General features: G+C 51.2%; 2 long non-coding RNA genes across 7 annotated transcripts; one reads left to right on the top strand and one right to left on the bottom strand.

Annotated features, from left to right (window-relative positions):
* Window positions 1-6,796: 6,796 nt before the first annotated feature.
* On the bottom strand, window positions 6,797-10,036 carry LOC120976388 (uncharacterized). 4 transcript variants are annotated; one of them, XR_006671656.2, is made up of 6 exons: window positions 8,692-10,036; window positions 7,934-8,311; window positions 7,720-7,789; window positions 7,601-7,617; window positions 7,306-7,422; window positions 6,797-7,113 (listed from the first exon to the last, which is right to left on the bottom strand). It is a non-coding gene; the product is annotated as an uncharacterized lncRNA (long non-coding RNA). The 4 variants fall into 4 exon arrangements; XR_005771772.3 differs by having other exon boundaries at window positions 7,943-8,311; XR_005771769.3 differs by lacking the exon at window positions 7,601-7,617 and having other exon boundaries at window positions 8,692-10,035.
* Window positions 10,037-10,904: 868 nt separating this feature from the next.
* Window positions 10,905-15,668, top strand: LOC120976387 (uncharacterized). Of its 3 annotated transcripts, none has more exons than XR_006671655.1 (4): window positions 10,905-11,452; window positions 11,891-11,976; window positions 12,195-12,327; window positions 12,436-15,668. It is a non-coding gene; the product is annotated as an uncharacterized lncRNA (long non-coding RNA). The 3 variants fall into 3 exon arrangements; XR_005771768.2 differs by having other exon boundaries at window positions 12,195-13,004; window positions 14,023-15,668; XR_005771767.3 differs by having other exon boundaries at window positions 12,195-15,668.
* The last annotated feature ends 45,280 nt before the right edge of the window (window positions 15,669-60,948 follow it).

Genomic DNA, 60,948 nt, shown 5'->3' with positions numbered 1-60,948 from the left:
CGATTCAAGTTACTAATCTTAGAAACTGAACTAGTATCAAATACTGAGGGGTTGCTATAAACACTAGTAAAGTACACATCAATAACATGTATATCAAATATACCTTTGTTTACTTTGCCATCCTTCTTATCCGCCAAATATTTGGGGTAGTTCCGCTTCCAGCGACCAGTCCCTTTGCAGTAGAAGCACTTAGTCTCAGGCTTAGGTCTAGATTTGGGCTTCTTCACTTGAGCAGCACCTTGCTTGCCGTTCTTCTTGAAGTTCCCCTTCTTCCCTTTGCCCTTTTCTTGAAACTAGTGGTCTTGTCAACCTTCAACACTTGATGCTTTTCTTGATTTCTACCTTCATCGATTTCAGCATCACGAAGAGCTTGGGAATCGTTTCCGTTATCCCTTGCATATTATAGTTCATCACGAAGTTCTACTAACTTGGTGATGGTGACTTAGAGAATTCTGTCAATCACTATTTTATCTGGAAGATTAACTCCCACTTGATTCAAGCGATTGTAGTACTCAGATAATCTGAGCACATGCTCACTTCTTGAGCTATTCTCCTCCATATTTTAGCTATAGAACTTGTTGGAGACTTCATATCTCTCAACTCGGGTATTTGCTTGAAATATTAACTTCAACTCCTGGAACATCTCATATGGTCCATGACGTTCAAAATGTCTTTGAAGTCCCGATTCTAAGCCGTTAAGCATGGTGCACTAAACTATCAAGTAGTCATCATATTGAGCTAGCCAAACGTTCATAACGTATGCATCTGCTCCTGCAATAGGTCTGTCACCTAGCGATGCATCAAGGACATAATTCTTCTGTGCAGCAATGAGGTTAATCCTCAGATCACGGACCAAGTCCGCATCATTGCTACTAACATTTTTCAACTTAGTTTTCTCTAGGAACATATCAAAATAAAACAGGGGAGCTAAACGCGAGCTATTGATCTACAACATAGATATGCAAATACTATCAAGACTAAGTTCATGATAAATTAAAGTTCAATTAATCATATTACTTAAGAACTCCCACTTAGATAGACATCCCTCTAATCATATAAGTGATCATGTGATCGAAATTAACTAAACCATGTCCGATCATCACGTGAGATGGAGTAGTTTCAATGGTGAACATCACTATGTTAATCATATCTACTATATGATTCACGCTCGACCTTTCGGTCTCAGTGTTCCGAGGCCATATCTGTTATATGCTAGGCTCGTCAAGTTTAACCTGAGTATTCCGCGTGTGCAACTGTTTTGCACCCGTTGTATTTGAACGTAGAGCCTATCACACCCGATCATCACGTGGTGTCTCAGCACGAAGAACTTTCGCAACGGTGCATACTCAGGGAGAACACTTATACCTTGATAATTTAGTGAGAGATCATCTTATAATGCTACCGTCAATCAAAGCAAGATAAGATGCATAAAAGATAAACATCACATGCAATAAAAAAATATGTGACATGATATGGCCATCATCATCTTGTGCCTTTGATCTCCATCTCCAAAGCATCGTCATGATTTCCATCGTCACCGGCATGACACTATGATCTCCATCATCTTGATCTATATCAATGTGTCGTCACATGGTCGTCTTGCCAACTATTGCTCTTGCAACTATTGCTATCGCATAGCGATAAAGTAAAGCAATTATTTAGCGCTTGCATCTTATGCAATAAAGAGACAACCATAAGGCTTCTGCCAGTTGCCGATAACTTCAACAAAACATGATCATCTCATACAACAACTTATATCTCATCACATCTTGACCATATCACATCACAACATGCCCTGCAAAAACAAGTTAGACGTCCTCTACTTTGTTGTTGCAAGTTTTACGTGGCTGCTACGGGCTTAGCAAGAACCGTTCTTACCTACGCATCAAAACCACAATGATATTTCGTCAAGTTAGTGTTGTTTTAACCTTCGCAAGGACCGGGCGTAGCCACACTCGATTCAACTAAAGTTGGAGAAACTGACACCCGCCAGCCACCTGTGTGCAAAGCACGTCGGTAGAACCAGTCTCGCGTAAGCGTACGCGTAATGTCGGTCCGGGCCGCTTCATCCAACAATACCGCCAAACCAAAGTATGACATGCTGGTAAGAAGTATGACTTGTATCGCCCACAACTCACTTGTGTTCTACTCGTGCATATAACATCTACGCATAAAACCAGGCTCGGATGCTACTGTTGGGGAACGTAGTAATTTCAAAAAAATTCCTACGCACACGCAAGATCATGGTGATGCATAGCAACGAGAGGGGAGAGTGTGTCCACGTACCCTCGTAGACCGAAAGCGGAAGCGTTAGCACAACGCGGTTGATGTAGTCGTACGTCTTCACGATCCGACCGATCCAAGTACCGAACGTACGGCACCTCCGAGTTCAGCACACGTTTAGCTCGATGATGTCCCTCGAACTCCGATCCAGCCGAGCTTTGAGGGAGAGTTCCGTCAGCACGACGGCGTGGTGACGATGATGATGTTCTACCGACGCAGGGCTTCGCCTAAGCACCGCTACGATATTATCGAGGTGGCTTATGGTGGAGGGGGGCACCGCACACGGCTAAGAGATCCAAGGGATCAGTTGTTGTGTCTAGAGGTGCCCCCCTGCCCCCGTATATAAAGGAGCAAGGGGGAGGCGGCCGGCCTAGGAGGAGGGCGCGCCAAGGGGGGAGTCCTGCTCCCACCGGGAGTAGGACTCCTCCTTTCCTTGTCGGAGTAGGAGAAGGGAAGGGAGAAGGAGAAGGAAGGAAGGGGGCACCCCCCCCCCTCCCTAGTCCAATTCGGACTAGTCCATGGGGAGGGGTGCGGCCACCCTTTGGGGCCTTTCTCTCCTTTCCCGTATGGCCCATTAAGGCCCAATACGAATTCCCGTAACTCTCCGGTACTCCGAAAAATACCCGAATCACTCGGAACCTTTCCGATGTCCGAATATAGTCGTCCAATATATCGATCTTTGCATCTCGACCATTTCGAGACTCCTCGTCATGTCCCTAATCTCATCCGGGACTCCAAACTCCTTCGGTACATCAAAACACATAAACTCATAATATAACCGTCATCTAACTTTAAGCGTGCGGACCCTACGGGTTCGAGAACTATGTAGACATGACCGAGACACTTCTCCGGTCAATAACCAATAGCGGAACCTGGATGCTCATATTGGCTCCCACATATTCAACGAAGATCTTTATCGGTCAAACCGCATAACAACATACGTTGTTCCCTTTGTCATCGGTATGTTACTTGCCCGAGATTCGATCGTCGATATCTCAATACCTAGTTCAATCTCGTTACCGGCAAGTCTCTTTACTCGTTCTGTAATACATCATCCCGCAACTAACTCATTAGTTACAATGATTGCAAGGCTTATAGTGATGTGCATTACCGAGTGGGCCCAGAGATACCTCTCCGACAATCGGAGTGACAAATCCTAATCTCGAAATACGCCAACCCAACAAGTACCTTCGGAGACACCTGTAGAGCACCTTTATAATCACCCTGTTACGTTGTGACGTTTGGTAGCACACAAAGTGTTCCTCCGGTAAACGGGAGTTGCATAATCTCATAGTCATAGGAACATGTATAAGTCATGAAGAAAGCAATAGCAACATACTAAACGATCAAGTGCTAAGCTAACGGAATGGGTCAAGTCAATCACATCATTCTCCTAATGATGTGATCCCGTTAATCAAATGACAACTCATGTCCATGGCTAGGAAACTCAACCATCTTCGATTAACGAGCTAGTCAAGTAGAGGCATACTAGTGACACTATGTTTGTCTATGTATTCACACATGTATTATGTTTCCGGTTAATACAAGTCTAGCATGAATAATAAACATTTATCATGAAATAAGGAAATAAATAATAACTTTATTATTGCCTCTAGGGCATATTTCCTTCACCTAAAACTATCATTTAGTCTTTAGGGTGGCTCGAGCTCGACAAAACCACCCAAGCCACAATTTAGGCTTTAGGGTGGCTTGGGCTCGACAAAGCCACCTAAAACTATCATTTAGGATTTAGGATGGCTTGGGCTCGACAAAACCACCAGTCCAAACTTAGCATCAAAAGCCAAAATCTTGTAGAATAGAAAAATTGTTGATGACACAAACATGTTCTTAACCATAAAAGTTCTCATCCGTAATAGTTCTCAAACTTAGCGTGCTAACACAAACAAGTTCTCAAGCTAAATACTGATTACACATACCAGTTCACAAATAGCAGTTCTTAAGGCAGGCAGTTCAAAAGACAACAGCCAAATTGTGCACTGACTAGTTGCCACTGGCATAAAAGTAACCCCTCATCCTGGTGCTCTGGAACCTCTTCCTTTTGGACCCTACTGTTGCTCCCTCTGTTGTAGTTGCAGCCCTAGGTGCCATGTAGGGCCTTCCACCTCTCCTGCTGGCTGCATTGCTTGAACCTGAAGCTCTTGTGGCAGCCTGGGAAGGAGTAGTAGAAGCATCACTGTTGATGCTTGCCCTTCTAGATCCAGCAGTTGTTCTTCTTGGCCTTGTAGAAGCAGCAGGCTGGGCAGGACCAGTAGAAGCAGCAGTTGTTTTTCTTCCCCTGGTAGATGTAGCAGGCTGGGCAGGACCAGTAGCAGTTGTTCTTATTCTCCTAGAACTTCCCCCAGCTTCATGGCAGTGAGTTCTAGTTGTCTAAGAGAGCACACACCATAGCCCAACAATGAAAACAATTAAAACAATGACAACAATGAATCAAATTGTTTGTGCCAACAATGAAAACAATTAAAACAATGACAACAATGTGCATATTCCATACCTTGTGCTTGTCCTTTCTTGCCTGAAGATGAGGCTTCAGGGGCTGAGGGCAGTAGGTGTACCTATGTTTCTGCATCTTGTAGTTGCTGCAGGTGATAGTTGCCATCCTTGATGTATCCTTCTTTGTTGGGACCTCAAATTGCCCCTTCCTCCTAGCTGTTTGCTTCCTGCCCTTCTTCTCTTTGAACACTGGTGGATCTATGTCAGCAGTTGGTGTCCTAGGCCAACAGTCAGGCCCTGGTACAGGGTAGATGATGTGCTTGTATGTTTCCTTATACAATGGTTTTTTGAAGAACTCATGCACATAGTCTTCTGGTTGTCCCTTCACTCTTGTAATGGCAGAAACTGCATGGTTACATGGCCAACCACATAGGTCCCATTTCTTGCAGTCACAGGTCCACTTATCAAGGTTCACACAGTAGGTGGACTCCCCACTAGTGACTTGTCAAATACCAGGACCTGCCATGTATGCAGTGCATTGCCTTGAGTACTTCTTTGACTCCTCCAACTTCTCCATATAAGTGGGTGTTATCTCCCACTTACTCTTCTCTGTCTTCTCTCTAACTGCTTGGTACTTAACCATCAACTTAGTTCCGAATCCATCTACACAGCTCCTTATTGACTTGTTCCTCACATCTAGTATCATCTTGTTAAATACTTCACTAAGATTGTTGACTACTAGGTCTGTCTTGCATGTGTGATCCATAGCATGCCTTGCCCAAGTCTCTTTAGGGATTTCACAAAGCCACTTCCAAGCATCTTCATCCTCCTTTTTCAGTTCATTCATTGCAACCTCAAAACCATTCTTGGTGTATGAATATGCAGCATTGTCCATATGCTTCTTCAACTCCTCACTCCTGAAGCCAGCTGACTGGAAATTTGCATAGATATGTCTAAGACAATATCTTTGAGGTGAGTGTGGGAACACAGCTTGAATTGCATTCAACAGCCCCTGCTTAAGTCATTATATAGATTATTAATCATATAACTTCATAATTGTAGGAAGTATTACAAATTATTAATTCGTTAAAAGTAAGACAAGGCCATATTTGTTGATTGGCCTCCGTTAAAAGTCTCCTGGGCGCTGGGCATTATTCCCTATGATTAGCGATGCGCTGTTGCCGTCCTGCGCCCTCGCTGCCGCCCGCCTCTGCTCTCCATTCTCATGATCTAATTCGTAAACGCAAGCTGATTCACTCGCCAATTATTCGTCCTGCAGCCAATGATCGAGCCAAGGTTAATCCAGCACACTGTCTACTAATCTATCTCAATTCCCATCTTCTATCATTAATTCGTTATACATCAGATTTCAACTTTTGGTTGTGTAATTTGTGATGCGTCGCGCTCGGGCACAGGCAATCGTTTGAAATCACGCACCTTCCAACCACGGCCAAGCAGTCTACCTCGACCTAGCGGTAGAGGGGACGAGTAGGGGCTGGGTTTGATTCTCTATGTATGTATTCTGACAGCATTGATCTTCTTTTTAGTACAACAACAAAGTTACATAATAAGGTAGTTTGTGAGGCAAAAAAAACAGACTTTAGCACCGGTCTGGCCCCCCCTATGTCTAAATCCTGGCTCCGCCCCTGCTGCCACCATCTGTGCATCGGAAGCGCCCTGCAAGAAGAAGAAGAATCACATTGTGCTGATGATATAATACATATATCATATATAGTCCAGACCAAAGAATGATCAGAAAATCAACATGGTAGTTGGATGTGTCAAACATCTGCGACAAAAGTGATTAAGAAATGTACTGTGTGAACTAAGGAAGCAGCATCGAGGACGACACACAAGGAAATATGCTTGTCACTTGTCAGTACATTCCCCTAATCTCACCAAATGCGCATACACTTTTATTGCTTTGAAGAATATAAAGATAGCAAATGAAGAAATCAGTTGCTGCCTGCCCGACTCAGGTTTGCAACATACAAATGATATACACAGACCATGAATGTATTATAACTTTAGAAGAATATACATTAATCTTTCACAAGTATAGCGAAACTTATCATGAGACGGAGAGAGTACTATAGTTTAGCACATTTTTCTATCACAAGTATAGTTGTTGAATAATGACGAGCAATCTGAAATCATCCACTTACAAAGAAAGAGGGAAGACATAACACGGGCTCGTTAGCTCACCCATACAAAGTTGAGTCAGTGATTAAGTGGATTGCCAAAAAGAATATAGGGGAGACCATCATATCCATGTGTGGTGTACTCAGCTCCACCCTTTCTCGTCACTATATTTGTTCATGTTCTCTGCTGGTTGGTTTTCTCAGAATCTGCCGGGGCAGAGGAAGCTCTGGTCAACTCCTGCTCAACAAAGAACCTTTGTGAGGCCAAACAACCAAAAATCCTTGTTCATACAAACATAAAAATGATGAACTATCCAATAATTTCTTCGTGATCATGCAATAAGCTGTGCCTTCCAAAACTTTCATATGGCTGCGGTAGATTCGGCTCACATGAAACATAAATAAAATAATATGTATATAATGATTTTACCTTATAATAGATGTTTTAGAAACTCATAATATATATTTGATAGCTCCACTCCAAAAGTATAAAATTCCTCACGTTGAATACCTATAAACAAAGGTGAAATAAGGATCTCTTTTGGACCTATCAATGAAAAGAGGAAAGGTTATGTCAGCGACCAATCGGAACCGTCGAAAGTTCAGCACATCCATCTTTTAGCAAATGTACATGCAAAGCAATTCTTTCTCCGAGTGAACTCTGAACTATTCTATGCCACATGTAAATAAATCATCAAATTACAGTAGGGAGACATGGTTTTTACATGTGTGGTTGGTGACCCTATAAGAATCAGCAGAAAGAAATCGAGTCAACAGAGATACTTTTGTAAGGGCCTGAGAGGTTATATAATGAATAGAAGATTCATGGAAAGACGTTACTTACATGATACATGTAGCTAGAGAATCACAGTGCCCTCAATTGAAGTTTTATGTTCTCCCCATTAGTGATCACACTGAATCAAAAAGCAAAATGTCAGACAAACAGATTACCTGGAGTGAAGGCATCAGGTAAACAAATTATCCGAATCAAGCTCACTAAAAACAGAATCAAAAAGCTAAATGCCAAACAGATTGAGTACTTTGCCTGGTATACATACTTGTCCCACCTTGCATCAACCCCATGCATGGCGGTGGCATCAACAGTGTCATGAGCTCCTGCTGCCCTTGCGTCGATAGAAAGGTTGTCATCGTCGGCGCCGCGCGCCTCCGAATCAAGGATCCGTTTGGCATGGAGGAGAGCGCCATCAGATTGATGCGTCCATCCCCAAACAACGAGCCAAGATAAAGAATATTATGACTGGGAGTTGTGTGTCCCCACTTTGTGTCTGCAACCACTTCCTTTCTACAGCTCCAAATCAGGGGAGCATCTCTTCGTTCCCAGCGATACGGTCTATGCAGGTGCCGCCGGCGGCGGCGACGCCCCACCACAAAAGATTGTCTTCGAGCCGCGAGTTGCCGCATCCAACCCCAAGGACCTGCAGTTGGTAGATATTTATTGGGGAAAAACGACCAATAAAGCATGACTGAAGTTTAAACTTTGCATAAATAAAAAGTAATCAATGTATCAAAGGATTTGATCTGTGGGCATTTTCCTTTTTCCCAAGTAACAACGTCAAACTTTTCAGGGGAAGGGTATATACAATAACTGAATGCTTTCCACGTGTTTTTAAATCAATGGGTCCTCCTACAAATTCTTTAAAGAGTATAACTGGAAAACCATTGCGTGGGCAGCTGCTTTTCCCTCTCCTAAAGCATCGACTCTACAAATATAACACATTTGGTCACCGGAAACTCATGAATCATAAGGTACAGGGGTGGAGCACGCGACGCAACAGAGCAGAAGAGAATGTTGTACCTGAAACTTAAAGGCCACATTAAGGTTCGTGGGATTCTTGTCTGAGTGAAACAAATTGGTCTGTACAAACTGAAATATAGCCAGCGCAGCTATATCAGAACCCATGAGGCCATGAGCACACATATAGTCAGAAGCACAGCTAAATCACGTACCTTGTGAGCATACACCATTCCCTCCAGCCACTTGGTCGGGTACCACGGGGTTCACCTTGAGACACCTCGTGGATGATCTTCATCCCTTCTACACAATTAAGCACAAAAAAAAACAAATTGAGTTCACCTTGCAAGACTATTGAGAGGGATTTAGGTCCTTATGAAGTACAGAGTATAGTACAGAAAAGGGGTTCTCCCTAAAGAAAATAATGTAGCCTCCATCCAGAAACAAATGGCGAATTAAGCACCCTCCAGTTCAGTTTCACTCTCATCTAAATTCTATTTTCATGAGAAATTAATCAATTAACTAGGGTTAGTCCAGTTCATCCAAAACAGTGGAGCTCCAAGGAAGAAAGAAGAACGGTTGATCTAAAACAGGGAAGAAACAGGGCTATCATCTTCAAGATTAGTTCTGTATCAAAGCAAGAGCTCACGATTAGTTCTGGGAATTTTGAGTGATGAAGATAAGAAATGCAGTACCGGTACTCTTGCTCCCCTTGCTCTGAGAAGGTTTGCATACCTCAAAGTGCCCAACACCTGCCGCTGGCTAAAATAGTGTGCATAAAAAGATTAAGAATATAAGCTACATTCAGATTAGGCTAGATAAGGAGCTATGCGCTTGTACACATCAAGCCTATATCGTTATTTTCATACACCAAGGCAATTCGAATGCATTAGATTAGTCCAATGTGGCTGACGAACTACTGTTAGGAAGAGAATGAACGGAGTTACAACCAGTTAGGATCTGCACAAGTAGGAAATATAGTGACCACACCTACGAAGGAGACTCAGGGAAGTAGTTACCTGCAGCTGCATGCGATGGTGAACGCTTTGTTGTGTCTCCACCATGTAGTTTCTCCGGTCCACATCCCTGTCCCCTCCGCTGCCGCCTCCACTCCTATCCCCTTCTGGAAGCCTGGATCTAAGCGCCTGGAGAGGCGGTGGCGCACGGCCGGATCACAGGATACATGGAGGGGGAGGTCACTGCTGGCAAGGCGCCGACCGATGGGAATCGTGGGGCGGAGTCATCACCGGGGTGCAGCGTCGTTGGTTGAGGCCGCATTGGGAAAGAAGAGGCACTCGAGGCCACCGCCCAGCCGAGGTAGGAGGCGCCAGACGGGAAGAGGTGCGAGGCTAGGGATTGGGGAGGGGGTAGGTCAGCGTGCGGCGTCTCCCGTCATCGGCGGCGGCTCCTCAACGGGATCGGCGGCGTCTCCCGTCATCGGCGGCGGCTCCCGTAGTAGCGCAGGGATCGACGGCGGCTTGATGTGCGAGGGCGGCGGCGAAGGATGCGAGTGCGACGGCGGCGACCAAGGGATCTCGTGCGAGTCGTTCTCGCTCGAGGGCATGTGACGTCGCTCGTACGTGCGGGTTTTTTTTTCGCGGGTTAATTTTCGTAGGTTTTTTTATCGCTGGTTAATCGTCGTAGATTTTTTCTTCGACGCTTGTCTCGGGCGCGATCGGCTGTTACGACCTGAAGAGCGCAGTGGCTAGTGGAGGACTCGTTACGTGGTTTTTTCGTCGTGGCGGGTCAGCCTGAGGTGGGAGGAGGTACCAAAATAGGTAAAAAAAACCGGGTGAGGTGGAACAAAAATAAACCTGGAACGGAACTACCAACTGAGACATTAGGAGTAGAGATTACTACTAATAATGTACGTGCAATGCACGTTTATATTAGATAGGATATTAGTTGCACGTTATATTAGGTAAGATATATCCGTTGCACGTTGGTATTTGAGAAGATATCAATTACTTTTTCGCGGGAATGGTAGGATATTAATTACATGGCAGATTTCAAGGGATAGCGTTGAGTCAAAACATGTTTATAACCAATGGAAGTGGTGAGTAATTATAGCGTTAAACGTGTTTGGTGCTCAATATTGGAGCGATTTAAATCACTAGATAGCATGATTTGACGATCGAGATGGTTTGGATCTGCTCATTTGGGTATTTTTATATTGGTATTTATATTGGTATGTAGACGTAGATGTCGAAAACGTTTTGTTTTTGCAAAAGAGACCTTGTTTTTTGATATATTCAACCCGTGGTCCTTTTTCATTGAGAAAACGTCCGGGCTCCTTCGAGCAGAGGCTGGGCGAGGCGGAGGGCAGCCAGGCGCGGGGGAGAGTGGAGAGGCCGGCGGCGGCTGTGGGGAGGCTCGCCGGGACGGCAGAAAAGTGGCGGCGCCAGTGTGTGAAGAGGCGGCCAGCCCGCACGCGAGGTCGGTCAGGAGGAGGCCTTCTGGAGAGAGCTGGGAGGAGAGCGAGCGGCGCCGTGGTGATCTCGCCGGCGAGCGACGGGAGGAGGACGGCGAGCTGAGCCGAAGGAGGGCGAGGCTTCCACGTGCAGGAGGCTCCCCAGCGGATCCGGGAGACGGCGCGAGGCATCTCCGACAGCGTGGGCCGGGCGGCCGGGGCGCCGTGCTTCGTCAGATCCGTGTTTCAGTCGTGCATTCAGTTTGTCCCTCGACGTCGACGGCTCTATGATCAGCCGTGCTCTCTTCCACGGTTGTACATGGCCCAGCTGAACTCAACCAGATTCTTCTTGTCCTGGACGCTCGCCACCTCGTGGTCATGACCAGCTTCAGCTAGCAGCAGCACGCCTTAGCTGTAAGTGTCATCCTCTTCTCTGTCAGCTCCCGAGTCGCCGAATATTCAGGATCCATTTACCCTGCAGTTGATTCATGAAGGGAGAGATAAGCAAGAATGGTCTAGGATCCCTTTACTGAATACTCCATTAGCTGATTCATGTTGCAAAAATTCACCAGCTGGAGAGTTGTGCGTGTATCTGTGTTCACAGTTTCAGTACAAGATTAATATGCTAACATATTGCACATCTTTTTAGATCCTACATGTCCAGTTTAATTAGCATGTAGTTTTCAAAAAGATCACTTTAGTGTACTGTTGATCATCATGTAGTCCTATTACTATGAAATATAGGACGATATACATGTCCCTGTTGGTTGAGAGAAAATTTGATTGTTAGGGTAGTACGATCATGTTGTAACGACTGAGAAACATTATGCAATTTTGTTCTCTTCTTTTCAGCATTTCTATCACACCTGTACCGCTGACCAGCTGTCTGACAATTGCCGCCTAACCTACACCAGCACCAAAGACGCACCCCCGCATAGGTAAGCTTCTCGCCCTCTTCATCTCTTGTATGATCTTGTCTGTTTAATCTTTGGAAAATATTTATGTCATTGATGATGCAGTTTGCTAGACAAAGTCTAAGTTTGACATTTTTATGGTCTGCTTATGCTTGTTAGACGTATCTTATCTTGATCAGTAACTGGAAAATTGGATTAAGTAGGATTCAATCTTGCAATGACAACTGGACTCTTTATTGCAGAGTGGGCATGGATGTACAAATCAGCAAGGTACTTTTGCGTTATTCTAGACAAAGTAGCCAATACTTATCTGGTGTATATGGATTTTTGGAATTTGATAAGCCAGAAGATACCACGATCCTTTGTCCATGTAAAGTATGTGTGCACACTTCTGTACTGTCAAAGGATGATGTCCATGATCATTTGATCTGTAATGGAATTTTTCAGAGTTATGACAAAAATATTTTCATGGCGAATCTTCAGATGAGCACAATAATGATCAGCAACCACAGCTTCACAATGAATAAATGCTTGCTGGCATGCGTGGATGGATTAAGGATGCCTTGAGGATATGTATGATGATGTGTCAACGAGTGAGAGTACAGATCCACCAATTCAACATGGACCAAAATTAGAAGTCAAACAATCTTATAGATTGATCAATGATTCGAAGAAGCCTTTATGGCCGGGATCTGGATTATCACAACTATCATTACTTGTGATTTTGTTTAATACAAAATCCATGAACAAATGGTCTGATAAGTCATTTGGAGATCTAATTGACACTCTACACATGGCCATTCCAAACGGAAATGAGCTGCTCCAGAATTTCTACGAGGCTAAGAAGACTTTTCAAAATTCGGCCTAGATTACTGCATATCAGTGCTGCCTTCCACATGTTTGACGGAATGCACAACCACATTGCTCACACAAAATTCGGCCATTAGGCAAACTGAGAGTTGCTTACAAGTCTCTTGCATATATGATGCTAAAGGAATTTCTTCCCACTTTGAACATTCAGCATTGCAGTCTATGCTCTCATGAAACTATTAGTGAGTTTTCTCAGAATCTATGCTTCCTCAATTTTTTTACTTCTGTAGTGTCTTCTAATTTTTGTACTGGTCAATTTTAATAGCTCTCATACTTTCATTGTAAATTATAATAAGAGGTTGTATAGAAATGAATGAACAGTACAATTAACAGCTCTCATATTTTTGTACTGGTCAATTTAATAGCTCTCATATTTTTGTACTGGTCAATTTTAATAGCTCTCATATAGATAATTTTTGTATACTTATACAATGAATGAACAATACAATTACTTTCACAGTGATGTTCATTGCATAGAAATTCTAGCTTTTCTGTGTTATTTCTTAAGCTGAATTGTTTATTTATGCAAAGTTGTGCTCATTCATTGCTATAATTGTGTGTGATTTCCTAGGGTGGTGAGGCGAACCTAAAATGTGCAACATCTGATCTTGCTTGCCGAGCTGCTATTCCTGATATACAGCCCTTAAACACAAGCATGTCTTTATTTATTTGTTTATCTTGCTTTGCTTCAATGGAAGAAATAAAAATAAGAAACAGTTTTTGTGGTGGATCTCTAGGAAAATTTGGAATGGTATTTGATCCGAGTACAGCAACTATGAAAACAATTGATCTTAGATTTGAGTTTCTTTTAATCTTTAAATGATGTACGGGGCCAACAAATTCAGCTATTTGGTTTTGTAGGTTTGATATTTCTGAAACTTGTTAGGATTTAGGGTGCATATCAGAAGTAGATGTACATCACGCTTAATGGTGAGACGAGAACCTGATCCGGTCACATATTTCTTTTGTTTCTCTGCCATGTTCAAATATAGCAAACATGTTTGGTGTTTGTTTAAATGTGAGCTTCAGAGGTAGCTTAATCGATACTAAATGTTTGGTACCAGAGTTTTTTCGCAGTAATCAGATGTTTATTTAACTGAAGGCCTTCCTATCTTAATACATGTATCACTTAATGTTAACGCTTCGGCACTACTCGCGACTTGTGACGACACAGTGTGTTCATTGTCTGATGTGCTGCAGGACCATTGAACAGTATTCAGAGCATACACCTATTCGTGCCTCAGTATGGTGGACTTAAATGATGTTTCCCAGAATAGTTGGCAGTTTACATCGACATGGCAGGCAGGGATGTGGAGTGACAAAATATGATATTTGGAAGAGCTGGTTCGGGAGCTGATGTACAGCTACTTTTAGTACTTCCAATATTGCTATCTACTTGCAAAGTTGTTTGGGTGGTAAATTATTAATTTTATACCCCTTGCACCGCACAGGCCTTTTGGCTTGGCCTTCTCCCTCCATGCACGCCAGCTGCGGTGGAAGCCTAGCTCCCACAGCTCTACGGTGAGGCAACACAGAGAGTGACGACAACTTCTGAAGCCATGGCTTGCCTGTGATTACCAGAGTGGCGATTAGTGCGATTTGGATACCTGTTTTGTTTGCTCCTTCTGTTTTGATTTGAGCTGATGGGGATGAGATGTGACCCCGCTGCTGGGCATCGCAAATGCCACGGCTCCAATGTATGCCCCAGCTTCTGTGATGCATGGGCGAGGCTACTCGATCTGGTGCAGTCGCCCTCCTTTCAAGAAATCAAGTTCTTTCGTTCAGATTTTAGATCTCTTGATTTTCAGCTTAGTTCTAGGATAGAAAAGCATGCTCCTTATGGGTTCAACTAGGAAGACCATTAGCCACTTTTTCAGAATTGGATGGTGTGGTGCACCTTCATCTCGCTGTCCAACTTCTTTGCTTATTTGCTTTAACCATACTACAGTTGTATAGCAGGATAAGGATCCAATCTTGTGACGCCACTCCATTTGTACCATCGTCAAAAATTGCACATGAGTTGATTAAGACTTTCAGAGTTCAGAGAACACCTAGCAGAGTTAATCGTCCTGAAGGTATATCAGATCCTAAGGAAAGAGGTCTTAGTTCAGATTTGTCACTACTCTGTGCTGTTGGATAGCCATGGTATGTGTTAGTTTTATTTTACCACAGAAGTTTGATTCTTGGTAGTTAGGATATCAGGCGTATACATTACTTTTCTTATGAATCTGTTCTCTTTTAGTGCACTATCAATGTATCTAATCTACCTATCAAAGTTTTCAAAGAAATTGATGGCGGGGCTCAGCGGCGTCGTGGCGAATGGCGAAGCTTCTAAAATGGACGGGGGAGAGGTGGTAACACGCGGCTGGGAGACGTACATATTTGAGGAAATACAGTTCATAATGTTTCATATTAACAAAAATTGATAGCCTTTGTAAAGTAATACGAACATTTTGGTGATTCCGGGACAACCCCAATATGAATCTGTAAGAAAAGATATGTCATACATTTGTGCAAATTGATAATGTAAGCTCATCTAGAAACTTTATTCTTTTTTCAAGGTTGATTTACTTGGTGGTGCTAACTTCCATTTTCTCAAAACAGGACATGCGTGCTATTTCTGAAAAAAAGAAGCTTCTCTGTTGGCTGGCATCCCTGATGCTACACAGGAGTATGTAGGAAAAGAAATGGCGTCTCATAATTAATTGGATGTAGATCAGTAGGGTCAATTACAAATTGTTGGCTGTAAATGACTTTCAGTTTCTAGCTTTCATAAAATTTAGACATGTAGTACTCTTCAACAGTATGCTGTGGTTGATGGGGGTCCTATGTGTTTGTTCAAATTATCATGCTGGATAATATTGCTTTTACTAGCAGTTGCAGTGTTCTTACTATTTTATTACCAGAAATATCATCATGTTTTGCTATTGATGTAATGCTATATTTCTTGTCTGAAACCAAAACCTTTAGTTGCTGCTGTGGTGCTCTTATTATTGTTATATTCCTTCACAGAAAGCAAACCTTTGTCATGGCTAACTTATAGAATAGCAGATACAGAGTTCAAAAACCATCAGTCTCAGGAATACTCTGACCATGTGTTTGATTCTATTGAAGACCCAATATGTGATGAGGTGCTGCAACTCCTAATGTTGAGCTATATGGACTATATGGCTCGAACAACCATAACAAACATAAGGGTCGATCGAATTCAGAAAGTTGCAGTTTATTTGCTCTGAAACTACTCTGTGGACGATAGTTTATGCTGCCGATCACTGCACGACCCTAATCAAACAGTCTGCTGCAGTTTAATTCTATGCATGGATGGCTTGATCTCACTGTCGTCCAAAAATCTTCTTATTGGAGTCTTGTGCATATATTCAATAATCGCTTCAGTTTGAATGAAAATCGTTAACTGGACTCCCATGATTGCAACGGTGTATTATTCGGCAAAAAGTAGTATTGTCGCCTTTCAATGTTTTCATTCGCATCCGTGGTCATATATGTTGCTTGGACGAAACAATTGGTCCTTATTTTTAATACAAGTTAACGTCAATTGATTTGTTTCGGCCAAGCCCAAATAGTTAAAAAAAGATTAAACTCTTCTCAACCAAACAACCATCTGTAAATCCCTAAAAAAAACCATATGTAAGAATTCCCAGACAAAAATGCTCTAAAAAGTATCTGTAACAAAAAGTTAAAACAGTAAAAATAGCTTTAAAATATTCACAGTAATACATATGTTCACACTATTTTGTTTCAAACAATTATGTTCGCATTTTCTCTAAAAATAAAAAGTTCCCAAAAAATTCCATTTTTACTAAAACAAAATCCATTTAAAAACATACAACAAAAAAGCATTCTTTTCATAAAAAACATCTGTCCAAAAATGTACTTTTCCGTAAAAAAATGTTCTTTTTTAGAGAAACGTTCCAATTTTCATAAAAATGTTAACAATTCTTAAAAAGTGCTCCAACTTTTGTGAAAAGTTAACTTTTATTAAAAATAAGGAATTTCCCATGTTTAATCTGATTATGAATGTTTATTAAAATTAGATATAAAAATGACGCGCAATGGCATATGTGCCTTTTTTTTGGGCCCGGTGCAACGCACGGGCATTTGTACTAGTAATACCTACTACTAAAGGGAGAGATGTGGTATTCTTAATCCGTCAGGTATCTTTAACAAAAAAGCTCCTAACTTTTTTTGAATCAACCCACAATCTTGACCCCGTTAAATCCCGAACACTCGATGTCGGGTGGTAGGTGCGACATATGCCAACGAATGGCTTATCATAGTGGGTGCCAGTAAGACGTCGCCGGTACCTGGAAACGGGATGAGGCGAAGACATGCACGCCGGCGAATCTTACCCAGGTTCGGGGCTCTCCGAGGAGATAACACCCCTAGTCCTGCTCTGCGGGGTCTCCGCATGATCACTAGATCAGAAAGAGTAGCTACAAATGCTCCTAGAGCCGCTCGGTTCAAGGGAGAAGAAGAGCAAGGCTAGCTCTTGCTTCCCTCTCTCTATGGTGTGTGTGCGATGCTCAGAAGCCAACCCTTTGCATGGGTGCCCCGAGGGGTTTATATCGGCCTACCCCCGGGGGTACAATTGTAATCTGGCTGGGCGCTGGTCCCAGCCGTCAGTGTCTACGCTCGCCGGCTTCTTCGCCGGCCGTTGGGGCCCGCCGACTGGTGGGTCCCGCCGGCTGCCGGCCTCTTGGTCGACCGGCCGGCCCCACCGCCTAGGGTCTTGTCGGCGGCTGCTTACTGTAGCCTCGCCCCTAATGACGAGGGCTTCGTTGAGGTAAGCGTGGCTACAGTGTGCCGCCTCGAGGGCTCTCACTGTAGCCTTACCTCGTCTTGTCTCCTTAATGTGGCTCATGCTTCGAGGAAGAGGGTAGCCGGCTTCTGGGGGCTGGCTACGCCCTTGGCCGACTGGGGGAGGCCGGGCCGCCTTCGCGCCTCTCTCTGGCTGAAGGGGCCCGCTGCCCGTGGGTCGTACTGGCGTCTGTCGTGGGTGACGTTGAGGCCTGCATGGCTACAGTGCCGAGCTGGACGGGAGATGGCCATCCCGTACGGCGTCCTGTGGCCACGCTCGCCTCGGGCTTCGGGGGTAGTGGGCCGTACTGTGGCCACACCCCGTCTTGTCACCGTTATGTGGGTGCAGTTTTGGTGGTTGCGGTCTTGGTCGGCTTCTTGGAGTCGGCGCTCTTCGTGGCCGGCTCTGGGAAGTCGGCGTTCTTCATGGCCGGCTCTGGGGAGTCGGCATCCTCTATGGCCGGTTCCCTGGAGTCGGCCATCCCGTGGTTATCTTGGAGGGGAGGTTGCTAAGGCTGGGCCGTCTTCTGAGAGTCGGCTTCAAAGGTAGCCGGCCAGGGAAGGCGGCCCAATGCTTGAAATGCTTGAAGGCCCAAAGGCCTGATAATTTTTTTGGAAGGGCCAGGGGCAGTCGGTTAGGCTACCCGTGGCTATTTACTCCGACAGTAGTCCCCGTAGCTGATTGGGCTTCGAGGTTGGGTAGGAGTCGAGAAGCTCGGTCAGCTTCCTATCTTGACAAGCCGGCAGCTGGGAGCCGGCCTTGGTTAGGCGCGCCGTCTTGGCCACAAATTCTGGAGTCGGAGGGCGGGAGCTCGCCAGCGCGTGCACCGGGCCGCGGGCCGGCCACTTGCCGCCTGCGAACCACGTGGCCTCTCTCGGCCAGAAAGCCTGCCAGCCCACGCGCGCGACGGGACGTCGCCGCAGGGCAGGGGCCCGCCACGTCCATGCCCGGGCCCAGGCGTGGATTCTCTGCAGCCCGAAACCGCCCGCACGTCTCCCCGCGGCAGTTTCGGCACACCTTTAGGGCGTAATAATCGCGAGTTGTGGGGGGAGTGGGTGCAGTTAATCCCACGTCTCGCCCCACGTCCGGCCTCCCCGGCTTCACCTCGCGAAGCTATAAGTAGGGGGAGAGGGAGAGCGGCAGGCTCTCACACGCTCCTCCTCCTTCCACCATCTTCTTCCTCCTGCCGTTTCTTGCAACAGCGCCTCGCCGCCGTGCTCTTCCACCACTCGTTCCTCCGCCGTCGCGCTCGTTTTCGCCATGCCCCCGCCACGGAGCAGTATGGCGGGGACTGGGACGGCTCCAACGTCCACGAGGACCACGTCGAATTCCTCCGCAAGACGCGGCGGCTGCCCGGCGCAGACAAGGTGGAGGTCCGTCTCGCGCCGGCGAAGGAGAATACACCGGAGCCGTGGGAGGGCGAGCGGGTGGTCTTCCGCTCGCATTTCTTGCGTGGCATCGGCCTGCCCGTGAGCGCCTTCTTCCGCTCCTGGCTCGAGTTCTACCAGCTCCAGCCGCACCACCTCACCCCGAACGCGGTGGTGCTGCTGTCTGCCTTCGTCACCCTGTGCGAAGGCTACCTCGGCGTCCTCCCTACCCTCGAGCTCTGGGGGGAGTTCTTCCAGTCCAAGCTGGGCACGCGCATGCAGGGCGTGCCGGCTCAGACTGGCGCCTTCATCGCGATGCGGAGGGTGGCTGCCGACAACCCCTTCCCCGTCATCACGCTGATCCAGTCGGTGAAGTTATGGCAAAAGTCGTACTTCTACGTCAGGAACATCGCCCCGCAGGGCGACTACGTCAACCTGCCGGCTTACGTAGCTGGCCCACCGGCGGGCAGGCGGCCCCAGTGGTCCTACCGGGCCGTGACGCTGACGCCGGCTGGATCCGCAGCCGTCGCCCGAGTGCGAGCGATGACCCAGTCAGAGGGCTTGTCAGGGCCCGACCTGCTGGCCGCCTTCGTCACGCGCCGGGTACTCCCGCTCCAGAGCCGCCCTCATCTGATCTGTCAGATGAGCGGCCAGCTCGATCCAAGCCGGATGTGTACCAAGGACATGCCGCACGAGGAGGTGGCCTATATGGTGAACTACCTCGCGAACTGCAAACTCTCCGAAGAGTGGCAGTTCGGCAAGGAGCCATATAGCCGAGCCAATCCGCCGCCCACGGTATGTTCTCCTTGTCTCTTCTTCTTTCTCTCAGCTTCGTCACTGAGTTCCTTTGGCCGACTCTGACTAGTCGGCTTGTCTTTGATAAAGCCCCCTTCTTCGGCCTGCCGGCGGGTCGGACGCGGAGCGCCGATTCGTCCCCGACCGGACGCAGCACGACCTGGAGGACCCCGACTTGGGGGCGGCCGCTATGGACGACAACACCGAGCCGGGTGGTGGCCAAGCCGGCGGCGAAGCAGGCGGCTCCGGGCATGGAGTCACCTTCGACGACTGGCCGGACGACGACGAGGCCGAAGTCGTCCCGCGCCGTCAGTCGGCATCTGGCCGCGGTGCGGGTTCCTCCGCTGCACCGCCTGCTTGGGGCGGCGGGCAGAAGCGTCGCGCCGCACAGGGTTTGTTCGGCAGTCGGACGAAGAAGCCCAGGGGCGGGGCGGCGGCGACCAGGCGGGAGGAGGCGGCCACGAAGGCGGCTCGCTTCCGCAAGACGGTGAAGCAACCGCAGACGGTGTCGGCGTAAGTTCAACCTCCTTCATGTACTCTTTTTTCTTTCTTTTCTCTGGTGGTTCCTGAATCCTTGTCTTTTTCTCCGAACAACCAGAGCTCCACTGTCGCTCGAGCGGGCGGCTGCCGCCTCTGTCGTTGAGTCGCCGAGGGGGTCTGGGAGCACCACTCGTCGCGTGGACCCCCGAGCCGACCTTCAGGCGGCGACGGAACGGAACGCGCGGGAGGCGCGGGAGGAGCGGGAGGCGCGGGAGGCGGAGGCACGGAAGGCGGCGCAGGAGGAGGAGGCGGCAAAGGCACGCGCCGATGCCGCAGCCAAGGCCCAAGCGGAGGCTGCAGCTGCAGCGATGGCGGAGGGGGCCCTGTTGGTCACCCCACTGCGCGTCGCAGCGCCCGGGGCCCCGGAGCCCCCGCCAGAAGAGGCCGGCGGCGACCAGCCGGGGCTGGAGAGGGATGACGGCGTCGTCATCCTGGAGAGGGCGCCGGTGCCGACCCCGCCGACTGGGGCGGCTCAAGGCGGCCGGCCTGATCTGCCGCCTGCGCAGTCGGTGGGGGGCGAGCCAGCCGCGAGGACTGAGCTGGCGGTCCGGATGCCGCCGAGCCGGCGCGCGGGGAAGGCTGCGTCGGAGCCACAGAAGGCTGCGTCGGAGCCGCAGTTGGCCGCGGGCTCCAGCTCGTCGGCCCAGGATGGGGAGGCGGCCAGCGCCACCTCGGGGTGGACGTCGGGCGGAGGGTCGGCCGTGATGAACGTGGCCGCGCAGGACGTCCGGACCCGACTCCAGGCCCAGGCTACGGCGCTGAGGCAGTACACCGACGAGTTCCTTGCAACGCGGGCGGCCATCCGGGTTAGGCTTCTTATCTTGCTTCTTCTTGATCTTGGTTTCTTCTTGATCTTGGTTTCTTCTTGATCTTGGTTTCTTCCGTGGGGGCGCGTCAGCGCACCTACTGGGTGTACTCCCCGAGTTCCGAGTCGGCTGCTGAGCAGGCGGTTTGGAACTTCTTAGTGGATTTGGCTTTGCTATTCTTGTTCTTACTTCGATCTTCTGCCTATCTTGCAGGACTACCACAATCTTCGTGCGGCCGCCTTCAACTCCCAGGCTCGGGAGCTGACCCAGAAGACCGCCGACCTTACTGAGAGCCGGGGTAAGTGCTTTGTTCTTTATCTCACGTGGGGGCGCGTCAGCGCACCCACTGGGTGTAGTCCCCGAGATTCGGGCCGACTGCTGAGCTGTCGGGTCGGATCTTCCTTGAGGACTTCCTCTAATTGTTTCTTCTTTTTCTGCCGTCTCTGCAGCGGCCAACGCCGGTCTGAGGGCATAGCTGGGAGAGTCTCAGACTGCCCTTCGTGTCAAAGAGGCCGAGCTTGCCGCCTTGGTGCAGGAGCGCGACCGCCTGGCCAAGAAGTTGGCCGACCAGGAGGAGGGCCACAAGGCGGCTCTGAAGGCGGTGCAGGACCGCGAGGCCACCCTCCAGGCCGAGTACGAGACGGAAGCGGCTGGCTGGGCTGAAGCGAGGCAGACTCTGATCTCTGGCAATGGTCAGATCGATGATCTGGTCGACGGTAAGCCGCCTGCTTCTTCGTCCTTTCTTGCCGTCTGCCACTTTTGGCTCGTTTTCTGACTTGCTGTTTTCTCTTCTCTCTCTTTCTTTCTTGCGCAGAGTACTTCCCTGGCTACTCTACCGTCGCCAACCAGATCATCGAGGCCCGCCGCCAAGCGCGAAGGCAGGCTGGCTTCGAGATTTCGCCAAGTGCTGGCCGTTCGCTGGAGGAGCAGCTCTTGGCGATCCAGGCCCGTATCCAGCCGGCTCACCGACTGCTCCGCCGGCTTCAGCGTGCCGGGGCGCAAGTATTGGCCGCCCTCTGGCCCGGCGCGGTGGTTCCCCACACCCCCAGTCGGACTGCCGACTGGCTGGAGGTGGCGGTTGGTCGCTTCGAAGCCTGGAAGGCCTCGGCAGCTCGGTCCGGCGCCAGGCGGGCGCTGGAGTTCGTCAAGGCCTGGTACCCGGGCCTGAGCCTGGACCAGCTGGCTACCTGGCGGCAGCAAGCCGACATGGAGCTGGAGCCGGCGCGGCCGGCTATCATCCGGCGGGCTTCGGCGATCGCCGACTACACCGACACCAGTGTCTTCACCCCTGAGGTGGATGACAACGGCATCGCCCAGCCGGAGGAGTGGTTCGGGCTGAACCCGGTAGACGGTGAAGACTCGGCGGAGGAGATCGACTCCAGCGACGAGGGCGAGGAGGAGGAGGAGGAAGATGAAGACGCCGAGCCGGATGGTCGAGCGGCCAACCAGCCTCAGCCTGACCGCGCCTCCAGCACCACGTCACGCACGGGTGCGTCGCCCGTCACTGGTGGTGACCAAGCCGTGACCCGCTAGCCGGCCACTCCTTCAGCCGGCGATGCCATCTCCACCAATCAGCCTGGCTCCCGCACCGCGCCTTAGTCTAGCCTGCTTATCTTTTGTTTTCCTGTCTTGTCACTTTTGGAACAATATTCTGTTGAGTCTGCACAATTCCACCCACTGGGGGTGTATTCAAACTATGTCGATTTCCAGCCTGTTGGGGGCTTTATATGTATATATAACTTATGCATGCATTTGGCTTTTCCTTGTTCTTTGCTTTTCATCCTTCTGCTGTTTCCTTTGCCGCCCTCCCTTGGTTGCCGCCTCCCCAGACAGACAGTTGCTCTGCAATCTGTTGCTGGAGAAGTGCTTGGCCAATTGGGAGGGCAAGTACTCTAGCTTTGTTGGATTAGAGCTAAGTGTTTAGGAAGCCAGCCAGCCGGCTGTTCTGACAGCCGGCAAGCGTGGTTGGAGGCCGTCTTTTTGCTATATAAGTTCGTTAGTCCTTAGCCATTTTTCGTGTGGGCATCCTTTCTGCCTTGGCTCTTGCTAGTCTAGCAGTCGGTTCTTCGAGCTGCGACTTTCAACAAGAGAGGATTCGGGAGCCGGCACACTACTTGTCTGACTTCAGGTATAACTTTTAATATAGCTTAAGGCGGCCAGTCCCCGGGCCGACTAGTCGAACCCGGTGCCAGACGAGAAATCAAATGTAATAATACATTCATGGATATGACACTCGTCATTCATAGATAAATAAAGGCAGTCCCCGAGTACTGTTCGGGGAGCCTGTTGGTTCGTACTTAATACAAAAAGGGTAGCGTGATACATACTGCTTTCAACTGTAAAATCTTCTCAGGAGGTTCGCGTTCCATGGTCGCTCTGACTCCTTGCCGGAGTCATCTCTCTTGCGTGCTCTTGGTTTTTGCGCGTCGATCAAGTAGTAGGAGTCGTTGCCGAGTGCCTTGCTGACGACGAAGGGGCCTTCCCAAGGGGCCGAGAGCTTGTGCTGGCTGGCTGTTCGCTGGATCAGCCGAAGCACAAGGTCGCCCTCTTGGAAGGATCTTGGCTTGACCTTGCGGTTGTGGTAGCGGCGCAGCCCTTGCTGGTAAATGGCGGACCGGCTGAGTGCTAACAGCCGGCCTTCTTCTAGTAGGTCGACGCCGTCTTCTCTTGCTTCCTTGGCCTCCGCCTCCGTGTACATGGTGATTCGAGGCGAGTCAAACTCGATGTCTGTTGGGATGACAGCCTCGGCACCATATACAAGGAAGAATGGAGTGAAGCTAGTTGACTTGTTGGGTGTAGTGCGCAGACTCCAGAGGACAGCCGGCAGCTCATCGAGCCAGCAGCCGGCCGATCGCTCCAGTGGTACAACCAGTCGAGGCTTGATGCCGGAGAGGATGAGTCCATTTGCTCGCTCGACCTGGCCGTTTGACTGCGGGTGGGCAACGGACGCTAAGTCCAGTCGGATGCCCTACGTCGCGCAGAAACGTGCCAGTGCTCCTTTGGCAAAGTTCATGCCGTTGTCGGTGATGATGCTGTGCGGCACACCGTACCGAGTAGTGATGTCAGTGATGAATGTCACGGCAGTCGGCCCGTTCAGCTTCTTGATCGGCTTCGCTTCGATCCACTTGGTGAACTTGTCCACGGAGACAAGCAGGTGTGTCAGGCCGCCGCGGGCTGTCTTGAAAGGGCCCACCATGTCCAGTCCCCAGACGGCAAAAGGCCATGTGAGGGGAATGGTCTTGAGTGCAGAAGCCGGCAGGTGTTGCTTGGAACTGAAAACTTGGCATCCTCTGCAGCTCTTGACTATTTCTTTGGCATCTTCCAAGGCAGTCGGCCAAAAGAAACCATGGCGGAAAGCCTTGGCCACAAGTGATCTTGAGGCTGCGTGGCGGCCGCATTCGCCTTGGTGGATATCCTTGAGGATTGCCACTCCTTTTTTTGGCTCGACACAACGTCGGAAGACTCCAGTGATGCTGCGCTTCACAAGCTCTCTATTGATTATTGCATATGCTCCGGCTCGTTGTTGCACTAGTCTTGCTGAGATCTCATCAGCCGGCAGCTCTCTGCTGACTAGGAATCTGAGGATGGGCTGGGCCCAAGATGGAGCTGTGACTTCTTCTTCTGTTAGTGTAGCCACCATGACTCGGGTGGGTGGGTTGGGTGGCGTGGAGTTGGAGTCGGCCACCGCTTCTTGCGTTGCTGCAATCCCTGGGCCGACTACTGCAGTCCCCGGGCCAGATGCGACTACGGCAGTCCCCGGGCCAGTTGTCGAAGTCCCCGTGCCGCCTGCGGGGTCCCTCCAGTCGGATCCGGCTGCATCTGGCACAGGCGGTACGAAGATTGAGTCCGACTCTGGAGACGGCTTGATGGACGGCTTGAGGAGGCGCTGGAGGGAGACGCCAGTCGGTATGGCTTGTCGGGTGGAGCCGATCCGTGCTAGGGCATCTGCTTGGTCGTTGTCGGCCCTTGGCACGTGAAGGAACTCGCACCCTTCGAAGTACCCGCTGATCTGCTGGACGAGGAATCGATAGCTCGCCATGTTCGCGTCCTTGGCGTCCCAGTCGCCAGACGACTGCTGGACCACCAAGTCTGAGTCGCCGTAACACAGGATCCGGCGTATGCCGAGTTCTTTGGCCAGCCGGAGCCCGTGTACGAGCGCCTCGTACTCGGCCACGTTGTTGGAGGCGGCGAAGTGGATCTGCAGCGTGTACTTGAGCTTGTCGCCTTTGGGAGAGGTGAGGACGATGCCGGCTCCCAAGCCGGTGCGCATCTTGGACCCGTCAAAGAGCATCCGCCAATGGGTAGAGTCAGGAGCCGGCGGTAGGTACTGGGTCTCGGCCCAGTCGACGAGGAAGTCGGCCAATGCTTGGGACTTGATGGCGGTGCGGGGTTGGTAGAAGATCGTGTAGGGCGCTAGTGCAATGGCCCATTTAGCCACCCGGCCGGATGCATCCCGGCTGCCTATGATCTCGGCGAGCGGGGCGGTGCACACGACCGTGATGGGATGCTCTTGGAAGTAGGGCTTCAGTTTCTTGGCAGCGAAGTACACCCCATAGCACATCTTCTCGTAGTGCGGGTAGTTTTGCTTTGAGCTGGATAGCACTTCGCTGAGATAGTACACTGGCCTCTGGACTAGCTGGGCTCGGCCTTCTTCCGGGCGCTGGACCACAACAACAGTACTGACCACTCGGCTAGTCGCGGCGATGTAGAGGAGCATGGGCTCCTTTACAGTCGGCGCTGCCAGGACAGGCGGAGTGGTCAGCATTTTCTTCAACTCATGGAAGGCTTGGTCGGCTTGATCATTCCACTCGAAGTGAGTGGACTTCTTCATGAGTCGGTACAGGGGGAGAGCCTTCTCTCCTAGTCGGCTGATAAAGCGATTCAGGGAGGCTAAGCACCCGGTGAACTTCTGCACATCTCGCAGTTTGGTGGGAATCTCCATCCTCTCGATGGCCTTGATCTTCACATGGTTGCACTCGATGCCGCGTTTGGAGACCAGGAAGCCTAGCAGCTGGCCGGCTGGTACTCCAAACACGCACTTCTTAGGGTTGAGCTTGATTTGGAATCGGCGCAAGTTGGCAAATGTTTCTTTCAGGTCTTCCAGCAGGGTGCCGCGCTTCTCTGTCTTCACCACAATGTCGTCTACATAGACGTGGGCATTTCTGCCGAGTTGTTTCAAGAGGCATTTCTGCATGCAACGCTGAAAAGTGGCACCGGCATTCCTCAAGCCGAATGTCATAGTCAGGTAACAGAAAGCTCCAAATGGTGTGATGAAGGCAGTCTTCAGGCGGTTTGCTGGGTCCAACTTGATCTGATGGTACCCTGAGTAGGCATCCAAAAAGCTCAACAGCTCGCATCCGGCTGTGGAGTCTATCACTTGGTCAATCCGTGGCAAAGCAAACGGATCCTTTGGGCAGGCCTTGTTGAGGCTAGTGTAGTCTATGCACATGCGCCACTTGTTATTCTTCTTCAGAACCAGAACTGGGTTGGCAAGCCATTCTGGAAAAAACACTTCCATGATGAAGCCAGCGGCAAGGAGCCGGGCTATTTCTTCTCCCACGATTCTTCTCTTCTCTTCTGACAGTCGGCGGAGGGGTTGCTTGACCGGCTTCTCGTCGGCTCGGACATGTAATTTGTGCTCGGCGAAATCCTTCGGGACACCCGGCATGTCCTTTGGGGACCATGCAAAAATGTCTCGATTCTCACGGAGGAAGTCGACGAGCTCGCCTTCCTATTTACTGTCCAAGTTCGCCCCAATGACAGCGAACCTCTCCGGATTCTCCGGGTCCAGAGGTATCTTCTTCGTCTCTTTGGCAGGCTGGAAGGAGCCCTGCGCATCACTATCTTTGGGGTTGGGGGACAGGGCCGGCTGCTTGCCGGCCATGGCCACAACCCGCTCCAGCATCTTCTTCTCTTTTGCCACCACGAGGGACTCGGCCAGCCGGCTACTGGCCATGGCACACTCGATGGACTTCTTGTAATCGCCGGCTACTGTGATGATCCCCTTCGAGCTCGGCATCTTCATCTTCAGGTAGGCGTAGTGGGGCACAACCATGAACTTGGCCAGAGCAGGTCGACCAAGCAAAGCATGGTAGGGGTTCTCCAGATCCACTACTTCGAACCAGATCGCTTCTCGGCGAAAATGATCTTTGTCTCCGAAGAGAACGTCCATTTTAATCTTGCCGATTGGGGAGCAAGACAAGCCGGGGACAATACCATGGAACACGGTTCGGCTCGGCATGAGCTGCTTCACCTTGATGTTCAGTTTCTCCATGGTATCGCGGTACAGTATATTGATGCTGCTTCCGCCATCTATCAGGACATGGGAGAATCGGGCAGCTTGCCTCTCCGTCGCGAGGGTAACATCCAAGACCAGTGCATAGGAGCCAGGGGATGGCATCACCTCTGGGTGGTCGGCCTGGCTCCAGCTGATTGGCTTCTCTGACCAGTGCATGAACTCGGGAGCGCTAGAGGCGTTTGCATAGACCTCTTGATGCTGTCGGCGCCGACTACGCTTGTCATCGGCTTGGCTGGTGAAGACGACGTAGGCGGCGTGCTCTTCAGGGAACTCGTCTTGGATGGCTCCGACTGCCGGACGAGCCGCCGGCGGCTGGGGGGCTGGAGGCGGCGGGCCGGGAGGCGGAGGCGGCAACAACCCTTCGCCCTTGGAGATTCGCGTCAGCCAGTGGCATTTTTGGGTCGTGTGGTTGGACGGCTTCGCGCCGCTGTGGAACTTGCAGGGGGCGTCGAGAGTCTGCTCGTAAGAGAAAGCCGGCTGCCAAGCCGGCCTGCCACCCTTCTTCTTGGGAGCGGGCCGCTCTTCGGGCTGCTCATCTTCAACTGTGGCCACCTGCCGACTGGTGGAAGTCGGCATGGGGGCCTTGCGCTTGTGGTCATTCTGGTAGGGGCGCCGATTGGAGTCGCCAGCTGGCGTCTTGGGAACCGGAGCGAGCACCTTCCTAGAGGCGTCCACTCGGAGCTCGGTCTTCATCGAGGAGTCGGCCGTGGCGTACTTGTCCGCGATGACCAGCAGTTCGTCGAGGGTAGCCGGCTCGTCGCAGAGGAGTCGGTGCTTGAGGAGGGTGCCCTCTCGGCACCCGGCTGTGAAGTACTCGATGGCCTGAACCTCGTGCACTACTTCGCAGGTCGACTCATTGGGTCCTTGGACGCACAGGGAGAGCTGGCGAGGCTTGGGAGGCCGCTTATACGTGCTGGTGAAGTTGTGGACGAAGACTTCCGTGAAGTCCAGCCAGTTGTTGATGCTATAGGGCTTGAGGCTGTTGAGCCATGTGCGCGCCGTGCCTTGCAGCATGAGGGGGACGTACTTCACGGCGACGCGCCGATTGCCATTGGCTATGCTGACAGCAGTGGAGTAGTCGATGAGCCAATCTTCCGGCTTCACGGAGCCGTTGTACTTGGGCGTGTCTCTGGGGAGCGAGAACCCTTTGGGGAAGGGCTCGTCGCGGATGCGGGGGCCAAAGCATGGCGGGCCGAAATCGTCTTCTTCTTCTAACGCCAAGGATCGAGCAAGGCGGTCGATCCGATGGCGGGCGTCGTTCTCGCCGACTCCTTCTCGGCGGCCGAGTCGGTCGCCAAGAGTCGGGTGCATGACGGGCGGCGGGGTGAGGCGTCTCTCTCTTCGAGGCGGGGGAGGAGGCAGGTTTCCTTGGCGCTCCACCGCTCGAGGACGGCCTTCCGCGTCGCGCTCTATGGTGATACGAGTCCGGCTGCGGCTAGCAGCCTGCTCCTTGTCTTTCTTCTGGCGGGCGCCGCTCGCAGTCGGCGAGCGGGACGTCGCGGCGTGCTCTTGGCGCGGGGGGTGACTCTCGGCGCGGGCGCCGGCTTTGTGCCGTTCTGCAGCCGCGTCGATCAGCTGCTGGATCTGTCTTGTCATGTAGGGGAGCTCGTCGGCTCCCAGCCCATTCAGCTCTTCGGCGGCCGCCTGAGCGGCTCGCAGATTCTCGAGCGGGGTGGCGTAGACGGGGCGATCTGCCCCCAGCATGCTGGCAATGACCGCGCCGCGCTTCTGGACGAAGCCGGGTCGGCTCGGCCCGCTAGGCGGCGGCGTACCGAAGGCAGCGCGGTCGACTTCGCGCTGGTGGGCCTCGGTGAGGCGTCTCATCGAGGCTATCTTCTGGCCCTCCGCGATGAGGGCGAGGCGGCGTGCCTCCAGGGTCTCGGCGTCGGCGTCGGCCGGGATGGGGACGGAGAGGTCGCGCATCGCCGCTTGCAGGGCGTCGTGGGCGTCCTCGCCCGAGTTGGCGACGTGGCTGATGACCAACACTTCGGTGACAGTGCTGCTGCCACTGTCAGCTCGAGGGAGAGGGTCGTCGAAGACCACCACGTCGGAGGGGTAGGCGTCAAGCGATGTTGTGTCGGAGTCGACGAGCATCGGGTCGGTAGAGCCGACCGACTCCACATCTACAGCAGGCTCGCTAGAGACGTGAATCTGGTCGAGGAGGCTGACGAGGCGGCTCTCGGGGTAGTCCGTGCCCGCGTCGGACGCGGGCTCGTCGAAGATGCGAGTCTCGCCGAGAAGATCGGCGAGGCAGCTCGCCGCGCAGGCGTCGTCGACGCCTTGCAGCGTGTCGAGGCAAACGCCATCGGGCGCAGCAGGCTGGCTGCGCTCGCGGGGGAGGAAGAGGGTTCCCGTCCAGAACAGGTCTCCGGACGATGGTGCACCTGGCCCACGGTGGGCGCCAAATGTCGGGTGGTAGGTGCGACATATGCCAACGAATGGCTGATCATAGTGGGTGCCAGTAAGACGTCGCCGGTGCCTGGAAACGGGATCAGGCGAAGACATGCACGCCGGCAAATCTTACCCAGGTTCGGGGCTCTCCGAGGAGATAACACCCCTAGTCCTGCTCTGCGGGGTCTCCGCATGATCACTAGATCAGAAAGAGTAGCTACAAATGCTCCTAGAGCCGCTCGGTTCAAGGGAGAAGAAGAGCAAGGCTAGCTCTTGCTTCCCTCTCTCTATGGTGTGTGTGCGATGCTCAGAAGCCAACCCTTTGCATGGGTGCCCCGGGGGGTTTATATAGGCCTACCCCCCGGGGGTACAATTGTAATCCGGCTGGGCGCTGGTCCCAGCCGTCAGTGTCTACGCTCGCCGGCTTCTCCGCCGGCCGTTGGGGCCCGCCGACTGGTGGGTCCCGCCGGCTTCCGGCCTCTTGGTCGACCGGCCGGCCCCACCGCCTAGGGTCTTGTCGACGGCTGCTTACTGTAGCCTCGCCCCTGATGACGAGGGCTTCGTTGAGGTAAGCATGGCTACAGTGTGCCGCCTCGAGGGCTCTCACTGTAGCCTTACCTCGTCTTGTCTCCTTAATGTGGCTCATGCTTCGAGGAAGGGGGTAGCCGGCTTCTGGGGGCTGGCTACGCCCTTGGCCGACTGGGGGAGGCTGGGCCGCCTTCGTGCCTCTCTCTGGCTGAAGGGGCCCGCTGCCCGTGGGTCGTACTGGCGTCTGTCGTGGGTGACGTTGAGGCCTGCATGGCTACAGTGCCGAGCCGGACGGGAGATGGCCATCCCGTACGGCGTCCTGTGGCCACGCTCGCCTCGGGCTTCGGGGGTAGTGGGCCGTACTGTGGCCACACCCCGTCTTGTCACCGTTATGTGGGTGCAGTTTTGGTGGTTCCGGTCTTGGCCGGCTTCTTGGAGTCGGCGCTCTTCGTGGCCGGCTCTGGGAAGTCGGCGTTCTTCATGGCCGGCTCTGGGGAGTCGGCATCCTCTATGGCCGGCTCCCTGGAGTCGGCCATCCCGTGGTTATCTTGGAGGGGAGGTTGCTGAGGCTGGGTCGTCTTCTGAGAGTCGGCTTCAAAGGTAGCCGGCCAGGGAAGGCGGCCCAATGCTTGAAATGCTTGAAGGCCCAAAGGCCTGATAATTTTTTTGGAAGGGCCAGGGGTAGTCGGTTAGGCTACTCGTGGCTATTTACTCCGACACTTGAATTTTAAACGTTTTTTCATAAAGCTCCTAACTTTTTTGGAATCAACCCACAATGTTGACCCCAATAAACCCCGAACATTCGGATTTTAAACATGCCATCTTGAACGTTTTTTCATGGCAAGTTGACGCGAGGTGGCAACTTTAGTTGTTACAACATGGCAACGTTGTTCCAATTGGGTTTTTTGTTTGCAAATTGCCATGATTGTCAACCTCGCGTGAACTGAAGTTATCATGAGAAACGTTCGGGCTGCCATGCTTAAAATCCGAACGTTCGGTATTTATCATTTTCGATCTCTAAAAGCGGTTTCCTCTCGGTCTCCCGTCTGGCACAAAGCTATGGGCCAGGAAAACGGTTTTCACATAGGTTCCTCACCTCACGTACGTGTTTGTAGGAGTTGTTGCTGCGCGTGCAGGAATTCACCAGGAAATTATATCAGAGCCTCGACGATCACCTTTTTGGTAATTTCGGATCCAACCACACTTGAAGCGCTCACAGTCCAAGAAGCGCTATCTTTAGCGGATGATCTCTATGAATGGAGAATCTATATGCCATGAAAAACGTTCGGGCTGCCATGCTTAAAATCCGAACATTCGATATTTATCAGTTTTGATCTCGAAAAGAGGTTCCCTCTCGGTCTCCCGTCTGGCACGCAGCTATGGGACAGGAAAACGGTTTTCACATAGGTTCCTCACCCCTCACATACGTGTTTGTAGGAGTTCTTGCTGCGTGTGCAGGGATTCAGAGGGAAATTAAATCGAAGCCTCGACGATCACCTTTTTGGGAATTTCGGATCTAAGCACACTTGAAGCCCTCACAGTCCAAGAAGCACTATCTCTAGCAGATGATCTCTACGAATGGAGAATCTATATTGCCTCAGATTGCAAAACTATAGTCGACGACATCAAGCAGAGAAGTGCGGCAGTTTATGGTGTGATTATTCAGGAAATCATAGTTCATTCTAATATTTTTACTACTTGTATTTTTAGTCATGAGTTTAGGACCTTGAATACCGAGGCTCACAATTTAGCGAAACATCTCTTACACTCGGTGTTGGTCGTTATGTTTGGTTAGTCAACCAAGTTGATCTTACCTTCGTCTCTGTAAACATTGTGATGTTTTAGATAAAGGCTCCACGAGATTGCCTAAAAAAACGTGTGTCTGTGTTGACGCTTGTACTACTAGGAAACCAATCCTTCAGTGTGTCTCCCTCACGATCACGACTCGCAGTCGAACCTTCCCTAACACTTTCCATAAGGACCGTGATAAATGCAACACATGTGCCACGAATACATGACAACTCCGAACATTTTTTATGGCAAGTTTAGTGACGCAAAATGGCTACTTTAGTTATCAAGCATGACAACTTCATTTTCAGAAGGCAAGTTTCATTTTTTTGTCTTTTTAGGATATCAACTTCAATTGTAAAAAAACATCAGGGCCGGAGTGCTTCGTACCATAGGTGTGGCACTTATCATTTGGGTTCCATAAATACGACGCTCATACGATTGGAGATAGGGAAGTTGCAGACAAGCCGCCGGACGAGGAGACAAAGGCCGAGGACGATGTCACAGACGATTCATCAGGTTAGTGCGGCGCGGTCAGCCCCTCGCGAGAGCGTCGAGAAAGCACAACAATATCTCTCGTGGCTTCCAAGGAGGAAGAGATGCGCCGATGCCGACAAGGCCCACACCATCACGTCTCTCCTATCAAGTCGTAAGATCTCAGCCTCGCCCGCACCAAGGCCGTCTGCAACAACGGCTGAGCCCAATGCTAAGAGCATCTCCAATAGAAGATGCAAATTTGGAGATGTAAAACAGGAGATATAAAAATTTACATCTCCAAAAAAGAGGCAACTCCAACAGATGATGCATATTGGAGATGTAAAACTGCAACTCCAATAGAAGATGCAAAATGGAGATGTAAAAACTAGTGGGCGGCCGCCGAATCGGGGCGGCGGCAGTGGGGACGATGGTGGCGCAGCGCAATTCGGGGCGGCGGCGTCGGGGCGGCGACGGCTACGCGCGGGGCGGCGAAGGAGCGTCGGAGGGGCGGCGGGGGTGGTGAATCAGGATGACAGTGGCCCGAATCGGGGCGGCGGAGCAACGACGGTGCGCGGTTGCGGGCCGCAGTGGTGGTGGAATCGAGCGACAGTGCAGGGATGCATCCGGTGATGCGGGCGGGGCGGCGGCGGTGCACGGATGCATCCGGTGATGCTGGCGGGCCGGCGGTGCAATTGAGCGGCGACGGTGAAATTGAGCGGCGGAGAAAAAATGCTCGATTTGTGGCGTGCGGTGGCGGCCGGCGGTCGAAATCGGCGGCAGGGGTGCCAAAGGGGGCGAATCTGGCGCGGGGCAACGACAATGGGGTGCGGCGGGCTTACGAGTGGGCGGCGGGAGGAAGAAGAGGTGTTGGGGGAAGAAAATGGAATGATGGATGGAGGTTGGCGCATGGCTGATGTTTTTACGTCTCCAGTGGGTGGAGATGCAAATTTGCATCACAAAGTGTTGTATTTTAGATCTTCGGGAGGCGGAGATGTAATTTTTTTTGCATCCACATCATCTGTTGGAGAAGGGTTTTTGTGTCCCGAATGTGCAAAAGTTAGTTATTTTTGCATATACATCTTCTATTGGGGCATGTTTGGTAGCCTTGTGAGTCAGGCCTGGTGATACGTCTCCAATGTATCTATAAATTTTTTTATTGTTCCATGTTGTTATATTATCATTCTTGGATGTTTTACAATCATATTATAGCAACTTTATATCATTTTTTGGGACTAACCTATTGACATAGTGCCCAGTGCCAGTTGCTGTTTTTTGCTTGTTTTTTACTTTGCAGAAAATCAATACCAAACAATGTCCAAATGCCACGAAACTTTTTGGAGATTTTTTTGGACGAGAAGACAACTTGGGAGCCAAGGAAGCACCTGGGGGAGGCCCGTGGGGCCCACAGGACATCAATGCGTGCCAGAGACCCCTGGCGCGCCCTGATGGGTTGTGCGGCCCACGGGGGTCTCTTCCACCGTCTCTCAGCTCTATAAATACCCAAATATTTCAGAAACCCTAGGGGAGTAGACGAAACACAATTCCAGCCGCCGCAAGTTCCCGAACTACAAGATCCAATCTAACAGCATCACGGAGGGGTTCACCATCCTCATTGGTGCCTCTCCCAAGATGCGTGCGTAGTTCACCATAGACCTATGAATCCGTAGGCAGTAGCTAGATGGCTTCTTCTCTCTTTTTGATTCTCAATACAATGGTCTCTTGGAGATCTATTTGATGTAATGACTTTTTGCGGTGTGTTTGTTGGGATCCGATGAAATTTGAGTTTATGATCAGTTTCTATCCATGAATATTATTTGAGTTTCTTTGATCTCTTATATGCATGATTACTTATACACTCATATTTGTTCTTCGAATCTTTGGTTTAGTTAGGCCAACTAGATCGATTTTTTTGCCATGGGAAGAGGTGCTTTGTGATGGGTTCGATCTTGCGGTGTCCTCTCCCAGTGACAGAAGGGGCAGCGAGGCACGCATGTATCGTTGCTATTAAGGATAAAAAGATAGAGACTATTCCTACATGAATAGATCTTGTCAACATCATGTCACTGTTATTATTGCATTACTCATACACTAGATGCATGCTAGATAGAATGTGTGGAGTAACAGTAGTAGATGCAGAATCGTTTCGGTCTACTAATCTTGGACGTGATGCCTATATGATGATCATTGCCTTGGATATCGTCATAATTATTTGATATTCTATCAATTGCCCAACAGTAATTTGTTTACCCACTGTATGCTATTCTCTCAAGAGAATCCACTAGTGTAATCTACGGCCCCTGGGTCTATCTTTTATCATATTGCTTTCCGATCCATTTTTCTATCGTTTTGTTTTCAGATATATATTTTACAAACCCAAAAATACCTTGCTGCACTTCTTCTTTACTTATTTTATTTCGTGTTTTTGCAAGATCTATTTATCCAATCTCATACTATTCTTTTTACCGAGTAGGGATTGACAACCCCTCTTACGCGTTGGGTTGCGGGGTTTTGTTCTTTGTGTGCAGGTACCATTTAAATAGTGTTGCTTGATTCTCCTACTGGTTCGATAAATCTTGGTTTCATAACTGAGGGAAATACTTGCCGTTGTTGTGCTGCATCATCCCTTCCTCTTTGGGGAAATACTGACGCGGTACAAGCAATCACCTGGCTAGCTCAAGCCTGACTCAATGGAGCCTCGGTGAGGAAAATAGGCAAAAAATCGACATCTGCAGATTGTTCGGTTGCCCGCATCTAGACCTCTCGCATTAGGGGATCAACTTTGGCTTAGCATTTGGTTGCCTGCATTGGCTCGGGTCATGCAACTATATGGTGTTTGGTTCCATGCAACAAATGTTGTTTGGTAACCTCTTCGGTGTGGCGTGAAGAAAAAATCATACACACACAATAGAAGATAGTTGTAGACCGTAGCTAACCGCAGTTTAAATAAAGTGCGACACTTAAACATATCAGTTCAAATGCAAAGAATTATGATAAGAAAATAAACCAGCTGGAGCATAGAAAGGGCAATCCTAGACGTTGAGGGCGAATGCGTCATCATGCTTGCCGCACTTGGTCACCACTTTAATGCCTTCGTCGACAAAGACGAAGACATATTGAGTGTGTCTGGAGTGAGCAGTTTGAACGTCACCATGTAGCCTATCCTGATCTGATGGACGGAGGTAAAGGGGGCCCAACCCTGATCGAGGGTCACCCTGCCGTCCATCCGCCGGACAGTCACCCTCCACGAGCAGCCGGTGTTGGTCCTCAGCTTGAACTCTTGCGGCATTGCTAGGAAGTGTTTGGTGAAGTCCAGAGGCATCGGGGTGCACTCAAGCTGAGGGGCAATGACCACCTTGCAGAAGAGGGTTGGACCTCCCTCCTCTTGGTAGTGGCCGTAGTTACAGGGCTAGCCGCTAGGGGGATCTTCCAGCACAATGTCCTCATCCATGGCCACCTCCTCAAGCGTGGTTGGCTCAACCTCCATGGGCGGCACGACCTCCTTGCCCTTCTCCATGGTCAGCACCACCTCATTCCCTTGTTGTCCGTGTCAATCTGCATTACGAAGAGAGCGCATTATGAAGAGCACAACAAAGTTTCGAGGTTGATTGCAATTAAAACCTACCGTCCATAGCCCCTTTATTCACACCCATCCTCACGATCACTACTTACCCACCATCTCACTTAGTCATCTCTCTATCTCTCACTCTTCCTCCCATCTACAGCCATGAACTCCAGTAGCAACTTCAACCCCATCCCCAACCCCTTCCCTTGGGGCATTGGATGGAGGGCTTTCTTTTTCGGGTGCTCGCTTGGTGACCGCACCAAGTTCGAGAACACCATGGAAGTCCGCTCTAGCTTCACCAGCATGGCAAACATGCGGAAAGATTCGGATGCAGTGGTGAAGAAGGCAACACCGGAGGAGTCGAATACACTACTAGGGAAAACCTTATACACAGAATCTTAGCAGCAGTGCGGTTCAGGGGGAGGCGCTACTGCTAATTAGCAGCAGCGTGGGAAAAAAACAGGCGCTACTGCTACTAACTTAGCAGTAGTGCGGCTTGGCGGAACCACGCTGCTACTAAAGTCGACCGACAGTTCCCGCCAACCTAGATTTAGCAGTAGCGCGGTCTATATAAGCGCGCTGTTGATAAAGTAATAGCAATAGCGTGCTTTTTTCTTGGACGCGCTACTGCTAATTGTTGCTTTTTTTAAACTGGCCACATGGCGGGACCCACTTAGCAGTAGCGCATGTGCCATAAGTGCGCTGCTACTACGTTTATAGCAGTAGCGCTGTTTATGACCAGCACTACTGCTAAGCCGCAGCATATGCCACCTTTTTCCCTCCCCTCCCCCTCCCCAATCCTCTCTTCCTCACTTCCCCTACCTCCCAGCTCCTCTCTCCCTCACTTTGCTTCTTCCTCACTACTTCTCCCCCCATTACTCTCCTTCTACCTACCTTTCTCTCTCTTTATTACTCCTAGCTAACTTACACCACCTCCATTAATGCATCTCCTTTCTCTTTTTCCTCTCCCTCCACTAGATAGTCATCTCCTTCCCCAACTAGGTTGGTAGATCTACCCATTTAATGAAGTGAGCTATGTACCTCCCTAACTAGATCTAGCCATCTCAAGAAGTAAGCTTTGTCCACTTTTGATCATTCCCTAGGTGTGTGGTGACACCGATCGACATCATCATAACCGTGCTCAATCTCGAGATAGGTGATTAAAAATGTGTGCTTTTGCAAGAATGGAAATATGTGTATGTGTGCGATATAACATAATCGCGTGATATGATGGAAATTGTGTGTGTGCCTTGAGTTGCCTATGTTTTGCTGAAATGCCGATTTATTTCCGTTTTGGCGAATTTCGGGAAAACTCTATATGTCCTATTTTTAGGGAAGGTCATGCCGAATTTTTGTATGACTTTGATGCATGCATGCATTTTTATAATCAATTTGTTTATTATTATCGTGCAGGCGTTCATGATGGTTAGTGGAATGATGGTGGACAGGTGGTTGCGGTCGGCGGTGCAGGACATGAAAGAAAATAACCTGACAGAGGTTTTATGTCCGTGTCAAAGATGCAAAGGAATAGTTTGGCTCGACCCCTATGATGATGGTCGTGTCGAAGCGCACCTGCTCATGACTGGTTTCATGGATGGCTATACTCGGTGGATAACTCAAGATGAGGATGATGATGTTGAGGACGCCGACGGGGCAGGCAATGACGACACGGGGCAAGACGAAGAGATGATCGATAATGACAGCGGGGAAGAGGCCGGACATGGCGGCGGAGAAGGGGCCGGACATTGAGGAGGAGAAGGGGCCGGACATGGCGACGGAGAAGGGGCCGGACATGGCGGCAGAGAGAACGTGGAATCCATGCTGCAGAGTTTGTCGGTACTAAGTTCAATCATGCGGGACCCTCATGTTCAAGCACTGCTTCGCAAGGAGACGAGTACTAAGAGAGCTACTTCTAGAGAGGAGGCTAATTAGCTGCAACAACTGGTGGTAGACTCGAACACTCCATTGTATGATGGTTGCAATCCTAAGGTGACCCGCTTGAGTTTCACGCTCCAATTCCTGAAGATTAAGGCTAAAAACAAATGGACCGACACTAGCCTCGATGAGCATCTCAAGTACCTAAAGTATGTTCTTCCCCCGGGAAATATATGTCCTACTAGTATGGATGAGGCCAAGAAGATCGTGTGCCCTCTTGATCTGCCGCACGTTAGATACCATGCATGCATCAACGATTGCATAATTTATTGGAAGGAGCACGCGGAAAAAACAAGCTATCAGGTGTGCAATGCTTCTCGATACAAGAAGGTCGGGAAGAAATCTCCCCAGAAAGTTGTATGGTACTTACCGATCACTCCCTGTCTCCAGCGGTATTTCGTAGATCCCAAGGAAGCAAAGCTCATGCGCTGGCACGCGGAGATGAAGAAGCCCGACGACGGAGATGATCCAAAGCTGAGACACGTCAAGGATGGAAGCCAGTGGAGAGCGTTGAACGGCTTCTGTCGGTATTTCGAATGTGATGCAAGGAACATCGTGCTCGGCGCGTGTACCGATGGCATGTATCCATTTGGCAACCAGAACACCAACCATAGCACATGGCCCGTGTTTGTATGGATGTACAACCTCCCCCATGGTTGTGCATGAAGTCGAAGTACATTCACATGAGCATGCTGATTCAAGGGCTGAAACAACCGGGAAATAATATTAATCTGTATTTGGGGCTACTTCAAGAGGAGTTAGACACGTTATGGAAAACACCGGCCAAGACATGGGACGCCAGCAAAGGCGACTATTTCTACATGAGAGTTGCGCAGATCACGACCGTGCACGACTATCTCGGTTACGGATATGTCGCAGGCTAGGTGTCCATGGATATTGCGGATGCACGGGGTGCATGGATGATACAACGTCTCAGCAGCTAACGTCAAGGAAAGAGGGCGGGTCTAGGAAAATCGTGTACATGGGGCATCGAAGATGGCTCGGGAAGGACGACCCATGGAGAAACCGTGGAGATCTATTCAATGGTCACGTTGAGCATCGAGGACCTCCACGTAAGCGGAGCAGCGCCGAAATCGATGAGCTGTTGAAAAACTGGGAATAGTGCCCCGCGCCAGGAAAGACGATGAAAAAGGCACCGGAGCCGCTGCTGAAGGTATGGAAGACGAGGTCTGTGTTCTGGGACTTGGAGTACTGGCACAAACTCGACACACCTAATTGCCTTGATCAAATGCATATATGTAAGAATGTCCTTGAGAGCTTGCTCGCGATACTGATGAACATGCCGGATAAGACCAAGGATGGGCCGAAGGCAAGAAAAGACTTGCAAGATTTGGAAATCAGGGAAGATCTGCACATGCCGCCTCGTAAAAAGTCAGACGAGACAGAGACGGAGACAGAGGCGCGGGAGAAGAAAGGCAAAAAAGTAAAGGAAGAGGATTATTGCCCCCCTTCTTGCTTCACCTGAAGTCCGGCTGAGATCAACCAATTCTTTAAGTGCCTTACCGGAGTCAAAGTTAGTTCCGGTTACTGTGGCAAGATAAGCAGATATCTAGAAACGAACAAGAAAAGGTTCAGCGGGATGAAGTCTCATGACTGTCATGTGATGATGACGCAAATACTACCTGTTGCCCTTAGAGGGATAATGGACAAGCACGTCCGTGGCACGCTTATTTGGTCTCTGCAACTTTTTCGACGTCATCTCTAGAAAGTCGATCAGTGTGAAGCAGCTCTGAGGGCTACAGGAAGAGATCATTGTGATACTGAATGAGCTTGAGATGTACTTCCCGCCCGCGTTCTTTGACGTAATGGTGCATCTGTGTGTCCATATTGTGGAGGACATAATAGACCTGGGGCCGTCATTCCTGCACAACATGATGCCATTTGAGAGGATGAATGGGATCAGCAAAGGATGCATTTGTAACATGTCCCGTCCGGATGGAAGCATCGTCCAGGGCTATCTGACACAAGAGTGCACCTCTTTCTTTGAGAATTTTCTATATGGCGCGGACCAGCCGCCTGGTGTTGGTGTTGGTTTGCCCGTTAACAAGCACGATGGGAGGCTCGAAGGAGAAGGTCACTCCAACAGTCGCAGGGAACTGCACGTGGCATACTCAGATCGACGCAACGACTTTGACAGAGCAAACTTGGTAGTGCTACAACACCTAGACGAGGTAGATCCTTTCGTGGCACTGCACAAAGAAATTATCGCAAAGAAGTATCGTGACCGGGGGTATGCAGGACAGACGCCGAAGTTACTAGAGAGCACAACTCCACTTTCCTGCATTGGTTCAAAGAGCATATTATTGCTAATCCCCCGAAAGAGGGCTCTAAGGACGGATTGCTCATATACACCTTAGCACATGGCCCCTCGCCCAACCTCGTCATCTATCAGGCATATGATATCAACGGATGCACGTTCTACACGGAGGCCAAAGATATGGACAGTGATGATCAGAACTCAGTGGTGAAGATGGAATGCATGATCGACAGCGACAATAGCGCAACTAAGAGATTTTACGGAAGGGTCGAGGAGATCTGGGAGCTTGACTACTCTGGACTGCACAATGCGACGATGTTCCGTGTCAGATGGGCTAAGAATGTCCAAAGAGAAAACCGGTTTTTACTACCATGACTATACCCGACGCCAAGAGCGCTACCCTGAACGCTATCGCAAAAAATGAGCCATGGGTACACGCTAAGCACGTGACACAATGCTTCTTCATAACCGACCCGTTCAATCCCAGTCATGTTGTCGTGAGGAGAGGAAAAGGAACATCATTGGAATGGATGGAGTCGCCAATGAGAAAGACTACGACCAGTACGACAACCCAATGAGGGAAGATGACGATGACGATGAAGTATATGTCAAAAGAAGAATCAATACTACATTACCTAAGAAAGATCGTACTCCATGGAAAAGGAAAAGTCACAATGAGGGGCTCAATTATTCTTCAACGAGCAAGAAGGGAAAGAAGCTCACTCAAAAACAAAAACGTCAACGTTGAGGAACCGTACGTTGTCGGTCAAATGATGTAATATATATGTTCCTAGTTTGTGTACACACTTGGCCATTATGCATTTGTCAAATGATGTAATATATATGTTCCCATTTTGTATACATACTTAACCGTCAAATGATGCAATATATAGTGCCTTAGTTATATACATTGTATCACCTTCCCTTCGTTCACTGCTCTCGGAAAAATGGAAAAGAAAATAAAAGAAAAGGGAGAAAAAATAAAGGAAAAGAAAATAGAAGAAACAAACAGGAAAACTGTTATAGGTAATAGCAGTAGCGCTTTCTACAGGAAAACGATCTCGCTATCTGTAATAGCAGTAGCGCTTTCTGAAATAAACGCTATAGCTATCTAAAATAGCAGCGCGTTCTTTGCAAAAGCAATATAGCTAACTTATCTATAGGGCGTTTGTACGGAACGCGCTACTACTATCTCGACTTAACCCCAAAATCCTCACTCTCTCTGCTTCTTCCCGCCTCTGCTCTTCCCACAAATCCCACTCTCTCTTCCCCTGTGTCGTCACCGCCGGAGCCCTCGACCCCGGTGCTCGCCCCCGACCCCGGTGCTCGGCCCCGTCTCGGCGCTCGCCCCCGACCCAGGCGCTCGGCCCCGTCTCGGCGCTCACCCCCGACCCCGGCGCTCGCCCCCGTCCCCGCGCTCGCTCCATCTCCCCCGACCCCGGCGACCACTGACCCCGGCGCTCGCCCCCGCCTCGCCTCGCTGCCGCGCCGTCTCCCCCGACCCCATCTCTCTCTGCCCTCTGTAAGCCCTCTCCCCACCCCTCTTCTCTGCTATTTATTGCTAATTAGTATAAAATAGTATGAACCCTAGGCTATTTTTTAGTGTAACAAAAAACAGAATTGATTATATAGGTTTCTTGCATTTTTTTAGTTAAAGCAATTGTTGTTATTTAAATTTTATAGTGCTAGTTAGTTAATTAGAATTAGTATGAAACCTAGGACAGATTAGTTAAAACAATTATTTCTATTTAAATCTTTTAGTTAAAGCAATTGTTGCTATTAAAAAAACAGAATTTGAAGTGGACAGATTAGTTCTATATTTTAGAAAAACATGACTTCTTGCATTTTTCTTCAAGTTCTATATTTTTCTTCCTTTTATATGCGAATTTGAAGTGGACATGTGATATGTGGACATGTGATTTGGACATGTCATATTTGGAATTTGGACATGTCATTTGGACATGTGATGTGTAGGGCAAATGATCCAAGTGGCCTATGTTTCGCCGGAATGTTGATTCATTTCCGTTCAGGTGAATTTCAAGCGCTCAATATGTCCACATTTTTAGCAAAGGTCATGCCAAAATTTTCCGTGAATTTTGGCATGACTTGTGCTAGAAAGTAGGCATATCGAGTGGCGGGAGTTGCTAGAACGGCATTCCGGCAAAGATAGATCTTTTTTATGTCACTTCTCATTTTTTTTATAGTTTTAGAATTAAACGAGGAGACTTAATCGTAGGAAACGTGTCGAACAACGAAGAAACCGGGCCTTCTGACCAAGATGCAGACGAGATGGATTATGAGGGTGAACAAGAGTACCTTGACTTTTTGACTGCTAAGCAAAGTCAAGGTTTGCAGGTCGGCCTCGATGATGGTACTGACGCGGACATCGACACCAAGGGCGCCGGCATCGATGGCGGCGCCGAGACCGGCGGGGAAGATACCGGCGCCGATACCGGAGAGAAGAAGCAGAAGAAGCAGAGGATACGAAAACCTAACAAACTCGGCATCGGACGACTGGTGATCACAAAGATGGCACCTGGGAAGTTTGAGCCATTAGAGCCAGAAGAACCTCGCAAGTGCTATGGGAACTAAGTAGGATGCATCCTACGGGAATGCGCGAGCATCAACGACGATGACTTAAGGAGTAAAGAACATTTGAGGCAGTTGCTCCTGACAAAGTTGCACAAGAGATTCAAGTTCCCCGACCGGGATGATAGCATAGAGCAACCATGGGATGATCCGAAGATGAAAAAGATTAACAATCACACCATGGGCATGTTCCGCAATGATTTGGCCTCTTGGAAAGGGAGGGTGAAACGAGCTATTGAGGCTGAGGAATCCCTGTCCAAGATTCTGGAGGAAAATCCGACACTTACAGAGGAGGAGTTCGAAAAGTTCAAGGACACTTGCGCTACCGAGGCAGCCAAGGCTAAGGTTGCGAAATTCAAGAGCCTTTAGCAAAGGAACACGGGGAAGCATCGCCTCGGAAGTCGTGGCTACCTTGGCAAAAGGCCCATATGGGATAAGGAGGACGCGGAACATGAATCCGAGGGTCACCCAAACCCCTTCGCGAAGTTCACCAACCCCTTGGAGCATGACTTCATCAGGGCCCGCTACAAGTGGGACAAGAAAAAGAAGGTTTTTTACACGGACGAGATCACAAGGAGATTAATTAGATTACTGGTAATTATTATTTTACCACCTTACATTTAGCTCCTGATCAAGTCGACTACACATTGTAAACGGTTCACGTTCCTTCTACAGGAGAAGCAACACCAGCTTCAAGCTGAAAGCCCTACTTCGCCGATGAGGCCCAAGTGGGACACCCCTCTCAACCGGGCCTTGAACGAACTTAAGGGACTTCCTTTGGGCCAGCGGCCGCAATATGGACGTGTGCACGGCGCCGGAAACGGCGCCACGTGGAAGGTGTTTTACAACGAGGGCCGGAAGGCGAATAAGTAGAAAAAGAAGTTTAGTCAGGCGGACATCGACGAGAAGGTGAAGCTTGCGGTCGAGAAAAAAGCAGCTGAGGACGCGCAAAAAGCAGCCGAGGAGAAACATGATTTGCTAAAGCAGGTAGTAGATGCAGCTGTAAATGCTTGCAGAAATGATTTCGCTACAAACTTGGTCCCGGCTATCATCAACTGGACGAAGGAAAATCTAGACAAGATGGTACATGATTTCCCCATGCCCAGTTTCGTCAGGAGAAACTCGGTAAACAACAGCACTACACCATCATCTGCTCACGCAACCGGGCCTGCTGCCGCACGCGCACCCGCACCCGCTCATAGCAGCCCATCCTCAGTCTCTGGCGCGCTAGGCGGGCCTTCGTCTTTGGCTGAGCTCGACGCCCTCACGGTAATTACATGTTGCACCAACATATATGTCTAGAATATTCTATTTTCGTTGCCTTTCAGATGTTTTACGCCGCAGACATGTGTTTGCAGGCAGACGAAACCCCGTGCACCATACTCTACTTGATCAAAGGCTAGAAGGTGGATGTGGGAAAGGGGTGTTAATGAAGCCCTTGGAACTCACGTTCCACAACTAGCCGATGCCCGCTGGGCACTTCAGGGTTAACTTGTCCAGTGTGAAATCGGGGCACGAGGATTTGCCTCCTCCATTATGGGTTGGGGGAGAGGACGACGAGACCCCGCTGCGAATTGGAAGCTGCAAGGGTTGAGTGCTGCTATGGCCGAAGAATCTTCTTCGTCTGGAGCCGACTGAGAGCACACCAATAACCACACATCAACAAGCATGTATGGAGACCACCACCCTGCCTACGCAATTACTAGCTCCTGTAGTGCTGGGTGAGAGCGGCGGATGACGTGATGAAGGGGGTCCAATAGTAGCTGATGTAATCGGCCCCATAGAACAAAGAATGGATGATGAGATGGAGGAGACGGAGGACCCAATGGGTTTCCTCAATACAGGCGCATATGAAGGTGACTTAGATATGATGAGTCAGCCATATGACGAATCGGGCTATCAGCATGCTGATGAGGATATGGATGATTTGCCCGGGCAGGAACGTCCTAGCAGGGATTACAAGAAGTCTCTCTTCATGAAATCCTCACAGGACATGCCTGAAGATGCCGCCTCAACACAAGCTCAACTAGCCGGGGGTCGTACAGTGCTTAGCCCAGCAACACTGGGGCAGGGGTTAAGGAAGGGTCTAGAAGGTGTGCCCAAGAAAAAGGAGAGGAAGAGATCAGGTAAGATAGGCTCAGCTGCCTGCAAACAAGCCAGAGCACATAGCAGCCGGACGGTGGATTCTGAAGAGGTACCCGTCAAAGGTGCGTCCATGTTCCATGTCACGGGCGAGCCGATGCTACCGCCGAAACCGCTGGAGGCACTAGCAGGGGATCTCAGGAGACTGCACGACCATGTGCTGTCGACTGAGAAAAGCCTACTAGCCTCGAAGGATCCAGGATATCCGACATATGCAGCTCGTGTGCCTGAGGGGAAGTGCTACGTTGACACACGGCCCGAGGAGGTGTTCTTCCTGGGGTTTGACCATATCTTCGAGATGTTTCTGATAAGGCGGCTCAATTTTACAATTGTCCGCCTTTTTGCGCTACATATGAGCTCTGTCATGAAGAGAGAGGAAGTCTCACAAATCTGTGTGGCGGATCCGTACTACATGCACAAGTCCTTCTTGAGTCTCAGCGACTCTGAGCGTGAAACTACTAGGCAGTACCTCCAAAACTTCATGGTACAGAATAAGGACCAGGAAATTGTCCTCCTTCCTTATCATCCAAAGTAAGTCAGTTCCGGACAACCCTTCTGTACATTTCAATCATTCCTTCTTGCTCATATGGAGAATAATTTGAGGTGCCTTTTTCTCTGCAGCAACGGGCGCGCCGTCCTTATCGTTCTTTACCCGCGAGTCTCCCATTCCGTGTATTTGGACCCTACCAGAAACTACGAGAAGAAGGACTACACCCACATAATGAATATTCTAGAGGATGCTCTCCAAGGTTTCAGCATTAGGGGTGGCCACGTGCAGATCAGGAAACAAAGGAACAAGAAGATGGGTTTCGTACATAAAACTAACTTCTGCTGCATCCAGGTCCCAAAACCAAGCAAGAAAGATGGATTCTACATCCTCCATCTCATGATTGAGTTCAGCATGGATCACCAAAAGCTTCGCATCACAAACAGAAATGATGATCATATCCACAAGTGGGTAGAATCTCATGGAGAAGCGGATTATAAACTTAGAGATGACTTCTTTCACATCCAAAGGGACATTGCGATGATCATCATGAAAGAAGTCGTCGATGAGAAGGGGATGTTCCACCACGGCCTATATCGCGAGCCGACATCCGAACTCGCATAGGCATGCAACATCATGACCTCACGCCGTTCAAGAAGCTAGGGTCCATCCTTGATGATATGGAAGGATGGAACTTCTAGTGATTTACGATGCCGATGATGATGATATGTGTCAGTTGAACTTGTATACTTTCTATAGCGATGAAACTTTGTGATGTCCACGGTCCCTGCCAAACTTGCATAACGCTACTTTGTTAGTTTGGGTACAATGACCTGCGTACCTCTAGTTAATTAGTTTGCGTACTGTATGTTGCATCCTGTTGCTAACCCTTTCTTTTTCGTGTTGCTCTAGTATATTTTGTTGCATATGATTGTACATTCTCTTGATGAAGATGCATCTCTAACAGGTACCTAGCTTCTTGATGGCGAGGTGGCAATGCTATGTCGTGTACAAAGGTAAGGTTCTAGGGGTGTACAACGAGTGGCCTGTGTGTCAGGTGCAAGTGAATGGGGTCTCGGGCTGTCGGTGAGAAATGACACCTATGGGATCACGAGGATCCCTTCTGCGGTTGCGGGGCGCTGGGTGGTGAGGAGAGCAGGATCAGCAGCCAGTACAAGCACGTGGATCGTATACCTAGGTTCGGGCCGCGGAGATGCGTAATACCCTAGTCCTGCTTGGATGTGTATATCTGTGTTCTTGAGGTTCTCGAACTAGCTACAAGGGGCGTAACTTGTCCAAGGGTCCGAATCCTTCTCATGGATGCCCTGGGTCTCCTTTCATAGGCAAATGGATCGCCACAGTGGCACCAGGAGGTGGCATCGGGGTACTGTGGTTAAGCTTATCGCTAGCTATTACGGGACAAGATGCATTTAATGCGTAGCTTAGGTGTCCTCTTGCTTTATCGGGGACGAGAGCGAGGCCCGTCCCGTCCGTCGCTGCTCCTCCTCGCTTCGACACGCACCCTGGCCAGCGATGCGTGCGGCGCCATGTAGGCAGGCAAGCAGCTGAGGTGGCGCGGTGGTGGAGCCTTCACGAAGATCTGCATGCCGCCACGCAGGCATGTGCTGAGTTGGCCTGGAAGCTGCATGTTGCCACGCAAGTGCCTGTCCAGCTGGTTGAGCTGGCAGCTGCATGTGAACGGCGGTGGAGACTTGGTTGGTGCGGGCCTGGTAGTTGCCCCGCTGACGCCCTTGGCAAGGGCCTTGCCGGGTGGCCCCGCAAGGGTCTAGCCGTGGCGTGCTGTCGTCCCTGGCAAGGATCTTGCCGGGGGTCTCGTGGGTTTCCTCGGCAAGAATCTTGTCGAGGTCGTTGCCTTCCAATCCTCATCTGATCTTGAATATTCTCTGTCTTCACAAAGATCTGCATGTCACCATGGAGGTGCCTCCCGAGCCCTGGCCCAACATGGTTGATGGTGTTGGAGACCGTGGGTTCGAGGGTGGATCACTCCGCTGGTGTGGGCGAGCCGCCCCGGCAAGGGTCTCGCCGGGGCTGCTGAGGCCGCCCCGGCAAGGGTCTTGCCGGGGAAACCTGCTTCGTCCATCCGCTCTCTGTGGTCTCGATCTTTGGCGTTTCGCTGATTGTTTCTGTGGCTCCGGCCCTCTCCCTTGCCTGCTTAGCATGGTCGTGGCCGCGCGGCTCCGACTGCCCGTGCACTTAGTAAGGGGTACTAAAACAGAACCCCTATTTTAGTACACCGACAGGAGCCCCCAGGCCTGGACCACACATAAGCGCAGTGCGGTTGTTGGGCTAGGCCCAAAAACAGTGTGCGGGCAGGTGGGGCGGTTTTTTTACCGCAGTAACTTTCCGCCCGCTGCGCTTCCCCATGACCCGCGTTGATTGCGTGACGTGGGGGTTGCGCGCGCGGGTGACCGAAGCATGCTGACACCATCTGTGGCGAACAGTAAAGAGGCGGCCCGTGTGTCTCTTCGAGACCGCAGGGTCGCTGCTCATTTACTCTCCGCACTTGGGGAACCACTGCTCCACGCGTCCCATTACGCCCGTCTCTTGCGCCATGTTCGCTGCATGCATGACGCAGAGTGAATGACCGGCGCGCGGGATACGGGAAGTCGCGTGTGCGCATGGGTCTATTCCCACGCGCCTTCAATTGGGTGGGGAGGGCGGTCGACGGCCCCGCCCGCTGTCACTTCAATGAGCCGGGTTGGCCGAAAGGGGTGGCCGAGCCCCGCCCCCGCCCCTTTATAAAGAGGGGAGCGGGAGCAACGGCGCCTCTCAATCCTTCGTCACCTGCTTCTCTCCATTCCTGCTCCCTCCTTCCTTCTCTCATGGCGAGGGGGCGCGGCGACGCTTCATCGGTGGCGGCGAGGGTCTCGGCTAGACAACGCGTCGCTCCTCCCCAAGAGCTCGTGGCGGCAGAGCCAGCCGTTAGAGGAAGGGGGAGGGGGCGAGGTCGAGGCCATCGCGGTGCTCGGGGAAGAGGATGATGGGGCAGTGCATCGGCCTCGCCTCCGCCAGCGGCCCCTCCCCCGGTGGAGGGCCACGCCGGGGACAACCCCCACGAGTTCTTCCTCAGGCCGCGCCAGCCGCCGCGCCGTCGTCTTCGTCTCCCGACCCCATTTGCGCGGGAGATGGAGCTGGACCCGCCGCAGGCACTGCGGCTGCATATGAGGGGCTGCGGGAACAGCGGTACATGGGCCGACGTTGAGTTCCCCGCCCCTCACGTCATGTATCTTCCCCAAGGGTGGAAGCCCTTTTCCCGCATCCACAACCTGACAGAGGGGCTCACTCTCCATTTCAAGTTAATGGAGGGCGGCCTCCTCTGCGTCAAGGTCTTTGGGCACTTCGGGACCTGCGTAAGGTGCTGCGTGGAGAGCTCCTCTGATGACGAAAACTCCTCCTCGAGCGAGAGTGACGAGGAGGACAGCAGCAGCCACGACGAGGGTAATGGGCGGCAGCACGATGGGTCCGACTAGGCGTCGGGCGCGCCGCTCCGGGGCGATACCGGCGACCCCATCATCCGTGTCGCCAGCTCCTTGAACTTCTTGGGGTCGCCTCCTTGGGCGGCTGGCTTGGGAGGCCGGAGAAGACAAAGAGGGCAGGTGGCGGGCCGTCAAGCCGGAGTACGCGGGCACCGACGCCTGCGTCGCGTATTGCCGGTCCTGCCGCCTCGTCTTCCAGCTCTTCTCCCGTCAGCATCATCACCAGCTTCCCTTCGGGGCGACCACCGGGATGTTCTCCTGGTGCCTTCTGCTGCTCGTACCTCGCCTAGGCGCCCCTTTTGCCCTTTTGCTTTCTTGTTTCATTTACTGAGGAGAGGGACAAGAAAGGGATTACGGGCACTTCTTAACTAGTAAGCCTACGGGCCGTATTTAGATCTAAAACTTGTAATCTCCCTGTTCATGTTTATGTTCTGTACTTACTGTACCTGTATGGAACATATTAATGGAAAAAGAGTGCTTGCCGGGTCTTGTGCGTGCGTGTGAGCAAAGCCCATACCAAGGAACAAATCCTTGTTATTTTTAATATAAGCATCGTCGCCCGGCAGCAGGCCTTGCCGTTCCCCCACTCCATTCGTCCATACTCGCGCCTTTGGCAGAGGCAGGGACGAAGTGGGGGTGGGCCCTACGCTTGCTTCCTTGCCGCCACGGCTACAACCATATTCCGAACCAAGAAGCTCTTGGGTGATAGGAACAAGGGGAGCACGGCAGCCTTGGAACAAAACGAGGTTCCATACGTCCCAAGTTTCATATGGAAATGCATGACAGGGGATGGAAAAACTTATCTGAATCTGCAGCCCCCGACAACCTTGACTTGCCGTGGGTGGACCTCTGTGTCTTCTGCCCTTGGCAAGCTCGTCTTGCCGGGCCCGGGGTGCTGGCTTGTTCTCTTCCTTCCACTTGGCTTGGCGGAGACATGTCATGTACCCTGCGCACCAAAGAGGATGGATAGGAACAAAATGACGCAAACTCGACCTCTATGCTAGGGGTTAGTCGCGGCTAAGCACTATCAACCCTAACCGAGGGAGAGACTCAATCTAACATGCATGCTATGACTTAGGGTGCCAGCGCTTCGTTTATTTATGCTCAGGGTCTGCGCCTGGCTTTGTACAGAGGGTTACATGCCTTGCCGGCAAGGCTTGTACAAAAGGTGGCTTGCCGGGAGGCCCGGCAGCCGCGCCTTATGGGTAAAACTTGCGAAGATGCTCGATGTTCCAGGAGTTGCTCACTGGAATGGCATCTTCGGTCTCCAGGCGGACTGCGCCGGGCCTGGTGACTCGTGTTACCTGATAAGGGCCTTCCCACTTCGGCGTCAACTTGTTGGAATTCTTGGCCGACTGAACGTGCCCAAGAACAAGGTCGCCTTCCTCAAGGCTCCGGGCATGAACCTTGTGGCTATGGTAGTGGCGCAAGGCTTGCTGGTAGCATGCTGCTCTCACAGCCGCCCGGAGACGATCTTCCTCAAGGAACGTTGCATCATCTTGTTGCAATCGCTCTTGCTCAAGCTCATCATAAGCGAGCACTCGAGGTGACCCGTATATGAGTTCCGTGGGGAGAACTGCTTCTGCCTCGTAGACCAGGGCAAAGCGTGTCTGGCCGGTGGCTCGATTCGGCGTCATTCTGATCGACCAAAGAACCGCCGGCAACTCGTCAATCCAGCGCCTTCCACTCTTGCGCAGTCTGTCAAAAGTCTTCGTTCTTAAGCCTCACAGAACTTCAGCATTTGCTCTCTCTGCTTGGCCGTTGCTCCGTGGATGTGCCACGAAAGCAAAACAGACCTTGCTGCCGAGATCCTCAATGTACTGCGTGAAGGCGTGGCTTGTGAACTGTGTGGCGTTACCGGTGATGATCTTGTTGGGTACACCAAAACGGCAAACTAGCCCTTTGAAGAACTTGATGGCTGACTGCGCTGTCACCTTCCTCACCGCTTCCACCTCTGGCCACTTTGTGAACTTGTCGATTGCAACATACAAGTACTCAAAGCCCCCGACGACACGAGGGAAAGGGCCCAATATGTCGAGCCCCCAGACCGAGAAGGGCCAGGAGAGAGGGATGGTTTGAAGGGCTTGAGCTGGTTGATGAAGCTTCTTCGAATGGAACTGGCACGCTTCACACTTAGTTACTAGTGCCGTCGCATCCTGGAGGGCAGTGGGCCAGAAGAAACCTTGCCGGAAAGCCTTGCCAGCAAGGGCCCTCGACCCTATGTGGGAGCCACATATGCCTCCATGTATCTCTACCAACAGCTCTAGTCCTTCCTCCCGGGAGATGCACTTCAATTTCACCCCATTCGGCCTTTTTCTATACAAGACGTTGTCAACGAATTGGTAGAGAGCAAACCGGCGGGCTACTCTCTCTGCCTCTTCCTGCTCCTCAGGAAGCTCTCCTATTCGGAGGAATCGGACGGTGTGCTGCGCCCATGCCGGAGCCCGTGGCTCGACGGCAAGGACCAAAGGCATCTCTTCTGCCAGGCGCATGGGCCGAAATGCCATCACGCGCCGTTTATTTTCTACACCCGCTCCCGCGCGCTGGACTCTCAAGCGCCCACTCGCAACTCCACCTACCCCATCCAGCTGTTGGCGCTGCCGCCGCCCGCGCCACCCCATTTCTTTCGGAGACCATTTCGGCGCTTCCCCGGCCTATCCCCGCGCCGCCGCTATCGGTGTCAAAACCAGCAAATCTCAGGTAGGGGGTCCCGAACTGTGCATCTGAGGATCAATGGTAACAAAGGACGATAGGGGCACAATGTTTACCCAGGTTCGGGCCTCTTAAAGGAGGTAAAACCCTACGTCATGCTTGATTGTATTCAATGAGTATAGGGGTTACAAGAGTTTATCTACCTCAAGATCATAATGGCTAAACCCTAGCTGTCTAGCCTATGATAATTCTAATAGCCTCTATGGACTAAACCCTCTGGTTTATATACATACCGGAGGGGCCTAGGGTTGTACAGAGTCGGTTTGTAGGGGATGGAAATAACATATCTGGACATCAAACTTTCTATCCACGCATATAGGAGTCCTACCCGGACACGACGGAAAGTATTCTGCATTTATCTTCACGGCCCATTAGTCCGACCCATATCAAATAGTCTAGACACCCGAGGACCCCCTAATCCAGGACTCCCTCAGTAGCCCCTGAACTAGTCTTCGATGATGATGTGTTAGGCACATGGATTGTCTTCGGCATTGCAAGGCGGGTTCCTTCTCCTGAACATTTTAGGATAACTCCCTGCACAAAGGAACTATATCCGGCTCTGTATAATTAATACAACCCTTAGCCACGAAGGCAAGATGTCAAAACAAAACAGTGTCTTTTAGTGACAACTTTTTCAGTGAAGCGTCACACTTGGCTCTTTAACATTTCGAACCGTTTCCACGCCTCCCGTTTTGTGTTTTGAGGCCTAGCCTCCACTTGGCACGTCTTGTCAAAACAGAGACCGTGCCCACCCATTGCGGGATTCTCATCAATACGGTTTTGGGTAATCCAACCACACCTTTCACACGATCTCTTTGGGAACAGGCGAGTTTTAAGGCTTGAGAGGGGGGCATTTGGTATTTCACCACCTATAAGAGGGTGAAAGATCCCTTCTTTTCCCCCACGCCTTCTTCTAGCTCCTGCCTTCCCACCTCTGAGCTCCAGCACCCAAAACTTTAATCTTTCCCACCGCCACCACCCTCCCCAGCCATGGCCGGATCTGGTTCCAAGGGCAAGTGGGAGGCCTCCTCCGTCATCGAGAAGGACATCAAGGAGTTCTGGAGCGCGGGCTATCTGTCCGTGGATATCGCGCACAGGCTCCCCGACAAGGATCAAGTTATCCCCAATCCGGAGCTCGGGGAGAGGGTCGTGTTCATCCCGCATTTCCTCCGAGGGCTAGGGTTTCCCCTCCACCCCTTCGTCCGGGGCCTCATGTTCTTCTATGGGCTAGATTTCCATGATCTAGCCCCAAATTCCTTCCTTAACATATCGGCATTTATTGTCATGTGTGAGGTTCTTCTCCCCATCCCCCACACTTCGGCCTACGGCTCAAGGTCTTTAATCTGAAGCCGAATGTGGTTGATAGCAAGCATGTGGACTGCGGCAGAGCTATGGTAAGCAACCTTCCTAATGCCGTCTGGCCCAAAGGGGCATTTGTCGAGACTGTCAAGGTGTGGCAGCAAGAGTGGTTCTATATCACCGAACCCCGCGACGCCAAGTGGGCGGCCACACCTGACTTCAGATCCGGACCCCCTACGGGACTCACCTCATGGACCGCCAAGGGCCTTGATTGGGGTCCCAACCAGAGGTGATGATGCTGCAGAAGCGCGTCTCCAACGTGTTGGGTAAAAACACTGGTCTCACAAACGTGACTCAACTGATGCTCTTCCGCCGCGTCCTTCCCTGCCAACTCCAGGCCTCCCCTATGTGGGAGTTCAATCCGGAAGAACCACGGACCTTGAACCGCGTCTTCGGCACCACGCACGAAGATATATGGAAGCAGCTTTTCAAGGCCCAGAAGAGTTGGCCGATGAAGACCGAGGACATCGGACTCGACAGCGAGAACCTGGCCTCAGCGGTAAGCATAACCCTCCCAAAGATTTATTTGGCTAACACTTTAGATGTGATGAAGATTATATTATCCTCTTTCCGTATAGGGCGGCGAAGGCGGAGCGGATCAACTGTCCGGCGCCGCTACCGGAGTAGCCGACCACCCCCCAGCTAACGGAGATGCTGGTCCCAGCGCCGTATCAATTGCCGGAGAAGAAGGCCAAAAAGAAGAAGGGCAAGGAGGCCAAGGGCGGCCCCTGCCACAAAGGTCTTTCGGACGCAGTGTCCGGAGAGGCCAAAGCCCTCTCCTCCCATGATGGAGACGAGGAAGAAGAGGAGGAGGAGGTGGAAAGTGACTCCCCTCATAAGGGGAGGAAGAAGAAGAGGGCGCCCTCCGAAGACCTGGAGGGGGAGGCACCCAAGAGAGGAAAGGTGATCCTCCATGACAGTTCAGACTCTGATGCCGAACTGGTCCCCAAAAACCCTCCCAGGGCGAAGCCCCTAGCCAAATCGTAAGTACTCAGATACTCACTATTTATCTTCAGTCCTCCATGTCTATTATATAAGTTATTTTGCTGTGTGCCTTTCAGCCCTCCACGCGAGCTCCTGAACACACTGTTATCGGAGGGGAACTCTCTACCGCCCGAGATGGCAGATAGCAAGATGCCGCCATGAGCCCCATCACCTATCACCATGGATGACACCAAGGTGTTATCCCGAAGGACCTCTCCTGGCCTAGGGGGTCAGACAAGACTATCGAGAAAGCGCCCAAGGTTAATACCTTGGTCGCCGAAGACCTAGGGGAGGCGACCCCTATGAAAACCGACGGTGGGGACCCCCAACAATCCGGGCCCCAGCCGGACACCATTCCGGAGACCAACGCGGCTCCGGGATCGGGTGAGAAGCCCCCTTTGAGAGAGGGGGGAGGAGCATCAACTCCATGGGTGACCTCCACTAATCCGGAGGCGCCGAACGCTCTAGAGGAAGCACTGCAACGTGCTTCCATCGTGGAAGAGCACCGCACCTTGATGGGTGCGCTGGTGGAGAAGGTTCAGTCTGCAAAAAGCGGACTGAACGAAGCCTTCACTAGCCTACTGACATTCTTTGAGGTATGCGACGTGATGTCCTAAACATTTTTGTTTCGTATAGAGAAATACATTTGTGTATAGACAGTAGCCCCTGAGCCTCTGTCCGGTTTAAAGAAACCGGTCAGAGGATCCACATAGTATTCGGGAGAGTAACATGCCATACTGTTATTGTGACAGGCTTCCCTGTTGGTGGCCACTACCCAGGCGGCAGAAGTTTCTGAATGTAACACCCTGAGAATCATGCTACAGTAACCCCCTATGATTAAGCTAATCATGTTGCTAAACAGGGCTTGATCACATTTGGATCACCTTCCTATTCAAACTCGTAGTTCAAACTTCAAATATAATTAAAGTGGAAAATAAAAGTTTTCAAAAATTCAAACAAAAATGTTCAGTGGGTGCTAAATATTACACTGGTAGTTATGGTGGAGAAAACACATTTTTATAAAATACCTAAATACTTTTATATGAAATAAAACAGAAAAGAAAATAAACAAATAAAAGAAAACAGAAAACAGAACACAGGCAGAGAAAAGGGAAAAAAAGGAAAAAGGCCCGTTCCCCCCCACTGCCCCCCCGGCCCAAACTGGGCCGCGACCCCGACCCCCGGCCCAGCCCACCTCCCCCCCCCCCCCGCGCCCCCTTACCTGTTCCCCCGACCGGGGTCGGAACAGGGGCGCGCTCCCGCCCGACCACCTCGCCGGCACCGACGCCGGAGAGGATAAGGTCGCCAGCCCCCGCGCCTCCTCGGGCCTCTCTCCCACTCACCCCCGCTCTCCCTCTCGGCCCCCGCGCCTCCCTCTTCCCCCCCAGATCCGCGCCGCTCTCTTCTTCCCCACGCCCGACGCGCTCGCCGCCGTCCTCCGTTGTTCACGCGGCCACCGAGCCCCGTTCTCCTCCCCGACGTGTCCCCGAGCTCCGCCGCATCGAGCCCGTCCTCCCCGACCACCTGCTCAAGCCGGGACCCCCTACATCGCCCCCAACGCCGTCGCCTTCTTCCTCGGGTCGCCGCCGTCTTCTTCGACTCCGGCGACTGCTGCTGCTACTAAGCCACCCACGGGCCTTTCTTGCGCCGCGCGGTGAGCTCCTCTATCTCCTCCCCCTCTCCGCTAGCTCGCCCGCGCTCCGTAGCTGCTCCCCCACGCGCGCCCGAACGCCGCGCCGCGGAGCTCGCCGCCGGCGGGTCTCCGGTGACCAAATGGTCACGGGCGTAGGCCCGCTAGCTCGACCGCGTCGTGCCGCACCCGCCTAGGTAGTTAGTTCGGCCGTTCGCGCGCTCTAACGCAGCATCCGTCGGACACCCGTAGCACCTCGCCGCCGGCGAGCTCGTAGCGGTCGTCCCCGGCCGTTCCAGCCCCTCCGGCCACCGCCGTTGGACGCGCGACGCCGAGCCGCGTCGAACGCGCCCAGCCACGCCCCCGAAGACCCCCTGTACGTGGAACCCGTACCCCTCCCGAGCCGCGCCGCCGTGCGTTTGGTCGCCGGGGTTGCTCCGGCGCCGGCCGCCGACGTGGCTGGCCTGGGGCCACCCCCAGTGCCCCTGCCAGTGGCCCCCACGGGCCCCAGTTGACTGGGTTGACCCAGTCAACTGCTGACTGGGCAGGCCCAGTCACTGACATGCGGGCCCCGCCGCAAAAATTAAAAAAAGAAAAAGAAAAGAAAATGTTTTATAAATAAAAGTAATTAATTTAGTTAATCACTCACTGACATATGGGGCCCACCCCAATAATTATACTGTTAGTTTAGTTTAACTGAATATTAGACTAACAGAGGCTGACATGTGGGTCCCACTAGACCCACCTGTCTGGTTTGACTGGTCAGCCGACCTGTTGACCTGCTGACGTCAGCATTGCCTCATACCGACGTTATAATTCATTTTTCTTAATATAAATAATTCCAGAAATTCAAATAAACTTTGAAAATTCATATCTTTTAAACCGTAACTCGGATGAAAATGTTCTCTATATGAAAGTTGCTCAGAACGACGAGACGAATCCGAATACGCAGTCCGTTCATCCACCACACCTCCCTAACCTATCGAACTAGCAACTTTCCCCCTCCGGTCCGTCTGTCCGATAACGCGAAACATCGGGAATACTTCCCGGATGTTCCCCCCCTTCACCGGTACCACCTCATATCGCGTTAGGACACCCCTAGCACCGTTCATTGTCATGTCACGCATCGTCATGCTTATGTTTGCATTATATTTACTGTTTCTTCCCCCTCTTCTCTCCGGTAGACTACGAGACCGACACTGCTGCTGCCCAGTTCGACTACGGAGTCGACGACCCCTCCTACTTGCCAGAGCAACCAGGCAAGCCCCCCCTTGATCACCAGATATCGCCTATACTTCTCTATACTGCTTGCATTAGAGTAGTGTAGCATGTTACTGCTTTCCGATATCCTATTCTGATGCATAGCCTATCCTTGCTTCTATTGTTGTTACCTTTACCTGCAATCCTACATGCTTAGTCTAGGATGCTAGATTTCCAACAGTGTCCCTACATTCTTGTCCATCTGCTGTGCTATACTATCGGGCCGTGATCACCTGGGCGGTGATCACGGGCATATACTTATATACTATATACATGACACATGTGATGACTAAAGTCGGGTCGGCTCGTAGGAGTACCCGCAAGTGGATCTTTGTGGCGGAGCGACAGGGCAGGTTGAGACCGCCTAGGTGAGAGGTGGGCCTGGCCCTGGTCGGCGTTCGCGGATACTTAACACGCTTAACGAGATCTTGGTATTTGATCTGAGTCTGGCCATTTGGTCTATACGCACTAGCCATCTACGCGGGAGTAGTTATGGGTATCCCAGCGTCGTGGTATCAGCCGAAGCCTTCTTGACGTCAGCGACTGAGTGGCGCGCGCCGGATTGGACTGGAACGCCACTAGGCTAGGTCTGCTTCCGGCCGCGTACGCAACGTGCAGGTGTGCATAGGGCGATGGGCCCAGACCCCTGCGCGCATAGGGTTAGACCGGCGTGCTGACCTCTCTCTTGTGCTTAGGTGGGGCTGCGACGTGTTGATCTTACGAGGCCGGGCATGACCCAGAAAAGTGTGTCCGGCCAATTGGGATCGAGCGTGTTGGGTTATGTGGTGCACCCCTGCAGGGAAGTTTATCTATTCGAATAGCCGTGTCCCTCGGTAAAAGGACGACCCGGAGTTGTACCTTGAGCTTATGACAACTACCAACTGGATACTGAATAAAATACACCCTTCCAAGTGCCAGATACAACCCGGTGATCTCTCTCTAACAGGGAGACGAGGAGGGGATTGCCGGGTAGGATTATGCTATGCGATGCTACTTGGAGGACTTCAATCTACTCTCTTCTATATGCTGCAAGATGGAGATGTCCAGAAGCGTAGTCTTCGACAGGACTAGCTATCCCCCTCTTATTCTGGCATTCTGCAGTTCAGTCCACTGATATGCCCCTTTACACATATACCCATGCATATGTAGTATAGCTCCTTGCTTGCGAGTACTTTGGATGAGTACTCACGGTTGCTTCTCTCCCTCTTTTCCCCCTTTTCTTTTCCATCTGGTTGTCACAACCAGATGCTGGAGTCCAGGAGCCAGACGCCACCGTCGACGACGACACCTACGACACTGGAGGTGCCTACTACTACGTGCAGGCCGCTGACGACGACCAGGTGTAGTTAGGAGGTCCCAGGCAGGAGGCCTTGCCTTTTCGATCGTTGCTACTTTTGTGCTAGCCTTCTTAAGGCAAACTTGTTTAACTTATGTCTGTACTCAGATATTGTTGCTTCCGCTGACTCGTCTATGATCGAGCACTTGTATTCGAGCCCTCGAGGCCCCTGGCTTGTATTATAATGCTTGTATGACTTATTTATGTTTTAGAGTTGTGTTGTGATATCTTCCCATGAGTCCCTGGTCTTGGTCGTACACATTTGCGTGCATGATTAGTGTACGGTCAAATCAGGGGCGTCACAAGTTGGTATCAAAGCCGACTGCCTGTAGGAATCCCCCCTATCCACACTCCTTGGCCGAAGTCGAGTCTAGACATTACAAAACATTTTACTAACATGGCTGTGTGTCTTACGGGCCCACGTCGCCATTGGGTGGTACTAGGATCTTTTACTCCTCGACCTTTACTCTGGGACTCTGAACTCTCTTCTACTCGGGTTAAAACGAATTTACTAACTCTAACACTAGGATCCCGTGACCGCGTTCACCCCAAAGATGGATAAGCCATAGATGTTTCTCAGAATAGTATTTTGAACAATTCACACACTGTCATTTGACTCCTTTGAAATGTCTTTGCTTTCAGATGGAACCCACGAGGCAGGTCGTTCGCCACACGATGGCCATTGGTGCATCGGGATCACCTGCGGTGCTAGCTGAGATGATGACCTATCTGGGTTATCGCTGGCACCCTGAGTACACCGTCTACGAGGAGTACCAGGACTTTAACCAGGAGTAGTACCATGCCATCGTCCACCTCTACTCTCGGGAGTACGACTCCACTACTGTGCTGCACACCGCACATGGTGTTGGTGTGACCATCGATATGGCTGTCCACGATGCTGCCTATGCTGCTCTGACACGTCTTCGTGGAGAGTATCGGGAGTTGGACACCTCCCCTTTCAGGCACATTGCTATCGCCTCTGATGTTGGTGCGGAGGGATACTATACTGCTGCCTACTCCACTGTCACCCGAGAGCCCTTCTACCATCAGCACCTGGTTCTGCATGCTGATGGGCTGGATCGAGCTAACCGAGCTCTTCGCCACGAGATGTACACCACCCGTCAGCAAATTTACCGTGCTCTGACGCTGCTGCACCCCTTTGTCCGGTCTGGACAGGTACCGCGTACTGCGATCTACCCAGCCAGGACCGTGATGCCCCGCGGTGTTGGTTGGCCAGAGGTGGGAGGCTACTCTCCCGCACTTGGTCCTCTTCTGCCACTAGAGCGTCGGGCTCTACACCTGAGTATGCGCGGCCCCCAGTCTGCTGACGTGGAGGGCTATCCGTTACCTCACTACCAGCTGTCGGGCTACGATTACCTCCACAGTACCTCTTGGGACTGATGTAGGCTTGCTTGTAGTGTTAGAGGCATTCGCCACGAGCCTGTGTGCCGCCTATGATGTTTTAATCTATGTACTGAACTCTGTGTACTGGACTCTATGCATGACCCCTTTTGTAAGCTATGCCGATTACTATGCAGTAGCTATCGTGCTCCTTTCGTTATGCATGTTTCATCATGAATGATTCTTGTCTTTGAAAATATTTCTCAATGCTGAACCACCCCTGTTATATATTAGCAGGATGGTTAGACCAGGTGGTCGTGGTCGTGGTGGCGATGCCCCACCACCACCTGAGTACATGACTAGTATGATCCAACAGCTTGAACTGAACCGCCAGTTCATGGAGAATATGATGGCTCAGTTTCCTCGCCCCAATATGAACCAGCAGCCAGCCCAAGTGACTCTTCAAGATTTCATACGCCTCAACCCAACCATCTACCGCAGCTCAACTCAGCCCCTGGATGCTGATGACTGGCTCCGTGACATCACCTATGAGATGGAGTCTGCTGATGTAGCCCCTGCCAGCTATGTCACCTTTGCTTCCTTCTTCTTGAAGGGACCCGCAGCTCAATGGTGGGACAGCCACAGGCGTACTCTGCCAGCTGGAACAATCATCACCTGGCCAGACTTCCAAGCAGCTTTCCGTGCCCGCTTTATTCCTCAGGGAGTCATGGACCGGAAGAAGCGTGAGTTCCGCAACCTCACCCAAGGCAACAAATCTGTCGAAGCTTATCAGCGGGAGTTTCTGGACTTGTCCCGCTATGCTGAAGAAGACATTGCAACTGATGCACGCAGACAGGAGAAGTTCCGTGATGGCCTTCAAGCTGACATCAAGCTCGCACTTCTAGTGCATGACTTTGCTGATTTCGCCACCTTGGTGAACAAGGCCATCAATGTCGAAACTGGTCTGCAGGAATACCAGAGCTCTCACAGGCGCAACCGTGACACGGGCTCATCTTCGGGCCCGCCCTCACAGAAGCGTAAGATATGGATCCCGAACAGCATGTACCGTCCAAATGCATCTGCCCCAAGGCAGACCTATGCTGCCCCTCGTCTGCCTACACCACCGTCCAGGCAGTCAAGACTTCCAGCTCCACCATCCCAAGCTCCTCTTCCCACTCCGAATAATGGCTTGTGCTTCAGGTGTGGTC

Source organism: Aegilops tauschii, chromosome 3 (assembly GCF_002575655.3).
Source record: "Aegilops tauschii subsp. strangulata cultivar AL8/78 chromosome 3, Aet v6.0, whole genome shotgun sequence".
NCBI lineage: Eukaryota > Viridiplantae > Streptophyta > Magnoliopsida > Poales > Poaceae > Aegilops > Aegilops tauschii.
This window is presented reverse-complemented; position numbering and strand designations above follow the sequence as displayed.